The sequence below is a fragment of the Oncorhynchus kisutch genome, linkage group LG17 (assembly GCF_002021735.2).
Source record: "Oncorhynchus kisutch isolate 150728-3 linkage group LG17, Okis_V2, whole genome shotgun sequence".
NCBI classification, from domain to species: domain Eukaryota; kingdom Metazoa; phylum Chordata; class Actinopteri; order Salmoniformes; family Salmonidae; genus Oncorhynchus; species Oncorhynchus kisutch.
The window spans coordinates 36,664,031-36,736,119 of record NC_034190.2 but is presented as its reverse complement, the minus strand read 5'-3'; the positions used below and the strand labels follow the sequence as shown (position 1 = coordinate 36,736,119).

Below are 72,089 nucleotides of genomic sequence, written 5' to 3'. Positions count from 1 at the left end.
TACACCTGTAAACCTGAGTGAAAACAGTTGCGAGCACATCACTGCTAATAAGAAGACACCATGTCTTTGGAATGATCTTTGTTTTGGTGCTGCTCTCTTATTGGCCTTTAATAGTCTCTCTTCCCCTTGGGGAAATACTTTTTTTTTTGGCGACAACTTTATCGATTGTTCTCTGGCTTAGCAACATTAAATGGCCTTCGTTCAGGAGGTATGAAAAATGTCTCTCTTATTCCCTCCCCACAAGGGTCCGTCCACTTTGCCCTACTGCCCTTGCATTTTCACCATTGGCCGGTTGTAGAAGCGTACCACGCTAGCCCTCTCCTGATAGGCTGAAGTAGGGCTTTGAGATGAGGTGGTGGGAGGAGCTGGGGTGTTAATGGCCGCCGTGAGGGCCTTGAGCAGCAGGGTGGCTTCACTCTGGTCCTCCTTGCCGTCTCGCCCTTCTAAGCTCCGGGCCACCCAGCGCTCCACTGCAGCTTCCACCTGGGCCGGCCCTGCCCCTTCAGGCAGCGTGTCCGCCTCGGGGCTGGTGTCAAAGCGCTCAACCAGATCACAGATGTGGGCGTGGGCATGGGGTTTAGCGTGGGCCTGGGAAGCGGGACAGCAGCTGCGCTGGTGGATGCGCAGCGAGAAGCGGTGGAGGAAGGCGTGGGCGCAGAGCGGGCAGTGGTAGGGGAGGTCGCGGGCGCTATGCAGGCGTCGGTGCAGCTTGAGGTGAATGTACTGGGTGAACTTCGTGCTACACAGCTTGCACTCGTAGGGCTTCTCACCTGAGTGGAGCCGCAGGTGGGTCTTGAGGTTGCTGGTGCTACTGAAGCGCTTGTCACACACCTATATGAATAGGAACAGATAGATAGGAGAGTTCAGGATAGGATGATGCTGTGATAGTAATATCATTAGAACAACTGGGTGAGACCAGGCTCCTGGTTTCTATATTATCAGACAGGGCCTTCCCTGGTTGTGTTCCAGCAGGGTATGACCCTAGACTGGTTATTTTCAGTGGGAGAACCCTACTAGGAAAATAAACATAGGACTGACACCTTGATCACACCCACATAAACTCAGCAAAAAAAGAAACGTCCCTTTTTCAGGACCCCTGTCTTTCAAAGATAATGCGTAAAAATCTAAATAACTTTGCAGATCTTCATTGTAAAGGGTTTAAACACTGCTTCCCATGCTTGTTCAATGAACCATAAACAATGAATGAACATCCATCTGTGGAACGGTCGTTAAGACACTAACAACTTACAGAGGCCTTTCTATTGACTCTGAAAAACACCAAAAGAAAGATACCCAGGATCCCTGCTCATCTGCGTGAACGTGCCTTAGGCATGCTGCAAAGAGGCATGAGGACTACAGATGTGGACAGGGCAATAAATTGCAATTTCCGTACTGTGAGACGCCTACGACAGTGCTACAAGGAGACAGGACTGACAGCTGATTGTCCTCGCAGTAGCAGACCACGTGTAACAACACCTGCACAGGATTGGTACATGCGAACATCACACCTGCGGGACAGGTACAGGATGGCAACAACAACTGCCCGTATAACACCAGGAACGCACAATCCTTCCATCAGTGCTCAGACTGTCCGCAATAGGCTGAGAGAGGCTTGTAGGCCTGTTGTAAGGCAGGCATCACCGGCAACAACGTCGCCTATGGGCACAAACCCACCGTCGCTGGACCAGACAGGACTGGCAAAAAGTGATTTTCACTGACGAGTCGTGGTTTTGTCTCAGCAGGGGTGATGGTCGGATTCACATTTATTGTCGAAGGAATCAACGTTACACCGAGGCCTGTACTCTGGATTGATTTGGAGTTGGAGGATCCGTCATGGTCTGGGGCGGTGTGTCACTGCATCATGGGACTGAGCTTGTTGTCATTGCTGGCAATATCAGTGCTGTGTGTTACATCCTCCTCCCTCATGTGGTACCCTTGCTGCAGGCTCATCCTGACATGACCCTCCAGCATGACAATGCCACCAGCCATACTGCTCGTTCTGTACGTGATTTCCTGCAAGACATGAATGTCAGTGTTCTGCCATGGGCAGCGAAGAGCCCGGATCTCAATCCCATTGAGCATGTCTGGGACCTGTTGGATCGGAGGGTGAGGGCTAAGGCCATTCCCCCCAGAAATGTCCGGGAACTTGCAGGTGCCTTGGTGGAAGAGTGGGGTAACATCTCACAGCAAGAACTGGCAAATCTGGTGCAGTCCATGAGGAGGAGATGCACTGCATTATTTAGTGCAGCTGGTGGCCACAACAGATACTGACTGTTACTTTAGATTTTGACCACCCCTTTGTTCAAGGACACATTATTCCATATCTGTTAGTCACATGTCTGTGGAACTTGTTCAGTTTATGTCTCAGTTGTTGAATCTTGTTATGTTCATACAAATATTTACACATGTTAAGTTTGCTTAAAATAAACGCAGTTGACAGTGAGATGACGTTTCTTTTTTTGCTGAGTTTAGTTACAATATAGTGTTCAACAAAAGCCTAAGGATTCCTCATATCACAGGGGCAGGGCAGGGGTTTGTGTGTGTGATTGTGTCGTTTGTGTGTGTCCTAGAGGTCAAGTAGACTGGAGAAAGTGGATCAAAACACAGACATACCGTGCACTCGTGTGGTTTCTCTCCTGTGTGGACCAGGTGGTGCTTCTGCAGGTGGGCTAGCTGGGTGAAGCTCTTCTGACAGAGGTGACACTGGAAGGGCCTCTCTCCACTGTGAACTCTCAGATGCACCTAAAAGAAAAATGCCTAGATTAGTTAGGAACCCACAATGACAGACAATAATAGATTTGGCCACCAAAAAACCACCTATGTCTTCTGAAATCCTCACCTTGAGGTTGGACAGCTGTCCGAAAGTCTTGAGGCAGACGTTGCACTCGTACTTGATCTTTCCGTCCTGTTTCTTCAGGGGGTAGGGTTGGGATTTGTACCGAGGGGCAGCGGGTGGCGAGGGGCTGCTCTTTGGCATGGCCAGGCTGAGGTTCATGGCCTCCTCACAGCCAGAGGGTGACTGCAGGGGCATCTGGTGCTCTTGCTTGGGCAGGGGGGAGAGCTCTGGGGTGGCTGGGGCTCCATGAGGAGGTGACATATTTGGGGTCCTCTCTTTCAGCCCTCCCTGAGTAGCTCCGGGGTAGGGCAGAGGCACTGGGAGCAGACCAGGCTGGTAAGTCATGGAGGGGTATGGAAGTCCATCGCTACCCAGGTAGCTACTGTGCTGCAGGGGGCCTCTGGAGGGGAGCATCCCAGGGAAAGGTGGGGAGTACTGGGGGAGGAGGTGGGGGTAGTGGGGCCTGCTGTATGTGGGGAGAAGCGGATGGGTGGATTGAAGGGGTCTGGAGGGGTAGTAGAGGGGGTAGGAGGACACTAGGCCCTCTCTGTGGCTGTAGAGCCCGTGGAGGTGGAGGGGGAGGTCACGGTGCGGGGAGGGGGCAATAGTGTGGTGCTCAGGGAAACCGTAGTCGTGAGATGCCAGGTTGGGCTCTCTCTGGTCGGGTTGAGGAGAGGGTATGGCTCCCTGGTGGCCCTGGGTTACCTCCTCCTTCTCCATCTTCTGGCTGAAATCCATGATTTGGTCGTCTGGCGTGTCGGGTGGAGTGTCTCTCTCCAGCACCTCTACGTCGATTCTCTCCTCTCCTTCATCTTCTCTCTCGTCCTTCATATCGTCCTTCTTTTTCAGGAGCCAGGTCGGCTGAGGTAGGTGTTGTTTGGTGAACTCAGATTCTCTGACATCTCCCCATATGTGTTCTATGGATGAAAAGAAGACACTAGGTCAGACGTAGTGTCAACCTATTCAATCCACACAATAATACAACTTCAAACCTTCCTTCAATAGGCGAGTACTGATTGACAAACGCAAAAGTTCACAGTCTTAATGAGGTGAGAAGTGACTAATGACACACCGCACTCGCACACTCACATCCTCCCTGGCACTCCCTCTTATGGTAAATGAAGATGATGTTTTCAGTTTTTAGATGACACTTCAAAGATAGTATTTTTTTCATTTTGAGAAACGTGTGTGTGTGTTTAATGTGTGGGTGTATGTGGGTATGTGTCATGTAGGCTTGATAGTAAAAACCAAGAGCTTTCATTTTTGGGACGTTTCTGTCGCAAGGTGTGAATTACCCTACAAGTGTATTTTTTTCTCCGAACCGCAGGAAGAAAGACATTTGGAAATGCAGCTTCAGACTACTGACATTTAATTGGAAACCTTGTGGTAAAAAACAGGAATTGCCTGTGTGCATGGAACGCAAGGTACACACCATAGGCACAGGGCAAAGAAAAAATGTTGTTTACTGGCTTGTGGTCATAGAAAAAACGGTTGCTGATTTATGTGAGTAGCTGTGTACCTTAACTGACGCATGACGTATTGTTTAACAGGAATCGCCTTACAACCTCGATTAAAAGGAAAGTCAAACCACTGTAGGCTACAGTAGTGAATTAAACCATGCATTCGAGTGACAATACAGAGCTTAGGCATGAAGTTTCCATTTTCACCTGTTCAGTGCCAACCTGTTCAGTGCCAACCTGTTCAGTACCAACCTGTTCAGTACCAACCTGTTCAGTGAAAAAATAATCAGCCATTTATTAGGCCTAGAAATTGGTCATTGGATAGACTAATTCAATTGAGGCTACTTTTATCCTATATTTCTATGTTTAATCTTAGAAGCCTAGCCTATTTGCTCTAGTCTTTATCAGGGGTTGCCAAGTGTGTGGAGTACATAGTAAAAAGGACTGTATAAATGCGGTTGTCATTGTAGCCTAGTCAACATTAGTCAACAGGTTGAATGACTGTGCAATGTCATTGTAGTGTAATAGGGTATGCCTCCTTGCAGAGTTTCTGGCAACAAAACTATTTGTCATGTAATGCATGGACACCTTGCCATACCTGAAAATACAGCTGACTATGACTCATGGACTTTACCAGGCATTGTTGAGAAGACTTTCCTACTTCCTTTGAGATTTCCCCTGTGTTGCGTCAAAAAGAGTGAGTGTGTGTGGGTGGGTGAGGTGTCTTCTACCATTAAGTCAGGTGGAGTCGTCTATTGTGTTTTGACAGTAAATGACCCAACCGTGAAAATAACAATGCCGCCCGCTCCAGAAAGTAAATGATACAGGAAACAGTTTCCGTCACACTCAGTCCCATTGTCTACCATCTGATAAACTCTTGAGATCCTTTCAATATGAGAAAGACACTTCATGCTTGCTTTGAAGACGACAATCATGAAAGTCTGATCAGACCCCAAAAAAAAATGTGCTCACTTTTGTGTCATTTTATCGCGCAGACAGATTTAAATCAGATTTAAATCTGCTCTAGGTATGAAAAGAAAACTCAGGGTACGTCACACCTGACTGTCTTTTACTACATTGTCCTCTCACCCACTGACAGATTGTCATTGAGTTCAAGTGCCACAACAAAGGAGAGTGCTGCATTGTAGTCACAGAAAAAAAAGAGAGTAGATGGAAGGAGCAATTAAATGGAGCACAGAGAGAAAGATGAGTGGAGAAAAGAGTAGAGGGTGGGGAATAAAGAAGGGGAGGACTCGAGGAGAGTGAACAGGTGAGAGGAGGGCAAAATAATCAAAGACGGTACTCACTTTGTTTGAGCTCGTCTCCCGGTTGGCTGCACAGTCTCCCTGCGAACTCTTGGCTGTACCACACCAGCAGCTCCTGATTGGCCTCCACAGGCCGGATGGTGTAGAAGTAGACGTCTCGTCCATTCTGACACGCCACCAGGTTCTGTTCGGACAGCGAGCGCGCCGGGTTGACGTAGCGCATCCAGTTGCTGCTCCTCACGTCATAGCCGTCGATGAAGTGGTATAGCCGCCCCCTGTTATAGATCTGAGAGGGAAAAGAGAGGAGAGGGATTAGAATACAATATAATAATAATACAATCAAGTAATAGAATAGAACACACACACTCACAAGCACATTTGTATTTAAACACAGCGTAACATCAGACACACCACATTAGTAGATGAGTTAGTACACAACTTTGTAACTGACTGATTTCTACTTTGTTGCATTCACTCATGACTGAAACAGTCATTGTAGTTGCGGAGTTGCTAAGCTGACAGCCATTGACACCAGTTATCAAAGTGTATATATATATATATGTGTATATGAGAGAGAAAGAATAGTTCACCTCTGCCATGGGCAGAATAGACTCCTATATCCTCTTCCAATGAGCTGGTTATTGTTCCACTTGTGTTGTGTCCTGAGTGTGTCTTCCTGAGCTACTGTCACTGTCTGGTGTGAAATCAGCGCTGTCACTGCTTTTATCAGCTGCTACATTATACTGACAGAGAGGGGGGCGGGGCAAAAGGCTTTTTTTCTTTTTTCTCTCTCACTCTGGTTGGGGGGTTTCTCTCAATATGCTCAGACCTGAATGGCTGCTTCCCACCAGGAGATACATCACAATACTGTCAACCCTCCACGTCACAATACTGTCAACATTTCCATTACATTTCCTCACTTTTCAACTTCTCAGTAATGTATTAAATATTGGGAGCACTGTAATTGTTTTTACTGCCGTCTCGGCAGACACTCAAACACACACATACTGTACTGTAGCTAGTGGCATGTGCTCACAGGCACACAGACACACGTCACGCACGTCTACACCTGCCCGGCGAGAGAGCGTTGGCACACTCTCAAGGCAAGTCCGACTTTCAGTATTGCAGTAGTAGGACGGGACGGGTCTGGCTTACAGGAGGAAATGCCAGAAGAAAGGTGAAAACGTAGGACAAGAAAGCCTTAATGGGGAAACGACACAGAGAAAACTCCTGAAAGACATAAGTCACTGCCGTGAGACAGAGGGGACGAGGGCGTGTGGGAATGAGAAGAAAGTGTGTATGAGAGAGAGAGAGAGAGAACGGGACACTAACAATCACTTCCTGTATGTCAAACTTGTTGAAAGGGACTTGAGCTCTGGGAAAGCAGTTAGTGTTACTGTGAAGGACGCTAGACTTGCGTATGTGAAAAGATCCACAACTTCCTCAAAAATCAGTTCAAAAGCCCTGAATACCTCCTGGGCTTCTGTGCAATGCATTTTGGTTTCCTTTTAGATGGGAACTGACTGAGTTGGTGTGAAACTGTTTAACCACTTTTGCTTCTTCTTCTAAGAATAATTGGAGAAGAAAACTAGGACCAAATTCTAGTCAAACCTCTTTGCCCGTCTCTTTCGAGAAAAAGTTCCCATAGATCGTTGTTCGATAAGGCATTGAGATTTCCCCCATAGAAACCGCAGTGTCATTTTATTTGCGTGGTTTCATGGCTGTATTTACAGTATGTCTTGATATACAACTCCAGCTGACTGAGAGCAAGTCATAACTACTTTTTGTTAATCCTGTTTCCTTTGAGTGTGCCAACTCTCGTTTGTTGCTGCCAGAATCCTGTTAGGATAAGATAGGAAGAACTATGAACTTTAATGAGGAACCACGATTAAAAAACAAAACCGTGTGTGTGTGTGAACTTGAACGGTTATTCTGCCTGCTCACCCGCCAGAAGTATTTCCTGTTGGCCTGTTTGGGGACGTTGTCTTTGTTGTAGATGTCACCTTGCAGGGGCCCGAAGCGAGTTCCTTGGGGAATGTACTCTTTGCTGAAAACGCCTGTCACCTAGAACACAAGACAATACATCATCAATCACTTATCCATGCTACTAATTATGCTGGCGAGGTAGAGTGCAACAGTGAGAATGATCTTCACCCAGTCTCTCTGTAGTGCCTGGACTTTTTCGGTACATGTTCAATGTCTACACTCTGAGTCAGAGTTTACCAGACGAAAGTTACACCCATGAAGTAAAGAAAAAAATATGCATCCACAGTTATCTTGAGAGCTGGGACAAGGAAACAGGGAAATAGCTATCGTAGAACTCTCTGCCCTGAGCCCTGACGGCCAGGAATAGCAGCCTGACTCACATTTCAATAGGAATTATTTAGGATGTACTGGAAGTTTGAATAAGGCACAAATCAAGTATGATGACACCCAAGCTTGGCATGGGAGCATCTGTGGGACGCACACATAGCGTGGGGGTCTTATGGGGTTTTGTCTTGAACCCCCCTTTTCCAAGAAGGAGATACAGGGCAACCCGTCCCTCGAAATTGAATTTAAAATGAGGAAATTTACTTTTTCTTGTTGCCATAAGTTACTTCCTTGTGCTCCAAAGTCTACCTACATGGCCATTTACATGTAAGCACAATGAGAGAACCAATAATACTTCTCAGATCATCTTTCAGTTACAAAACTTCCAGTTACAATGAATGGAAAATGTTCTGTGATAAGTGGGTACAAAAGGGGCAGACAAGGAGAAGAGAGTGAAGGAAGGAAGGGGGGATGAAGGGAGGGAGGGGAAGGAGAAGATCTGTTGCGTCCTGGCCAGGGGGTGACGGAGGGTGAGACGAGAGCGGGTGTGACAGGGATGTTGTGCGGCCCCGGTGTAGCGGGACTAATGAATGAGTTGCAACATGGCTGCTGGTTAACGTCCGGGGGGGAGAGGAGTGACGCTCGCTTCTTGACTGGACCACGCCACCACTCTCCCTCCCACTTTCCCCTTAGCTGTCCCTGCTCAGAATAGGTCCTCTCACAGCCAGGAAATGCGGCCCGTCCTGCCCTGCACCCCAAACGAAAGTTAATCGTTGGAGCTTAACCTACTTACACCCCCCCCCCCCCCCCCCCCCCCCACACACACACACACACACACTGCTCAGCCCTTCTCTCTTGGCACACCCCACGCCCCATCTGCCACGGGTACCCTCGCACCCCCAGCACGCTTCAGGGTTACGAAGGAATGGTACAACCAATCCAAATCAGCTTACTTTATATTCTCCTAAAATAAGTACATCATAACTAAAAAAGGAACCCCCCCCCCCCCCCACAAAAAAATACAGTAACATGAAAATTTACTTGAATTTCTCTTGCTCAATAATAACTTTGTGAATAACCTGAGAGTGTCCCAGTCAATCGCCATGACTAAACAATAACTGGTAACAAACAATGTCTGACAAGGACTATTAAGTACATGTCCTTATGGGTAGTGCATAGGTTTTTATTTTTATTTCAATTGTTATGTGTCCGTTTCCTGCTGACTCACACAACCTCTGGTATTGTGACATTTGCTGGGAAACACACACACACACACACACACACACACACACACACACAAACAACATGAAAGAGCCACAGGTCATATGGTTTGCCAAAGCAATTTCCAACTAATCAGGGGAGAAATCACCATGATGCAGTTATAGAAAGGGGAGCTACTCTGAGAAAAAAGACAACCTTACCAAAAGACAAGCTGTAACATTGAAATGTTGTATTTTACATGTGTGTTTCAGTTTAGACACTCATTTAAAAAAGTTGTGCTTGGAAGTGCAAGTACTGCATCTGTCTTTCTTGCAATGACGCAGTAGAGTTGAGGGTCACTTTGCCTCTGGTGAAACAGGAACAGACTTCTCACAACCCCTTGGTGTGAAAGGGAAGTCTTGCACTGTGCAACATGCTGCATCTGGTTTGGCTGATGTCTGTGTTTGTGAGGGTGGAAGGCGACTAACAAAGTCATATAAAGCCTCAACATGAGTTCATAACCACAGTTTTCACACCTCGCAGGCCCAGGCAGAAAAAGCAGCAGAGAGGATGAAAAGACTGAGACAAAGAGGAACGAAGAGTATGCTCACTCAACCACGGGAAAAGTGAAGAATGACCAAGTGAGAAGTGTGCTAGAGAGAACGGTGGCCTTTGTTTTTCAAGAAGAAAGAGGTGGCTTTTCGACCACAATTTCAAGATCACTTTTCATTACAGCAAATATTGCAGAAAACGTCTAGTATGGTGTCCACTTTAGGATACCCTCAGTCTCAAACGTCATGCTCTGGCAGATACCTTCTCAGGTGAGTCATAGGGTTATAAAGCAAGCCAGTAAGCGGATTTCCTGACACACATAGCCTTGGGATTTTGTGTGTGTGTGTGTGTGTGTGTGTGTGTGTGGACCCAGAGACATGCCTGTCACACTGACCTAGAGACATGGTAACAGTAAAGAGTTTTAGGCCTTTTACCCGAGCTCCCACGAGTTGGCCACTGTGACACGCTAAACGGACCAGACATAGGAACTTTTTCTTGCACCTAACACAATCCTTGCCTTCTGGCTGTCCCAGATGAATTTAGACTTAATGAATTCATTCAGACTGATAGAGTATGCAAGACGTTCATTATTCTCTACAAACTACACAAGCATATAGACAGACCAACCAAAAATGATTGTGTATCACAGAATATGTCAATGCACAGACATGTCACTCGTACTTCATTCCCATCAGACTTTCTAAATCTGGCACATAGAAATGCTACTGAATGGGGTTTGTATTACGTCAAGTTCCTACCTCATTCTCTGTGTTGTACTCAAAGGTGAGGTTGCGGGGTATGGACATCATGGCTTTAGGCAGGCCAATGCTGGGGTCTGACATCTGGTCAGGGACAATGTAGGTGCAGTTGAGGGCAAAGTCGTCCTCTTGCCACTCACTCATATCTGGGGCTGTCTCCAGCTTCATCTTCATACTCTTTGTTGTTGATTCGCTCTCCCTCACTGGACTTGGTTTGGTAAGGTGTTACCTTGGTGATAATTTGGTTCACTTTAAGGGCCGGACCCTTTCTTTAGGTATGATGGTTAAAACTAGAGTTCTGGAAGAGAGAAGGGAGAGAAGGGGTGTTATGCTGTTTTACCCTTGCATGAATTCACTGGTGGCATCCATTTGCCTTGCGTGTTGTTGTCACTAGTAGTTGTCTCTTGATAAGCACTGTGTTTTGAATTGACTGAAACTGTCTTAATCCCACTGCATGATGAGGTGTGGACAATGTTTGCAGTTGTCAATATAATCCATGGAGCAGAAATGGATCACAAAATTATAAGCAATATAATTCATCCAAAACAACCCCAAGTTCTCGTTCAATACCGGAACTGTGAATTAAGGGGTCAAGTCTATTCGGTGCTGTTCATTCACTCAGCATAGATTCAAATAGAACATTTCACAATTTACTTTACTTGATATATTGCATCAACAACTTCCTTCTAAAACAGTGGATGTCATATGTGTTCAAAATAGGAAGCAGTTGACTTACTGTTAGTCATTTAGTTGTGGGATCTCTTTGCTTGGGTCATCACTTCCTCTCTTTTACTTCTCTTCCACTATTTCCCGTGTCACTCTCTCTTTGTTTTTTTGTTTTTTACAGGGAATTCCTTCCTGTAACATCCTTTGGGTATCCGTGCTGTGCCCACTTTGCCTATCCCACCAAAACTCCCGAGACACCGTTGGGCCAGGATTTTTTACCCCATCCCCTCATCCAATAAGAAGCTGCCGTTGGCCATGTGACTGAGAAGATTAGTTTGGACGTGCGCCAACTGGCTTTGGACAATGGCATGAATGTACACTTTTGACCGCAAGTGACCATGCACACACGCGTACACATGCGCACACCCAAATGAACACCCTCAGCCCATGGAAGACATCTGAATGAATTAATGAATAAAAGAAGAGCAGATGGCTGGCTTGTGGCCACTGAAAAACACACAGATAGACTTTTGCTTGGTTTGGCCCTTAACGAGCAATCTGGTCTGGTGGTACAACCTCCTCAGCCCCTCTCCTTGACCTACATCTTGGCCTGCAACATCTTGCTCTCCTTAATCCCCCAGATCACACAGGCATACCATTTTTGTTGTATTCATAATTAAACATTTAGGTGCAAAGGTCCCTAAACAGTCACGGTCAAACACACATGTACACACAGACACAGATACACACACACTTGAGATCTTTTATTTGGATTCACAATAAAACACAGAGGTGCAAAGCATCCTCAATAGTCTTATATACTTTCAGAGGGTGAGTGTCAGAAGAACCATCCAAGTTCAGCCATGCGTGCACAAACACAAAACCTGCCCATGGCATGAGAGAGAGAGAACGACAAAGAGGAAGAGACAGAGAGAGAGAGAGACTTGGCCAGTGCCTTAGACACCTGTCGGATGAGCTTCCCTTTCGTCTCAGTCTACTTTCAACTACTTTGCACAAATTTCCCCTGTTTAGAGAGTTAGGTCACTTAAGTTCCACACTAGCCAGGACAGGAAAATAACATAAGAAAGCTGAAAAGAAAGGGGAATCGGAATTTTCCAAGTCGGTCAATTGAATCAACACAAATGTGGTAAAAAAGTTAGCGTGCCTGTGACATCACATTGCTGTTAACCAACATCCATCGCATGGTGAAATGACTGTATATCATTGTACGATATTACTGGATAATTGGAAGGGGAGAGTTCATGTCAAATGAAATGCCTTTAGTTTGATTAATCTGGATTTTTATAGGGAAAACCTGGAAAGTAAACAAAGATAAAATAAGCTACAAAAGTAAACCTTTTTACACACTTTTTGGGGGGAGTGGGGAACTAAGTAGTTAGTACATCTTGTGCTGAAATATACATATTTAAATATTTATTTATAGTTAATAAATAGTTTATTCATGTTTATTTATATACTAATTACATTCCGTATTTTATGAATCTTTTGCGTAAATGTGTTGTGTTTGGGTATTGGGCGTGTGTGCATATATTTCGAAAGCATTTATCTGCTTGCAGAACATTTAATTGACTTCACTATAAATATATATATTTATAAACAGATTTGTGTTTCTTTGTCCTGCATGTCACTGTCTGTCTTTCTGTCTGTCTGTCTAGCACCCCCACCCCCCTGTCCTGTCCTTAACTTGCCCAGTGAAACGGTAGCTAAATTGACTGCCATCTGGCACAACTTCTATTCCAGGAGTGCTGGGCGCTTCACGTGTGTGTGTGTGTGTGTGTGTGTGTGTGTGTGTGTGTGTGTGTGTGTGTGTGTGTGGCGAGGGGGGACCTAAAGCTCTCTGTGCTTCTTTCACTCTGCAGCTAATTTCTCTAATAAGCAGAATGTCTGGGATGAGGCTCAGAACTGGGAGGCTCAGCGGGCTGCTTGGCTGATCTCGCTCTCTTTCGCCCTCCTTCCCTCCCTCTCCTGTCTGGGTTGATGCTCCAGTGTTGCACTTTTCCAAGAGTAGGAGAGTTGCCTACCTCCTAGGGAACTGGGCTGGGGGAGGAAGGGAGGAAGCTGTGGCAGGCAACACTAAAAGGATAAGTTGAGAAGATCTGAGGTCGGATTTAGAAGGACACCGTCTGAGACATGCTGGAAAATAAGTTACGGTAATGTGGCCTGAAATGTAGACGCGGCCCACACAACCGTTTGAAACAGGTGAAAGGCAACAGTTTGAGAACCATACGGTACCACTTAAAGCTGGAGGGATGTTTCACTTATTAATAATTAGCACCTGACTAACAGTTGGCGATAATGAAAATAACGTGCTGGACTTAGCAAGGTTGTTTAACAGAGACAGCTGCACGCTGGAGAGTTCCCTCTTTATCTGCTTTGGTAAAACATTTCAATGGAATTCATCACAACTGAACCTTTTGTACAGTAAAGCTTAGGGGACTATAGGGTAGGCTTGGGGTGCCGCTGCCCCCAGCCCAGACGTTACAACTGAAGGCAATTAACGTGTATATCGGAAATGAATCACATTTTGTTATCCATCTAACCCCTAACCCTCTCCAAAACTATCCCCCACCAACCTAACCCATACCCCCCATTCTCCCCGTCACCATCTCAACTCTAACCGTATAAGTCGTCCAGAAGGTCCACAGCAGGGGGGGGGGAGTTCAGCCACGGGTCACTAAAGTGCCTCACCCTGACCCCCACTTCCAAAAGTACAAGCATGTATACACACTCAACGAAGCACACACTGTTGCGTAAAGCACACAAAGACTCTCACAGATGCAGAACAGTGAACAGCGGTTCTTGCCAAAAAATAAACCCACAGATATTGCTTCAGCTGAACTGGAGGCAACATGTCAGAACAGCTAACATGAATGTAGGATGACTTGGAAAATGTGAAAAATATTCCATTGTCTCCTCTCATCTCTCCCTTTGTGATTTAGGTTGTTCACTTTTCGCTCATTCTCTCCATCTGTTGGTTTTATCAGATCACTGAATCCGTGTGGTGAACAATGGGATGAACGCGCCTCCTGCCAAACCACCAGTATGACAACATAGTCTTAAAATACACTATATCTTTCCAATATGCTTCACGAGTCAATATTTTATTTAATCCTTATTTTACCAGGTAAGTTGACGACTGAGAACACATTCTAATTTACAGCTACGACCTGGGAAATAGTTACAGGGGAGAGGAGGGGGGGATGATTAGGTGACCATAATGGTATGAGGGACAGATTGGGAATTTAGCCAGAACACCAGGGTTAACACCCCTACTCTTACAATAAGTGCCATGGGATCTTTAGTGACCACAGAGAGTCAGGGCATCCATTTAACGTCCTATTCAAAAGACAGCACCCTACACAGGGCAATGTCCCCAATCGTTACCGTGGGGCATTGGGATATTTCTTTAGACCAGAGGAAAGGGTGCCTCCTACTGGCCCTTCAACACCACTTCCAGCAGCATCTCCCATCCAGGACCGACAAGGACCAACCCTGCTTAGCTTCAGAAGCAAGCTAGCAGTGGGATGCAGGGTGGTATGCTGCTGGCAGTAGTAATGGAATAAAAAAAACTACGGGACTTTTACTATGCAAAGGGGAATTACAGTACCAGTCAAAAGTTTGGACACACCTTCTCATTCCAGGGTTTTCCTTTATTTTTACCATTTTCGACATTGTAGAATAATAGTGAAAACATCAAAACTATGAAAAAGTGTTAAATCAATCAAAATACATTTTATAGTTGAGATTCTTCAAAGTAGCCACCCTTTGCCTTGATGACAGATTTGCACACTCTTGGCATTCTCTCAACCAGCTTCATGAGGTAGTCACCTGGAATGCATTTCAATTAATACAAGTTAATTTGTGAAATTTCTTTCCATCTTAATGCTTTGGAGCCAATCAGTTGTGTTTTGACAAGGTAGGGGTGGTATCCATATTATGGCAAGAACAGCTCAAATAAGCAAAGAGAAATGACAGTCCATCATTGCTTTAAGACATGAAGATCGGTCAATACGGGTCACAAAAACCATCAAGCGCTATGATGAAACTGGCTCTCATGAGGACCGCCACAGGAAAGAAAGACCCAGAGTTACCTCTGCTGCAGAGGATAAGTTCATTAGAGTTTAGAGCTAGACAGAGCTTCACAGAGTTCAAGTAACAGACACATCTCAACATCAACTGTTCAGAGGAAACTGTGTGAATCAGGCCTTCATGGTCGAATTGCTGCAAAGAAGCCACTACTAAAGGACACCATTAAGAAGAAGAGACTTGCTTGGGCCAAGAAACAAGAGCAATGGACATTAGACCAGTGGTAATCTGTCTTTTGGCCTGATGAGTGCATATTTGAGATTTTTGTTTCCAAGCACTGTGCCTTTGTAAGATGCAGAGTAAGTTAACGGATGATCTCTGCATGTGTGGTTCCCATCTGTTTTGCGCTTAGTGGGACTATCATTTGTTTTTCAACAGGACAATGATCCAACACACCTCCAGGCTGTGTAAGGGCTATTTGACCAAGAAGGAGAGGGATGAGTGCTGCATCAGATGACCTGGCCTCCACAATCACCCGACCTCAATCCAATTGAGATGGTTTGGGATGAGTTGGACCGCAGAGTGAAGGAAAAGCAGCCAACAAGTGCTCAGCATATGTGGGAACTCCTTCAAGACTGTTGTAAAGCATCCCAGGTGAAGCTGGTTGAGAGAAGGCCAAGAGTGTGCAAAGTTGTCATCAAGGCAAAGGGTGGCTACTTTGAAGATTCGAAAATATTACATATATTTTGATTTAACACTTTTTTGGTTACTACATGATTCCATATGTGTTATTTCATAGTTTTGATGTCTTCGCTATTATTCTACAATGTAGAAAATAGTACAATTATTAATGTTAAAGAAAAACATTTGAATGAGTAGAGGTGTTCAAATGTTTGACTGGTACTGTATGTCATTTTTAAACCAGGTGAACAATCAACAAACACTTTCACAAAAGTTTCAGTTAAATTTGCTTGTTGGTACACTGTGTATAACACTTGACTTGATTCATCAGTTGACCTTAGATGGGCGATACTTGTGCTATGGCAAAGACTCATGGGATTGTCGCGTCACTACAACAAACAATTGGGTAGATCCTAACAACGTGTAGGTGGTTTTCTTTTGCTGTAAAAATGAAGGTGAAGTGAACTAGTGATGACATGAGTGGCCGTGACTGTCGCCAGCTTTTGGGATGGTCATGGGCTTCGTCGTGAGTCTGTATTGTCTTTCTATTACCAAAGCAAACCAAATGGTCTATCATCATAAGTCTCTATGCAAGCTTGCTCACTGCACCAACCATTCATGAGTACATTGGTAAACGGGTAAATGGGCAAATGAGAATCCTGTCTAAAATATAGCCCTCTTCAATGCCTCCTCCTGTCCCCCTACTTCCATCCCTAAATCCCAACTCCTCTATTTATTCATTTTCCCCCCCCAGGAAAATGGACTCTCTGTCATTTCCCATACTGTACACACCTATACTGAGGGAACAGAACATTAAGGACACCTGCTCTCTCCATCACATATACTGACCAGTTGAATGCAGGTGAAAGCTATGATCCCTTATTGATGTCACTTGTCACATCCACTTCGGTCAGTGTAGATGAAGGCGAGGAGACAGGTTGAAGAAGGATTTGTAAGCATTGAGACAATTTAGACATGGATTGTGTATGGTGCGCTTGGCACCTACTACCGTACCCCATTGAATGGGGTACGGTAGTAGGTGCCAAGCGCACCGGTTTGTGTCAAGATCTGCAGTGCGGCTGAGTTTTTCACGCTCAACAGTTTCCCATGTGTATGAAGAATGGTCCTCCACACAAAGGACTTTCAGGCAACTTGGCACAACTGTGGGAAGCATTGGAGTCAACATGAGCCAGTTTCGACACCTTGTAGAGTCCATGCCCCGACGAATTGAGGCTCTTCTGAAGGCCAAAGCGGATGGAACTCAATATTAGGAAGGCGTTCCTAATGTTTGGTATACTCAGTGTATACCTGTGTAGGAAATGATGCATTATCAACACATTCTAACAGCAAGGCATAGAAAGAAAAGGCAATAAACATGTTTGGATGTTGGGCAAAAGGAGAGAACATACTGTGTCTTCTCTTGTCTTTCACTTCTGTTAAGAGTGATGGAGAACAAAATGGTAGATTATGCGAATTTACACAACATCAATCCACTATATCCAATGAGGTGTCTAAGGTTGTAAAAAAATATATGGAATTGAGGATCAACTCCCCCTTTTTAGCCGGTTCTTCCTGCTCCAGATGTTCTTTCAAGCATTGCACCAATCACAAGACTCCAATCCTCCAACAACAGAGTCTCCCATTGGCTTACGCCAATACCACATCCTTCAGAGAGGGTTACTGAGACTTAAGAAAATGGGGGCGGGGGGCGGGGGACAATAAGAGAATGGAGGGGGATTTGCGTAGAAGAAAACAATTCTTAGCACATGATTCCAATCTTATGCCAGATGGATAACTAATGACTGTTGTTTTGTTTGCTAGCCCCTTATGCAACTGGACAACACGTCTTGCGCTGGTTGTTTGCCTGTTTTTAAGGGTTGACAGGGATTAAATGTAAAGACTAACATTGTTTTAGTTTGCTTCTGAAGTTATACCTAGTATAGATTATGTGTGAGATGACCCAATGAACTTCATGGTTGACATAATAAGAGGTAAACATCAGCGACAGTTCAATTTGCTCAGAGAGGGTGTATTGTTCATTGCTGTTTTCCATTTCAAATGAGCATTTCAAGTTGACAAGTTGTGGATAACTAGCATGCTACATTAAAAGTAAAAAAAAAAAATGTTTTCTGAGATAAGGTGTGTAATGTTTATCTGCTTGACTATATGAGGAACTGAAGTTGTTAAGAAGCAGTAAGCTTGATATAATTCATTAATTAAGAAATCACCCAAAGGAAGAAAGAAAAAAGGATAGAGAATAATTGAATTCTACTTCAAGCTACACTGGCCCTCATTTGAGTGATACACCTTATGTAGGCCCCTGTTTAGGCGATGGACCCAAATTGGCCTATTCTGTATCATCAAGAATGCCATACTAATACAAACCTTCTATGGAGGGTGCAAGATGAGAGGGGGGAAACACCATCAACCAGAAAAACAGCAGGCCTCACAAACAAAGAACGTCATAAAAGATATCCCAGGGAAAACAATCCCATTGCACTTTAGTGATGAAAAAGGGAATAATGCAATCATATATATTTAAGGTTAGATGGGGGGATAATCTCCTCGGTAAAAGGGATCTGAGGGCGCACTAAACCGGCCAGAGACGGTAAACAAAGTAGTACCCCCTAAAAATGTTGTCACGACAGCAATCTCCATTGTGACCTCCTACAGCTCAACCCCATTCCAATACTCTGACAGGATGGTCTGAAGGCCCGTAACACAGTAGGCGGGGCTGTTGCCGGGTTATCTCTGAGGAACAATGCATAAACAGATAAATTAATCCTCTTTCCCAGTAAAACCAGTATGTGGAGCCCAGCTTAGCTATTTACTGTTTACTACGGTGAAACGCACAGTAAAAGGGAGAAAACAAGATAAGAGAAAAGAAGGGAAGGGAGGGAGAGTCAATGAGGGAGATTGAGGAGGAATGAAGAGACATAGAGTGGAAATACACGTAATATACAAAACCTTAAGTACACCTGCTCTTTCCATAACATTGACTGACCAGGTGAATCCAGGTGAAAACTACGATGCATTATTGATGTCACCTGCTAAATCCACTTCAATGCAACGAGTGTAGATGAAGAGGAACCTTAAGACAACTGAGACATGGATTGTGAATGTATGCCATTCAGAAGGTGAACGGGCAAGACAAATGATTTAAGGTCCTTTGGACAGGGCAAGGTAGTGGATGCCAGGCGCACCCGTTTGTGTCAGGTCCACAGACTCCAATGGTTTAAACGAAGGCTCACTCAATGTGGAACCGTACCATAAGAGGATGAGACCCCAGGGTATAGCCGTCAATCCCTACATGAAACGCAGAGATCCCTACATGACACACAAGGCCCTGCTCAAAATAATCTTGCAAGAACATCAAAATGCTCACCAAAGAGCTCTGAAAAGAAGGAACCCCTTAAATAAATCCCTCTAGAGTCTAAGCCCTTTCTAAGTCGGGGGGGGGGGGGGGGGGGTTGTGTTAAGATGGTCATCATTTAGCTATTCAATTTTTTATTTTAAGCCCCCTTAAGGTATCAAAAATATATATATAACTCGATGAAGCGTTGAATTTGGCCTGACTGCTATTAGCCCATAGAAACGAATTGAATAACAGATTCACTACATGGAACAACAGATATTTTAATTACTATCAAAAGGAAGTTTGTTGTGAAGTGTCTGTCCTATTGTCACATTCTGACCTTTATTTCCTTTGTTTTGTCATTATTTAGTATGGTCAGGGCGTGAGTTGGGTGGGCAGTCTATGTTTGTTTTTCTATGATTTGGGTATTTCTATGTTTCGGCCTAGTATGGTTCTCAATCAGAGGCAGGTGTCATTAGTTGTCTCTGATTGAGAATCATACTTAGGTAGCCTGGGTGTCACTGTGTGTTTGTGGGTGATTGTTCCTGTCTCTGTGTTTTGCACCAGATAGGGCTGTTTTGGGTTTTCACGGTTCTTGTTTTTGTTAGTTTGTTAGTTTGTTAATGTGAAGTGATTTATTAAAACATGAATCAAAATAACCACGCTGCGCTTTGGTCCGCCTCTCCGTCAATGGAAGAAATCCCTTACACCTATATCTGAGAGATATAAGAAATAAATGAAAATTTGGACACCTATTTAACCCCTTATTTTAGCCACTAAACTACTTCCATATTTACTTCCATTATTTTTTTAACTTGTAGCTTCAGACGAGTCTTGTGAGACTTGTGTTCGTCCCAGGAAAACAACCAACATGTAAGTGTTCGTGAGGGCCTCACCTCCATAGAGGAGTCATATTAGTGTGTAGCCCAAACTGTTTGGACAATACAGACAGAAATGGGCAGATCTGTGGGCCATAGAACAAAACGGAGAACACCATCGTGTTCGTGAGAGTCACATCTTTCCATAGAGGTGTTTTGTAGGCCAAACAGTTCAGGCACCACATACTTTTTTGTGAGAAGACCGATTTTCAGGATGTCTCATGGTCTTACAAACATTGCTGTAGCTCTGCCACCTTTCACCGTTACGTCGATGGATGCTGTGGATTGAGACGCATCCACGATGTCACCCTTAAGCTCGATATCTCTAGCTTAAACAGGCAGGTTTTGATGGGGATTTTGTATTATGCTAATTAGAATTCAGCTCTATGGGGTGTGAACCTGACACCAGACCTCAAACGTCACTTCTATGTATACACACGCGCCAACTGTATAGACGTAATCACGTTTGAGGGCAAACCCCTAGCCGTTAAATTCAACCTTTCAGGGGCCAAACCACCAATCCATATCGGTGGTCCAACAACAGACCCTCCTGATGGACCCTCTCCTCCACAGTTGCCTGAATCAGGTTCACCAGAGGAAACGCATAGAGCAGGGTTCGAGGCCACTGATATCCCAAAACATTTGTTCCCAAAAGAATGCACAGATCCTTGATTGGGAATAACAGACAACGATGCGTGTTTTCTCGCAATATGTAAAGATCTACGTAGGCCCTGCCGAAGCAGTCCCATATCTGGGCAACCACAAAGGGGTGCAGTCTCCTCTTTGTAGCGATAGGAAAGTAGATCCCACATTGAGTGATCCAGGAAAATACGTTGACGAGAGCGACAGGCAATGCGCACACCTCCATACGAGCAAATAACCGGCCAGGTTCAGGAGTCACCTGTTGATGTACGCCACGGCCCTCCTGTTGTCGGACATTACTAACATATGCTGGCCCTCCAACGTCAGAAGGAAATTACTCAACTCTAGCAAAACAGTTATTAGCTCTAGGTAATTGATATGCAGTGCCCTTTGTGCTGTTGACCAAATCATTCTTTCGAGGATCCCACACACAGCTCTCCTCATCACCGTAAGGATACATCTGTGATGATCACCCTGCAGGACACTACCCGTCCTGTGAGAACCCCCTGCAACAACAGTGGCGGGTCCCTCCAAGGAGTCAACGCCCTTACGCACGACGGGTATACCTTGAGCCACTGATTGCAGTGGCGAGATGCGTTCAGACGAGTAGTAATCACCCAGTGCTGAAACAGACGCATCGACCAAAGTCCCAGAGGCAGCAGAGCTATCAAAGAGGCGAAACAGACCCAATAACCGCAGTCACAAGTGAAAAGGCACCGAATGCCCCGGCTGAAACCGTGACAGATAGAGCCGGAATGCGACCTTCCTCTGTTTGGGACAAAAACTCAGGATTCAGAACTGAATACAGAACGAGACCCAGAAACTGAACTTTGCTGAGTCGGAGTCAAACAACTCCTCTTGTGATTCACTATGAGACTGAGACTGAATATGGGAAATCAGTGTTTCAGTGTGGAGCTCCACCAGGGTGTCATGGTACCGTGGCAGTTATTTAAGATACTCTACAAAGAGGTAGGGTTTAAGATGTTTACAAAAGATGGGCAAAGACTCCGCTGTCCTGACTTTAGGGGGAAGCTTCTTCCACCATTGGGGTGCAGGGACAGAAAAGAGCTTTGACTGGACTGAGCGGGAGATGCCCTCCTGTAGGGGTGGGAGGGCTAACAGACCAGAGGTGGCGGAACGGAGTGCTTGGGTTGGGTTTGAGCATAGCCTGAAGGTTAGGTGCAGTACCCCTTGCTGCTCAGTAGGCAAGCACCAGGGTCTTGAAGAGGATGCGATGATTGACTGGAAGCCAGTGGAGTGTGCAGAGTAGCGGGGTGACATGGGAGAACTTAGGAAGGTTGCACACCAGTGGGCTGCACCATTCTGAAAAAGGTGCAGGGGTTTAAGCCCAGCCAACAGGGAGTTGCAGTAGTCTAGACGAGAAATGACAAGTGCCTGGATTAGCACCTGTGCCGCTTCTTGTGTGAGCATGAACTTGCAGGAGTGAGTCACTGCTTTGATGTTTGCAGAGAGCAACATGGTGTTGTCCAGGGTCATGCCAAGGTTCTTTGCACTCTGGGAGGGGGACTCCCTCTGTGTAGTTGTCGTCCATGATGGAGAAATCTTGGAGCAGGCAGGGCTTTCCTTGGAGGAAGAGCAGCTCAGTTTTGTTGAGGGTTGATCTTGTTGTGGTCCCACATCCACACTGAGATGTCTGCCAGGCACGCAGAGATTCGTGTCACCATCTGGGTGTCAGAAGGGGGGAAGAAGAAGTGTAGTTGAGTGTGATCCGCATAGCAATGATAAGAGAGACCATGTGAGGATATGACAGCGCCGAGTGACTTGGTGTAAATAGAAAAGAGGAGAGGGCCTAGAACCGAGCCCAGCGGGACACCAGTAGTGAGAGCACGTAGTGCAGACACATATCCACACCACCTGGTAGGAGCGAACTGCCAGGTAGGATGCAATCCAGGAGTTTTCAGAGCCTGAGACGCCCAACGCTGAGAGGGCGGAGAGGAGATTCTGATGGTTCACGGTGTCAGAGGCAGCGGATACATCTAGGAGGATGAAAAGCGAGGAGAGAAAGTCAGCAGAGATCCTCTGTGACACAGAGGTGGGCAGTCTCAGTTGAGTTAGCCATCTTGAAGCCTGACTTGTTAGGGTCAAAACGATCATACTGAGAGAGATAACGAGAAGGTTGGTCTAAGACAGCACTCTCAAGTGTTTTGTAAAGAAATTAAATAAGTAATTTTTTGACGAGGGGTTGAGTGTTGGTTTCTAGAAGAGGGGAATGACTCTGGCCATCTTGAAGTAAGAGGGGACGTAGCCAGTGGTCAGGGATGAGTTGGTGAGGAATGGGAGAGATGGTCTGGAGAAGGGAAGAGGGGATGGGTTCAAGTGGGCAGGTTGTCAGGTGGCCGGACATCACTAGTCACAGGATTTCAATGGGAGAGAGGGGAGAAAGAGGTCAAGGCGTAGGGTAGTTCTGTGTGAATTGGACCAGGGGACTCCATAGGCTGAGTGAAAGAGGAGTGGATGCCGTCAACCTTTTTTTCAAAGTGGTTGACAAAGTCATCAGCAAAGAGGGAGGGGGGAGGGGGAGGAGGTGGAGGATTAAGGATGGAAGAGAAAGTGTAGAAGAGTTTTACAGGGTTGAGGCAGAAGCTTGACATTTTGAGTGATAGAAAGCGGCATTAGTAGCAGATACAGAGGAAGAGAAGAGGAGGGAGGGGAAGGATGATAGGTCCTCTGGAAGTTTCGTTTTCCTCCATTTTTGGTCTGCTGCCCGCAGCCCTCTTCTGTTACCGCACAGTGAGTCACTCACTCACTATTTTACAATTACATAGGCTAAAAAATATATGTTGTTGACAAAATAATGAAAAGGGCTGTCTGGTAGCTTAAAAAAATAGACAACGATTTGTAGTCGAACAAGTCGTTGCATGAATAGATTTTTTTTTACTTGACTTGAAAACTTGTGACTCAACTTGACTTGCTCTTAGAAGTCACGACTTGAACCATGCTACTTGAGACTCATTCAGGGCAGATGGGGCAGAGCCTGTTTAGCTCCACCTGTTTTTGCCTGTTTTGCATGTTATTTTGGCATTAATATGTGTCAAATGTCAGTTTGCAAACAATGTAAAAAAGCAAAAAAACATTTCTAAGTGACCCCAAACTTTTGAACGGTAGAGTAACGGATTTCCTCCTCTTCGTCTGAGGAGGAGTAAGGATCGGACCAAAACGCAGCGTGGTAAGTGTTCATGATGATTTTTAATTCAAACTCAGAACACTAAACAGAAAATAACAACGTGAATTTACAAAACCGAAACAGTACCGTGTGGGCAAAACACTCACACGGAAACAAACACCCACAAACCAAAAGTGAAACCCAGGCTACCTAAGTATTATTCTCAATCAGAGACAACTAACGACACCTGCCTCTGATTGAGAACCCTACTAGGCGGAACACAAACACCAACATAGAACAACAAACATAGACTGCTCACCCCAACTCACGCCCTTACCATACTAAAACAAAGAATACATTAACAGAACTATGGTCAGAACGTGACAGGTAGAGTATATACACTGCTCAAAAAAATAAAGGGAACTCCAAGTCAATCACACTTCTGTGGAATCAAACTGTCCACTTAGGAAGCAACACTGATTGACAATAAATTTCACATGCTGTTGTGCAAATGGAATAGACAACAGGCGGAAATTATAGGCATTTAGCAAGACACCCGCAATAAAGGAGTGGTTCTGCAGGTGGGGACCACAGATCACTTCTCAGTTCCTATGCTTCCTGGCTGATGTTTTGGTCACTTTTGAATGCTGGCGGTGCTTTCACTCTAGTGGTAGCATGAGACGGAGTCTACAACCCACACAACTGGCTCAGGTAGTGCAGCTCATCCAGGATGGCACATCAATGCGAGCTGTGGCAAGAAGGTTTGCTGTGTCTGTCAGCATAGTGTCCAGAGCATGGAGGCGCTACCAGGAGACAGGCCAGTACATCAGGAGACGTGGAGGAGGCCGTAGGAGGGCAACAACCCAGCAGCAGGACCGCTACCTCCGCCTTTGTGCAAGGAGGAGCAGGAGGAGCACTGCCAGAGCCCTGCAAAATGACCTCCAGCAGGCCACATCTGAGCACATCTGGGACATCATGTCTCGCTCCATCCACTGACGCCACGTTGCACCACAGACTATCCAGGAGTTGGAGGATGCTTTAGTCCAGGTCTGGGAGGTCTCCCTCAGGAGACCATCTGCCACCTCATCAGGAGCATGCCCAGGCATTGTAGGGAGGTCATACAGGCACGTGGAGATCACACACACTACTGAGCCTCATTTTGACTTGTTTTAAGGACATTACATCAAAGTTGGATCAGCCTGTAGTGTGGTTTTCCACTTTAATTTTGAGTGTGACTCCAAATCCAAACCTCCATGGGTTGATAAATTTGATTTCCATTGATAATTTTTGTGTGATTTTGTTGTCAGCACATTCAACTATGTAAAGAAAAAAGTATTTAATAAGAATATTTCATTCATTCAGATCTAGGATGTGTTATTTTAGTGTTCCCTTAATTTTTTTGAGCAGTATATATATATATATATATATTTTTTTTTTTGTGATATCCAATTTGTAGTTACAGTCTTGTCCCATCGTTGCAAGTCCAGTACGGACTCGGGAGAGGTGAAGATCGAGAGCCATGCGTCCTCCGAAACATGACCCTGCCAAGCCGCACTGCTTTTTGACACACTGCTCGATTAACCTGGAAGCCAGCCGCACCAATGTTTCGGAGGAAATACTGTACAGCTGGCGACCGTGTCAGAGTGGATGCGCCCAGCCCGCCATAGGAGTCACTAGAGCATGATGGGACAAGGACATCCCGGCCGTCCAAACCCTCCCCCTAATAATTTGCTCCCTTTTCCCATCATAATTTAGCCTACTATTCTGACTTGGTGGTGCACATGTAGCCTGTGGCCTGTTTTAGAGAATATTGTAAGAGCTTTTCATTGTCTGCTTATAGACTCTCTTTATTTATCCTACGATTCTGACTTGGTGTACAGGGAGAATACTGTAAGAACGGCCCACGTTTTGAATTTGGTATTTTATTAGGATCCCCATTAGCTGTTGCAAAAGCAGCAGCTACTCTTCCTGGGGTCCACACAAAACATGAAACATAATACAGAATGACGTAATACAGAACATCATTAGACATGAACAGCTCAAGGACAGAACTATATACATTTTAAAAAAGGCACACGTAGCCTACATATCAATGTATCACTAGCCACTTTAAACAATGCCACTTTATATAATGTTTACATATCCTACATTACTCATCTCATATGTATATTCTGTACTCTATACCATCTACTGCATCTTGCCTATGCCGTTCGGCGGTCACTCATTCATATATTTTTATGTACATATTCTCATTTATTCCTTTACACTTGTGTGTATAAGGTAGTTGTTGTGAAATTGTTAGGAGGTATGTAGCTTCACAAATAACTATACAGCACTGCTATCTGCAGAATCCTTGTCTTGTCTACATTTGTAAGACCGTGCACCTGTGCTAGCATAACCTAATGACATTATCACCGCAAACAATTACAAGTAATACAACAATGGTCTGCGATAGCAAAGCTGTGATTGGGATGTAAGTATCACTCATGTTGCCCATCTACAGCTAAATGCTATTCATGTGGTAGCATAGCTAAAATCTCTTTGTCTGAGCTTAGTTACAGTAGTTGGAAACAGCATGGCACAAGTTCATTCACTTACATATTTATAATAGACCTGGGCCCAGATTCACAAAACCTTCTTAATTAAGAATAAAGTTCTTCATAACTGCCAGGTCTAGATTTAAGAAGAATGTTAAGCAAAGTTGCTATTCCTTAAAAAGGTTATTGGAATTTTTCTTGTGCTATTTCTTATGTTTCTCTTTAAGCAAAAAGTGAAGAAGGAATTAGATTCTTGAAGTTATTGGAAATGTGCTTAATTCCAATATAGCTAAACCCTTGTCTTAAACTCAGGGCAGTGAGAGAAAAAGCTCATGAAAGCAATTGAACATGTTTAATTCACTCACAAACTTAATCTGAACGTTTCCGTATTAATTATTTAAAACGCAATAACATGTTTTAGAACAGTAATCCTGTTAAGAAATATGCTAACATGATTGACATTGCTAGCTAGATAACTAGCTAAAACGGTTGCTTGGCAACACACATCTTAAGAAGATTTTGTAAGAAGATATTTGAGAAGTTCGTAAGAAAAATAAGAAAATCTTAGGATGTTGTTGAGGAATTGCACTAACGAACTATCTTATGAACTTCTTATTTTCTTTCTTGTGTGAGAAGTGTTTTGTTTAATCTGGGCCCCGTAACTCTAACGTTGTGATACTGTGGCTTCCAGGCTCCCAGACTAAACTCATACAGGTAGATAATGAATATCTCCTGTTTTTATTCAGGAACTTCTACCAGCACCTGTACCTGTATGTACAGTATATCACGCTACTGACTGCCTTGTGGGATACTTCTGAGAAGAGAGGTGTAAACCAGCTTTTAAAGGGAATATCTTCAAAGAGACTGAGCTAAAGTCTGAACGATCTGATTTTGAGGCTGTGAATCTATCAGAGATGTAAAATTCTCTGAACTCTCTAATAATTATTTCAGTACATTGGAAGTAGTGGCAGGGGATGTTGCATGCTGTCTGTGCCCTGGACTGGGGTTAGCTCACGCTTGCTACTGTAGCTTTTTTTGTTAGCTGGCTAGCACACACTACCAACACGAGTTAACAAACTTCACGATTTGAAAACCATTAGGCCTAGATTTTTGGTAGCTTAGGCAAGCACACGGTAACTTGCTATCTAACTTTAATTCTTTATTGATGTGAACCATTACATTTGCGTTTAATGTAACTAGCATGCTCAGTCTAGCTAACTTTCCTTGTTTTTACTATGTTTATTCTGTTTTGGTTAGCTGGAGCATGCACATGCTAATACAAGCTCCTTAACTTCAGTTTTTTTGCTATGTTGACGAAACTATTTGTTTTGTGTTAGCTGGGGCCAGCACTTACTAACTCATGATAGCAATTTTATTTTTAAGTTGGGACAAGCTAGCTTTTTAATTTGACTATAGATCCACATTATAATCGATTTTTGGGAAGATTTGTCATCATGACAGTTGTAGCTTATCCCCACACTAATTAGAAAACATGCTCAATTCCCCAATCGACATATACAGGCTTTATCCACATGCCACATACGTACCACCTCCAAAATACCCCCTCAATAGTGCATGAGGGTTGTTACACTGTCTGCGTGGGCTAGGGGTTAACAGGTGGGCTCGTCTACAGGGGCGCCCACCAAAACCCCCCAGAGCGACTTTGCCACAGATCCGTCTACCAGACATGGAGGATTTGGGCCCAAATCCCACGGATCAATAAAAGTGTCTGCTAATTACGCTGGTAGCGAGAGGGGAAAAAGAATGAGAGGAGGAGGAGGAAGAGTGGAGTAAAAACAAATAGAACATCCTATGCTGATTCAGTGGTGTCTAGACAGTGGAAAAAACCCAGACAGACACGCCCAGAGAGCAAAGCAGGAGAAGTACAGTGGATGAGGTTACCTGACTCACACATCACTAGGCAATAACATATCTCTTAGTCCCATTATAGCCTCTCTCTCTCTCTCTCTCTCTCTCTCTCTCTCTCTCACATTACATAACAATGTACATATTGCCAATTTACAATATGAAATAGTAAGAATCAAAATTGTCAACTGGCAACAGTAACAACAATAACCAAGGGTCAAAATAACCATACAATGAACAATAACAATAAGCATACAGTAGAGGACATGGCCCTCATCTGACCCTCTTCTTATGGCAGGCAGCAATGTAGTGCACTGCCAACCCACAGCTCTCTGCGTCCTCCCCCAACAGGGCGGGTAGTCTACTCTCATCAGAGAGGTCTTTGAAACCTGGAAAAGGGTTTCACATTTTGGGAAATGACAGTCTCTAACTGTTTTATATTTTGTACATTCTATCAGGAAATCTCTCTCTCTCTCCATTTATTTCTTGGCACTCTTCAGTTCAGTGTTACCGCAATCGGTTTCTCTAACCTCGACCCCCCCCCCCATCTCCTCCTACTCCCGCCTTCTTCTATCCATCATCATCACTTTGACCTAATTCTCCATATTTAATCTGCTTTTGCTCTCCTTTCTGACAACAATCAACCCCCTAATTGTCTTTAATCCTGCTAGTCTTTAACTGTCCCTCTAGGCCCTACGTGTGCTCTGCCGTGGGGATGGAAAAGAAATATGATAACACGACTGTATATCTGGTATATTGCCACCACCACCACTCCCTCCTCATCCCATCTATTACAACTGATTCATAATACATGGGAATTTGACCGGCGTATTTCATGTAATGCAAGAAGAGGGAGGAGATGGCTAATACTTCGCGTATAATAACATTTTAGTGGTGTTTCGATTGATTTTGTGATTTGACAGGAATAGAAATGTATGAGAATATGGGAACATTTTTGATAGTGTGGTAAAATGTCATGAATTATTTCAGGTGTGTATTCCGTGGCAGTCATGAGTGAGATGATGTGAAAAGGAGGTGAGACATATCATTCAAATCAAGCTTTTGGTACAAAAAAGGCAGAACGTTGTATTGAAGAGAAAAACAGAATTATCATAGCAGTAAGGTAAGGAATAATAAATGTACCTTCTGTTGTAGTAATGGACATCTAATGTATGGCATGTCTGCCAATGTCCATGAAATGTAACAATAAGCCTAACCAGATGTAAACACATTCATAAATACTCCCAAGCCTGACTTTATATGATCTCTAAAGGCTACAAATCTGCACATTGTCAATTTGTATATGAGCAGTTCATAAAAGCACCACGCTCAATTGTAATATGGCTTCAAATCTAGCATTTCTGAGCCAAACATATTAGCTTTGACTACTAAGCAGATGATCACCAATGGAAAGGTTTGTGAGGTACATCCGCTTTTGAATTTACAACCACAATGATAATCAAAATATTCTATATAATATGTAATCACAGATTATCGCTTGTCAGTCCCTCATCCTCCTACACCATCTGTTGAGGAGGGGGTTGATCACAATGCTCCCCTCACAGTGTGTGTGTTTGAGTTCTGCAATTACCTGACAATGTAATGAGTGAACGCATCATATATGCTCTGAGCTCTTTCTGTCCCTCTCTCTTTATCTATGTGTGTCTTTTTCAAGTGCCATAACAAGGTCTCCACATCATCCCTTAATTTGGCAGTGAACAGAGAGCAAGTACAGTTCCAGCCACCACCAAGTCCTCTCCCTCTCAGGCTGTCTGCACACTGTGCACTGTACACTGGGGCAGTCTCGGGGCTTCTCTATAATCTGACTGGCTAATCCCAGTGCAAATTGGTAGGCTACCTGACTGTATGTGTTAGTCCATTAACCCATATGCACGGAGGGAGGGAGGACCACTGTCTCATCGGCCTGTCTGGCTCTGGCTGCTTTCATTACCACCCATCTGTCTGTGGCCTGGTCTGCTTTCCTCCCCACTAAACCCAGCCACACCACACTTTAGTTAGAGCAGGCCAGGTAGGGCTGCATGCGTGCTGACTGATCGATCAATCAGCTCACAGAGTTACAGTATGGTGGTAAGGTAATGGATAGGAGATGCTGCTGTCCTAAGTGCTTAAGTCCCAAGTCTTGTTGTCATCATCATCACCATTCGTCAGATTCATTGCTCTCATATTTATCTCCACTGATGTATCATATCATTGCATTTAACAGTTCATACTTATCATCATCATCATCATCATGCTCATCGTCCTCTTTTTTGGGGTTCAATCTTTGTTTTCTTACATGGAAAAGATAAGTGTACTTGAAATGTTCTGTATTTTCTGTCAATCCCTGCCATCTACATTTATAAATGGGCATTACTGATGCAAAAAGGTTCATGTTCCATAATTTCAAGAGTCCCTTGTCTGGGGCTGTGTCCCAAATGGTACCCTCTGTGAAAAAGGGGTTCCAAAAGGGTTCTACGGCTGTCCCCATAGGATAATCCTTTTTTGTTCCAGGCATAACCCTTGTTGTTCACAGGTAGAACCTATTTTGGGTTCCATTGAGAACCCTCTGTGTAAAGTGTTTTACATGGAACCCAGAAGGGTTCTACTTGGAACCAAAAAGGGTTCTTCAAAGGTTTCTCCTATCGGGACAGCTGAATAACGATTTTAGGTCCTAGATAGCACCTTTTTTTCTAAGAGTGTATTCCCTATGGGCCCTGGTCAAAAGTAATGCACTATATAGGAAATAGGGTGCCATTTTGGGACACAGTCTTGCTTTTCACTGCAACACTAATTAGACCAGAATTAGCCTTCTGTATGACTGAATGATTATCTTCCCTCACCCCTCCCTCCCTCCCTCCTTCTCCAAGTCATTTTCAGCTTTATGGATTAGACAGATTAAAACGTCTGAAACTCAAAACCTGTTTTTGTTCTCTGCAACTTTAGGGCTAATCCATGATGCGCTACGGCTGCGCCATATCACAACAAATGTCTGTTTACACAAAAACCCTTTTATTCCTCAGTCAATTAATATATGAAACCGCAATAGAGAAATAACAGTACATTGAGGAGGCTCACAGCCTCAAATTCACACTAAGCTGAAAAAGAGTTTGTGTAAAGTATGCACTTTTATGACTCAAATGATGTTACTCCAAAAGTTGAACTGTTTACAACATCTTGTTCATGAAAGTTTACAGCATCTTTGTTCGACTGTTTACAGCATCTTGTTTTTGACTGTATCTTGTATGCTTTTTTGTGCTTCACAAACAATGTTTCTGTTTCACAAAATCATATGGAAGCATGCAACACAGACCTCAAGCCTTAGACACATGAAAAACAAGCATATCACTAATAGTCTACTATTGAAAAGTAGTAGTAGCAGCAGTTGTTTATGACCACAAAAACAGTGAAGCAATCAGTCTGCTTGACAGGCTAATTTCTCTAAAAACACTTCATGTTTTACCAGTGTTGAGAGGACCACCCAGGGTTGTTGTGTGTGATGTGTTGTGTGTGGTGGTGTTTGGTCAGTGGCTTGCCTCTGTAGTTCCTCCACACACCCTGAGGAGAGGCTATCTATCTGTCTGCTAGAGTCAGGGTAGTCCAGAACACCTGCTCCATTGGGGGGGAGGGGGTTGATGAGGGGGTTGATGAGGCACTGTCAGAAATCCCTCCAATCTCCAAGTTAAACAACAAGAGTGATTCACTCTCTCTAAAAGCCATACAAACGGAATTAGGCATCATCAGACTATTTCAATACAAAGCACAGTAGATGGCAAATATGAGTCACCTCAGAAAAGTGATCTGCGCCAGAAACGTAATAATGTAAAGAAATCATGCGCTTATCACCTAATGTATTTGTATCATTTGGCAGTGAAACTGTGACGGTGGATTGTTGACATCAACTTTTTTTTTTATAACCAGATTGTGTTGTGTTATTAGAAAAATTGTCTAGCAGAATGGGGAGTTGTGAATCGGGATAAAGGTTGATTGGCGACATCATTTCCTTTTGGGTATGACTTGCTGAATGTCTAATAGTCAGGTGACTTAAAAAAAAAAAATCTGAATCTGTTCTCTTTTATCATGTTAATCATGACACATACTGCATCAATAACAACACTATGGTCTATGAAAGGATGTACTGTATTATCCTCTCCCATTCTTGTGAAGTGTGTCTGCATAGTGCACAGTAAGTGTATACATATACGATTGTGTCTGTGCATTCAAGAGAGTGTGTAGGTATTTATTATACGAGAGTGTGTCCAGGCATGTATGTACTTCTATACAAATCTATGCGTGCATAATCTGTGTGATGCTCCTGTCACGTCTACCATGTTGACGCATGTCTGTCATCCTGCCCTCTAAGGTATGGCTAATGTGGGGGTGTTGTAGTTCTGGAATGAAAGGAGACAGACAGGGTGGAGAGACTTCCGAGCAGGATGGGCCAGTGTGTTTGGGCCTGAGGTGAGGACGGATAGCCAACCCCTGAGGACACAGATAGGTGAGTGCTGTCAGGACACAGGATGAAACAACACCACAGGAAAGATAATGTTGCTAACTCAGATCTGTCCACCTCTACTGTGTTGCACAACAGGATCCTGGAACAAAAGCATCATACACAAATGTAATACTGCAAAATCCTGCTGAGAGAGGGAGAGAGATAGTATATTGTGTTTGTTCATAAATGCTTGATATCCAGGAACAGGCTTCATAATTTAATTTTAAAAACATTTGTTGGGACAGTTTGTCTTATCTTAATGTCTTTGTTGTTTGTTGCTATTTTTGTTTGCCCAATACAAACCTCTGCTGAAATTTGGGAAATTACAAGACATGACATCACTGCCAGAAAAATGTCCCTGGATCTCTGCCAAGTCTCTGTCAACTGGCATTTAATTGACTGCCTCAATGGTGTGTGTTATTTGTTGGGTTATGTTTGTTTTAGTGTGTGAGGGTATGCACTTTCCAGGCAGTGGTGTAAAGTACTTCAGTAAAAATATTTTAAAGTACTACTTAAGTATTTTTTTTGGTATCTGCACTTCACTTCACTATTTTAATTTTTGACAACTTTTACTTTAACTTCACTACATTCCTAATGAAAATAAGGTACTTTTTACTCCATACATTTCCAAAGTACTTGTTACATATACATACAGTTGAAGTCGTAAGTTTACATACACTTAGGTTGCAGTCATTAAAACTCCTTTTTCAACCACTCCACACACATCTTGTTAGCAAACTATAGTTTTGGCAAGTCGGTTAGGAAATCTGCTTTGTGCATGTCACAGACAGATTATTTCACTGTATCACAATTCCAGTGGGTCAGAAGTTTACATCCACTAGGTTGACTGTACCTTTAAACAGCTTGGAAAATAGAAGCTTCTAATTGACATAATTTGAGTCAACTGGAGGTGTACCTGTGAATGTATTTGTCAGCGTGATTGAAGTTCCACATCTTTATTACGGTGAAAATTTAAACAAAAAACAATAAACCAACAAAGAAACGTGAAAGTAGTGGTGCATATGCACAAAACAATATCCCACAACCACAGGTGGGAAAAATGGCTACCTAAATATGATCCCCAATTAGAGGCAATGATTACCAGCTGCTTCTAATTGGGAACCATACAAAACACCAACATAGAAATATTGAACTAGAACACCCCCTAGTCACGCCCTGACCTACTACACCATAGAAAACCAAGGGATCTCTATGGTCAGGGCGTGACAGTTTTCAAGGCCTACCTTCAAACTCAGTGCCTCTTTGCTTGACATTATGGGAATATCCAAAGAAATCAGCCAAGACCACAGAAAAATAATTGCTGATCAGCAAGGAAGAAGCCACTGCTCCAAAACCACCATTAAAAAGCCAGATTATGGTTTGCAACAGCACATATGGACAAAGATTGTACTTTTTTTTAGAAATATTCAAAAAGGACATTTAAAAAAAATACAAAAACAGAACTGTTTGGCCATAATGACCATCATTATGTTTGGAGGAAAAAGGGGGAGGCTTGTAAGCCGAAGATCACCATCCCAACCGCGAAGCACGCGGGTGGCAGCATCATGTTGTGAGGGTGCTTTTCTGCAGGAGGGACTGGTGCACTTCACAAAATAGATGGCATCATGAGGAGAAAAAATAAGTGGATATTTTGAAGCAACATCTCATGGCATCAGTTGGAACCACCCATCCCAGATCCTGGATAATTGTCATCAACTACACTAAATAGCATAGCACAACGGTCAAATAATCTTACTAGAAAATATTCATATTCGTGAAATCACAAGTGAAATATAGCGAAACACAGCTTAGCCTTTTGTTTATGTAAACTTCTCACCTACCGGGAATGTGATGAAAGAAATAAAAGCTCAAATAAATCATTCTCTCTACTATTATTCTGACATTTCACATTTTAAAAATAAAGTGGTGATCCTAACTGACCTTACACAGGGAATTTTTATTTGGATTAAATGTCAGGAATTGTGAAAAACGGATTTTAAATGTAGTTGGCTAAGGTGTATGTAAACTTCCAACTTCAACTGTATATATAAACTCAGCAAAAAAATAAACGTCCGCTCACTGTCAACTGTGTTTATTTTCAGCTAATTTAACATGTGTACATATTTGTATGAACATAACAAGATTTAACAACTGAGACATAAACTGAACAAGTTCCACAGACATGTGATTAACACAAATGGAATAATGTATCCCTGAACAAAGGGGGGGGGGGGGGTCAAAAACAAAAGTAACAATCAGTATCTGATGTGGCCACCAGCTGCAGTGCATCTCCTCCTCATCGACTGCACCAGATTTGCCAGTTACCCTCACCCTCCGAACCAACAGGTCCCAGACATGCTCAATGGGATTGAGATCCGGGCTCTTTGCTGGCCATGGCAGTCCACTGACATTACTGTCTTGCAGGAACTCACACACAACGAGCAGTTTGGCTGGTGGCATTGTCATGCTGGAGGGTCATGTCAGGATGAGCCTGCAGGAAGGGTACCACATGAGGGGGGAGGATTTCTTCCCTGTAATGCACAGCGTTGAGATTGCATGCAATGACAAGCTCAGTCCAATGATGCTGTGAAACACCACCCTAAACCATGACTGACACTCCACCTCCAAATCGATCCCGCTCCAGAGTACAGACCTCGGTGTAACGCTCATTCCTTCGACGATAAACGCAAATCCGACCATCACCCCTGCTGAGACAAAACCGCGACACGTCAGTGAAAAGCACCTTTTGCCAGTCCTGTCTGGTCCAGCGACGGTGGGTTTGTGCCCATAGGCGACGTTGTTGCTGGTGATGTCTGGTGAGGACCTGTCTTACTACAACAGGTCTACAAGCCCTCAGTCAACCCTCTCTCAGCCTATTGCGGACAGTCTGAGCACTGATGGAAGGATTGTGCGTTCCTGGTGTAACTCGGGCAGTTGTTGTTGCCATCCTGTACCTGTTCCGCAGGTGTGATGTTCGGATGTACCGATCCTGTGCAGGTGTTGTTACACGTGGTTTGCCACTGCGAGGACGATCAGCTGTCCATCCTGTCTCCCTGTAGCAAAGTCTTAGGCGTCTCACAGTACGGACATTGCAATTTATTGCCCTGGCCACATCTGCAGTCCTCATGCCTCCTTGCAGTATGCCTAAGGCATATTCACGCAGATGAGTAGGGACACTGGGCATCTTTCTTTTGGTGTTTTTCAGTGAGTAGAAAATCCCCTAGTGTCCTAAGTTTTCATAACTGTCTTTAATTGCCTACCGTCTGTAAGCTGTTAGTGTCTTAACAACCTTTCCACAGGTGCATATCCATTAATTGTTTATGGTTCATTGAACAAGCATGGGAAGCATGCTTTACAATGAAGATCTGTGAAGTTTTTTGGATTAAAAAAAAAAGATCTTTGAAAGACAGGGGTCCTGAAAAAGGGCTGCTTCTTTTTTTGCTGTGTTTATAAATATACATACCTATATACAATATGTATTTATCTGTGTGTATACACATAATGGTGTGTAAAGACAGTGTATAGATAGAGAAGGTGTGTACAGTAGTAGTTATATAGGATGGGCCATGGCTAGAATACACTATATACAGTTAAAGTGGGTAAAACATTATGTAAACATTATTAAAGTGACCAGGGTACATGGAGGCGTAACACACATAAAAGGACTTCGAAACGTGGTCCCTGTCTCACTCCTGCAACATGCGTATTTCAACAACCCACACACAAAAATAATCTCTCTCTAACATGTAGTAAGCAATCCTCAAAAATACCCAATCCAACAAATGCACTTCTATTATTATATTCATACACTTATTAACACCAAACAAAATCCCTTGTTCATACACACTCCCCCTGGGTTTAGATATGCCAGCGCTACAGAAAGGCTTTAAGTGGTGTACTGGTGTACTCATCTGGGTAAAGTCATGTCATCCAAGAAAAGGATAAGATGATGCCATTTCCCAAAAACACTGCAACAACTTTTTAATAAATAAGACCACTTATGTATTGAAAAAAAGTTATTGTTGCAAACTTTTTGGGAGACGCCAACATCTTTTATTTTACTTTTTGGACAATGTAGATTTCCACCCCTGTTCTTTGCTCGTCATGCCCCCACTGACTGTGCCCAGTACTGACCTACCCGACTGAATCGATGATGGCATCATGTTATCATTGGAGTGGCAGGTAGCCTAGTGGTTAGAGCATTGGGCCAGTAACCGAAAGGTTGCTGGATCGAAACCCTGTGCTGACAAGGTCAAAATCTGTTGTGCCTTGCACCCCTGAACAAGGCAGTTAACCCACTGTTCTCTGGTAGGCTGTCATTGTAAATAAGAATTTGTTCTTACAAAATTATTGTGGGACGGTAGCGTCCCACCTGGCCAACATCCGGTGAAAATGCAGAGTGCGAAATTCAAAAATACCAAATTCAAAAAATATATATATGTGTTATACATCAAAATAAAGCTTAACTTCTTGTTAATCCAGCCGCTGTGTCAGATTTCAAAAAGGCTTTACGGGCGAAAGCAAACCATGCAATCATCTGACGACAGCGCCCCGCATTCAAACACATGAAAATCATATTTCAACCAGGCAGCTGCGCCACAAAAGTCAGAAATAGAGATATAATTAATGCCTTACCTTTGAAGATCTTCTTCTGTTGGCACTCCAAAATGTCCCAGAAACATTACAAATGGTCCTTTTGTTCGATAATGTCCTTCTTTATGTCCCCAAAATGTCAATTTATTTGGCGCGTTTGATTCAGAAATACACCGGTTTCAACTCGCCCAACATGCCTACAAAGTATCTAATAAGTTACCTGTAAACTTGGTCCAAACATTTCAAACAATGTTCCTAATCCAACCTCAGGTACCCTAAAATGTAAATAATCAATCAAATTTAAGATGGAATAAATTGTTTCTAATACCGGATAAAAACAATGTGACGCACGCTCCAGTTCACGCGCACCAAAACAGTAGAGTCCACCTGGAGTGACACTTCTTAATTTCTCAAAAGAAAAACATCAAACAATTTCTAAAGACTTTCTAGTGGAGGCCATAGGAACTGCAACCAGGTTCCTAATAATAAGGGTATCCAAAAATGGAAATCCTATGACCCCCCAAAAAATTCCTGGATGGTTTGTCCTCGGGGTTTGGCCTGCCATATCATTGTTAGAGTATTAGAGTGGTTTCTATCCAAATCTACCAATTACATGCATATCCTAGCTTCTGGGCCTGAGCAACAGGCAGTTTACTTTGGGCACGCTTTTCATCCGGAGGTGAAAATACTGCCCCTTGACTTGCCTAGTTAAATAAAAGAAAATGTAAATAACTTGTTGGGAGCCGGGTAGACCCATGCTGTAAGTGTGTCAATCCCATAGAGATATTTAGAGGTTGCAACATTGTATCTAACCCATTATGGTGTCTGTGAGAGCATGGGTGGTGCCAATGAGGCCATCTCCATTTTGAAGTAGTCCATTTACTTCTATGAGTTGGTAAACAAACTGAAAGGGTGCCACCTGGAGTGTGTTGTTTGAAAAGGTATAAAGCCAAGGTTGCCGATTTACTGCCACCTGGAGTTATGGAATGTTTGTATAATTCAGTGGCTGATCCCTCTTGATGACCTGGATGGAATTATGTGATCCTTCCATAACCTATAGGAAGTCCCACCCAGTTGACTACATCAAAATGGTGAAAGTCCTCAATGGCGCTCCCTATGCTAAAATGGGCTTTTGGGCACTAGATTCTTCTATCTATATTCTCAAACCCTAGAGAAGGAACATGATTAGTCATTTGAATCCGACTGAAGGAGTACATTTTATTATTATTTTTACTTTTTGGAATATTAGGAGTATGTTTTTCCTCCTTCCCCCTTTTCTTCTATTTCTTTCGCAGTTTTCACCCCATCCAGCAGGTGGCACAGTTGGTGTAGTTCGCCATAAAAAACCACAGAAGTAAAACATGATTTCACTTTCACTTTGGGCTACCTGTCACTGAGTCTTTCAGGGTGTGGAGTAGTGCAGATAGGCAGGCAAGTTAACAGAGAAAGGAAAAGGACAGACGGAAAAACATCTTGAAGAGACGTACAGACACATATAGACACTACCATGGCATTTAAGTACCCGGCAGCTCGGAGAGATGAGAGTTCGGTCTGTGTCAAATTCAAACAGCTCTCTCTATCTCGCAGTCTCTCTGCTTCCTCTCTCTCTCAACCATTCTGTCTTAAAGTGGTAGGTGCACAAGATTGAATCTTAAGAGAGCAAAAAATAGTAGGCCTTCACTATGTGCAAAGTCAGTCTGGCTGAGCCACAGAGAAAGCAGCCCTAAATAGGGCCCATAATGGTGCCTGTGAGCAAACAGGCAGCAGCATTGGTGCAATCTCAATTTCAAAGTAGTCTCTCAAAGTATCCCTCCTGATGACCGAGTTGGACATGATTTCAACAGAGTCACCAGGAGGGATCAGCCAATGAAGTTGGAAGTCCCACACAGTTGACAACATTAAACTACATTAAAATGATGGAAGCCCTCAATTGCATTGCCCATGCTAATGAGTCATTTTGGCAACTAGAGGCCTCTATCATTCTTTATGGGCTAGGCTGAGTAACCCTGAGAAAAAAACATGGTTTCTGTTTCCAATTTGGTTTAGCCTCTACAGGTTCTAACAAAGGCCTGTAGTTCTGAGTAAGATTGCTACTTTCATCTTTAGTGTCATACACTGTTGTAGGCTATAAATCGGTCTGTAAATGTTTCATATTTAATTCATCTGAGTTTCATTGGACATTGCCACATCAAACCTCATTTAATCAATGTCATATTTAAATAAGGCAATTTATTGACATTCTGTCAAACTCAGCTGTCAACCAACTCTGCTATGGAGTCATTACACATCCTTTCCAAACATTGTGTGACTTTTTCTTTCCGTACATGCAGTCATACTTACAGTAACTGTTGTATTTCTATCTTGTAGGTGGATTACTACCATGGGGTTAAGATATGTGACCTGTATGCCTGGTTGGAAGATCCACTGACGTGTTTGTGTGTGTGTGTGTGTGTATGTTTGTTTTGCCCAGGCATTTGTGGAGGAACAGAATAAGCTGTCCATGCCATTCCTGGAGCAGTGTGTGGTCAGGCCTCAGTTTTACCAGCGGCTAACAGCTCTACGACTACCCCAAGTATAGCTGCCCTTACAAGAGAGGAAACAGGTTAGGAACTAAAATACAGCTGCCCCTACAAGAGAGGACACAGGTTAGGGAGTAAAATACAGCTGCCCCTACAAGAGAGGACACTGGTTAGGGAGTAAAATACAGCTGCCCCTACAAGAGAGGACACTGGTTAGGGAGTAAAATACAGCTGCCCCTACAAGAGAGGACACAGGTTAGGGAGTAAAATACAGCTGCCCCTACAAGAGAGGAAACAGATAGTGACTAAAATACAGCTGCACCTACAAGAGAGGAAACAGATAGGAACTAAAATACAGCTGCCCCTACAAGAGAGGAAACTGGTTAGGGAGTAAAATACAGCTGCCCCTACAAGAGAGGAAACTGGTTAGGGAGTAAAATACAGCTGCCCCTACAAGAGAGGAAACTGGTTAGGGAGTAAAATACAGCTGCCCCTACAAGAGAGGAAACTGGTTAGGGAGTAAAATACAGCTGCCCCTACAAGAGAGGACACAGGTTAGGGAGTAAAATACAGCTGCCCCTACAAGAGAGGAAACAGATAGTGACTAAAATACAGCTGCACCTACAAGAGAGGAAACAGATAGGAACTAAAATACAGCTGCCCCTACAAGAGAGGAAACTGGTTAGGGAGTAAAATACAGCTGCCCCTACAAGAGAGGACACAGGTTAGGGAATAGAATACAGCTGCCCCTACAAGAGAGGAAACAGATAGTGACTAAAATACAGCTGCCCCTACAAGAGAGGAAACTGGTTAGGGAGTAAAATACAGCTGCCCCTACAAGAGAGGACACTGGTTAGGGAGTAAAATACAGCTGCCCCTACAAGAGAGGAAACTGGTTAGGGAGTAAAATACAGCTGCCCCTACAAGAGAGGAAACTGGTTAGGGAGTAAAATACAGCTGCCCCTACAAGAGAGGAAACTGGTTAGGGAGTAAAATACAGCTGCCCCTACAAGAGAGGACACAGGTTAGGGAGTAAAATACAGCTGCCCCTACAAGAGAGGAAACAGATAGTGACTAAAATACAGCTGCACCTACAAGAGAGGAAACAGATAGGAACTAAAATACAGCTGCCCCTACAAGAGAGGAAACTGGTTAGGGAGTAAAATACAGCTGCCCCTACAAGAGAGGACACAGGTTAGGGAATAGAATACAGCTGCCCCTACAAGAGAGGAAACAGATAGTGACTAAAATACAGCTGCCCCTACAAGAGAGGACACTGGTTAGGGAGTAAAATACAGCTGCCCCTACAAGAGAGGACACTGGTTAGGGAGTAAAATACAGCTGCCCCTACAAGAGAGGACACAGGTTAGGGAGTAAAATACAGCTGCCCCTACAAGAGAGGAAACAGATAGGAACTAAAATACAGCTGCCCCTACAAGAGAGGAAACAGATAGTGACTAAAATACAGCTGCCCCTACAAGAGAGGAAACAGATAGGAACTAAAATACAGCTGCCCCTACAAGAGAGGAAACTGGTTAGGGAGTAAAATACAGTTGCCCCAAAAAGCGAGGAAACCAGGAAACCAGAGCTAAAATACAGCTGCCACTCCATCACTGTCTAGCGATGTTACTTTTGATACTGGAGCACCGAGGCATGCGCCGAAATCGCTATTGCAGCTAACTTCGAAGCAGTGTGCCGACGCCTGTATCCCTTTCTCAAAATTACGTCATCCATGATGTCCGAAGCTTAGTTTGATAACGTGCTTTTTTAAACCATGTTTTGCAAAATGCGAGATCTTACTGATTTTGCAGTGGTTCCGGTGCTTTCGTCTATTCCAAGCTGCTTTCAAACACCGAACTCTACTAGACAGTTAATACCAAACTTCAGACATCTCAGAACAAATGAGTCAGGATTATTGTTAAACTTCCAGCACTTACTCATCTTAACCATTCCCATGTTGAAGGACTCAGATGGCTCAATGTGGAGGAGAGAGTCTGTCGGAATAAAGTGTGTCTTGTTTTTTTATTTTTCTATTTAATTTCACCTTTATTTAACCAGGTAGGCTAGTTGAGAAAAAGTTCTCATTTACTCATTTACAACTGCGACCTGGCCAAGATAAAGCATAGCAGTTTGAACAGACAACAACACAGAGTAAACAATAAACAAGTCAATAACACAGTAGAAAAAAGAAAAAAAGAGTCTATATACATTGTGTGCAAAAGGCATGAGAAGGTAGGCGAATAATTACAATTTTGCAGATTAACACTGGAGTGATAAATGATCAGATGGTCATGTGCAGGTAGAGATGCTGGTGTGCAAAAGAGCAGAAAAGTAAATAAATAAAAACAGTATCGGGATGAGGTAGGTAAATTGGGTGGGTTATTTACAGATGGACTATGTACAGCTGCGGCGATCGGTTAGCTGCTCAGATAGCAGATGTTTAAAGTTGGTGAGGGAGATAAAAGTCTCCAACTTCAGCGATTTTTGCAATTCGTTCCAGTCACAGGCAGCAGAGAACTGGAAGGAAAGGCGGCCAAATGAGGTGTTGGCTTCAGGGATGATCAGTGAGATACACCTGCTGGAGCGCGTGCTACAGGTGGGTGTTGCCATCGTGACAAGTGAACTGAGATAAGGCAGAGCTTTACCTAGCATGGACTTGTAGATGACCTGGAGACAGTGGGTCTGGCGACTAATATGTAGCGAGGGCCAGCCGACTAGAGCATACAGGTCACAGTGGTGGGTGGTATAAGGTGCTTTAGTAACAAAACGGATGGCACTGTGATATACTGCATCCAGTTTGCTGAGTAGAGTATTGGAAGCTATTTTGTAGATGACATCGCCGAAGTTGAGGATCGGTAGGATAGTCAGTTTTACTCGGGTAAGTTTGGCGGCGTGAGTGAAGGAGGCTTTGTTGTGGAATAGAAAGCCGACTCTAGATTTGATTTTAGATTGGAGATGTTTGATATGAGTCTGGAAGGAGAGTTTACAGTCTAGCCATACACCTAGGTACTTATAGATGTCCACATATTCTAGGTCGGAACCATCCAGGGTAGTGATGCTAGTCGGGCATGCGGGTGTAGGCAGCAAACGGTTGAAAAGCATGCATTTGGTTTTACTAGCGTTTAAGAGCAGTTGGAGGCCACGGAAGGAGTGTTGTATGGCATTGAAGCTCGTTTGGAGGTTAGATAGCACAGTGTCCAAAGAAGGGCCAGAAGTATACAGAATGGTGTCGTCTGCGTAGAGGTGGATCAGAGACTCACCAGCAGCAAGAGCGACATCATTGATGTATACAGAGAAGAGAGTCGGTCCAAGAATTGAACCCTGTGGCACCCCCATAGACACTGCCAGAGGTCCGGACAGCAGACCCTCCGATTTGACACACTGAACTCTATCAGAGAAGTAGTTGGTGAAACAAGCGAGGCAATCATTTGAGAAACCAAGGCTGTCGAGTCTGCCGATGAGGATGTGGTGATTGACAGAGTCGAAAGCCTTGGCCAGATCAATGAATACGGTTGCACAGTAATGTTTCTTATCGATGGCGGTTAATATATCGTTTAGGACCTTGAGCGTGGCTGAGGTGCACTCATGAGCAGCTCTGAAACCAGATTGCATAGCAGAGAAGGTATGGTGAGATTCGAAATGGTCGATAATCTGTTTGTTGACTTGGCTTTCGAAGACCTTAGACAGGCAGGGTAGGATAGATATAGGTCTGTAGCAGTTTGGGTCAAGAGTGTGTCCCCCTTTGAAGAGGGGGATGACCGCAGCTGCTTTCCAATCTTTGGGAATCTCAGACAACACGAAAGAGAGGTTGAACAGGCTAGTAATAGGGGTGGCAACAATTTTGGCAGATAATTTTTAGAAAGAAAGGGTCCAGATTGTCTAGCCGGCTGATTTGTAGGGGTCCAGATTTTGCAGCTCTTTCAGAACATCAGCTGACTGGATTTGGAAGAAGGAGAAATGGGGAAGCCTTCGGCGAGTTGTTGTGGGGGTGCAGTGCTGTTGACCGGTAGGAGTAGCCAGGTGGAAAGCATGGCCAGCCGTAGAAAAATGCTTATTGAAATTCTCAATGATAGTGGATTTATCAGTGGTGACAGTGTTTCCTATCTTCTGTGCAGTGGGCAGCTGGGAGGAGGTGTTCTTATTCTCCATGGACTTTACAGTGTCTATGAGGGTGCCCTTGTTTACAGATTTAGGGTTGTACCTGGTGGGTTCCTTGATGATTTGTGTGAGATTGAGGGCATCTAGCTTAGATTGTAGGACTGCCGGGGTGTTAAGCATATCCCAGTTTAGGTCACCTAACAGAACAAACTCTGAAGCTAGATGGGGGGCGATCAATTCACAAATGGTGTCCAGGGCACAGCTGGGAGCTGAGGGGGGTCGGTAGCAGGCGGCAACAGTGAGAGACTTATTTATGGAGAGAGTCATTTTTAAAATTAGTAGTTCGAACTGTTTGGGTATGGACCTGGAAAGTATGACAGAACTTTGCAGGCTATCTCTGCAGTAGACTGCAACTCCTCCCCCTTTGGCAGTTCTATCTTGACAGAAAATGTTATTGTTGGGTATGGAAATCTCAGAATTTTTGGTGGCCTTCCTAAGCCAGGATTCAGACACGGCAAGGACATCAGGGTTGGCAGAGTGTGCCTAAGCAGTGAGTAAAACAAACTTAGGGAGGAGGCTTCTGATGTTGACATGCATGAAACCAAGGCTTTTTCGATCACAGAAGTCAACAAATGAGGGTGCCTGGGGACATGCAGGGCCTGGGTTTACCTCCACATCACCCGCGGAACAGAGGAGGAGTAGTATGAGGGTGCGGCTAAAGGCTATCAAAACTGGTCGCTTAGAGTGTTGGGGACAAAGAATAGAAGGAGCAGAATTCTGGGCATGGTAGAATATATTCAGGGCATAATGCGCAGACAGGGGTATGGTGGAGTGCAGGTACAGCAGAGGTAAGCCCAGGCAGTGAGTGATGATAAGAGAGGTTGAATCTCTGGACATGCTGGTTGTAATGGGTGAGGTCACCGCATGTGTGGGAGGTGGGACAAAGGAGGTATCAGAGGTATGAAGAGTGGAACTAGGGGCTCCATTGTAAACTAAAACAATGATAACTAACCTGAACAACAGTATACAAGGCATATTGACATGTTAAAGAGACATACAGCGAGGCATAAAGTAATCGCAGGTGTTGATTGGGAGAGCTAGCTAAAACAACAGGTGAGACAACAACAGCTAATCAGCTAACACATCAACAGCAGGTAAAATGCCGATGACTAGGCAGAGAGGGTCGGTTTAACTACACACAGAGCCTGAGTTCGCGGCTGGGGCCGACAGATAAAAATAAATATACAGAATGGAGTACCGTGATTAATGGACAGTCCAGCAGGCATCAGCTATGTAGCCAAGCGATCATAGTGTCCATGGGGCAGCAGTAGATGGAACAGGGAACCCGCCACTACGTTAGCAGGCGACAAGGCGTTTAAAGTTAGCAGCCCTCCGACGGAGGCCGGTTGAAGGCACAGAGGATGGAGTATTCGTCGGCAGACCAGTCGTGGTGGCGAGGCGGGGTGCCGTGTCGACAGAGAATCCAAGCCAGATGGCGAAAGAGGTATTGTAGCATTTAGTTTGCTGGCCGGGAGATGCGCCTGGCTCACGGCTAACTGGTGCTAGCTTCGTGGCATAAGCTTGTCCATGGTATGGTCCTCAGGTACTTACTATATGCAACTTGGTACGGGATAACCATAACTCATCTACTAGAACGAGTGAAACTGACGTTGTTCCTTTTAGATTTAATAGTGGTATGGGGAAAGAAACCTTTTTTTTGTTCTCAGCTGCCATTCTTTGCTGTGGCTGTCCTCATGAGAGCCAGTTTCATCATAGCGATTGATGGTTTTTAAGACAGCACTTGAAGAAAAGTTAAAAGTTCTTGAAATTCTCCGGATTGACTGACCATCATGTCTTAAAGTAATGATGCACTGTCATTTCCCTTTGCTTATTTGAACTGTTCTTGCCATAATATGGACTTGGTCTTTAACCAAATAAGGCTATCTTCTGTATACTACCCCTACCATGTCACAACACAACTGATTGGCTCAAACACATTATGAATGCACAAATTAACTTTTAACAACACACACCTATTAATTGAAATGCATTCCAGGTGACTACCTCATGAAGCTGGTTGAGAGAATGCCAAAAGTGTGTAAAGCTGTCATCAAGGAAAAGGGTGGCTACTTTGAAGAATCTAAAATATATTTTGATTTGTTTCACTTTTTCTTGGTTACTACATGATTCCATATGTGTTATTTCATAGTTTTGATTTCTTCACTATTATTCTACCTTGTAGAAAATAGTATAATTAAAGAAAAACCCTTGGATGAAGAGGTGTGTCCAAACCTTAAACTGGTACTGTATAAGACATTGAACATTGTATACTGTATTTTATGGGTGTGTGTGAGACATGAGAGATTTACCGGTCCTATTTAGCTCATTTTATGAAGAAAAACAACAATTATGTCTGTCATTGTTTGTTGCCTCTACCTAACCTACCTACTTAGCAGGTAGAGACAGACCTATGATACTTTCAAGGATGTGAGGGTACGAGGTCAAATCCTATTTTTTTCTGCACAGTTGTTCAAATCATTTGTTTTATGTAGTATAGCGTCCATATTCAGCATCTTAAATAATTGAAAACTGTAGATTCAGTTTTTTAAAAATAATATTCTTGAAGGCAAAAAATGGAAGCATAATATAAAATGCTAACCTGTTATTCCAATTGATTATAGGCTACCAAAGCCAACGAATTATTGCTGCGGCAAGGAGTTTTGCTAAAAACATGCTGCTATTTATTACGGTCCAGAAGTTGTCACTAATGTGCATTGCGAACAGATAATGAAGCTCCGAGCAGAGTATGTGAGCTGAGCTGGAGTGGAGTGGTGCGAGATTCCCAAAGTCATGTACTTCGCTAAATATTTTCACAAAGAAACTGATATAACACACAGGTGCTAAATCAATAAGCCTGGCATATTCCCACATTCAAGGAGCTTTCCGTTTTGATTGGGTTATTTTGCCTAAAAACCTTTAGGCCTACCTATAGAAAAATAAAGAGAGGCAAGAGAGGCCTGAAAGGGTGTTTAGCATTCTCCACTGCTGGCCGTCTCTCCAGGCACCATCGCATGAGCCTGACGACAAAGACTGGCCAAACTCATTAAAAAAATTCAAAAGGCACTAATAAGTCATTTTTCATTTCATTTGTATTTAATTCTAAGTAAGTCACAGCTCCTGAGTGGCACAGCAGTCTAAGGCACTGCATCTCAGTGCTAGAGGTGTCACTACAGACCCTGGTTTGATTCCAGGCTGTATCAAATCTGGCAGAGTTCCATAGGGCGGCGCACAATTGGCTCAGCGTCGTTAGGGTTTGGCCGTCATTCATACTTGAGTAAAAGTAAAGATACCTTAATAGAAAATGACTCAAGTAAAATTAAAAGTCACCCAGTAAAATACTACTTGAGTAAAAGTCTAAAAGTATTTGGTTTGAAATATACTTAAATATCAAAGGTAAAAGTGTAAATAATATAAAATTCCTTATATTAAGCAAACCAGACGGCCTAATTTTCTTGTTTATTTTAATTTACGGACGAAGCATGTGCTTAGTGAGTCCGTCAGATCAGAGGCAGTAGGGATGACCAGGGATGTTCTCTTGATAAGTGTGTGAATTTCCTGCAAAGCATTCAAAATGTAACAAGTACTTTTGGGTGTCAAGGAAAATGTATGGAGTAAAAAGTATATAATTGTCTTTAGGAATTTAGTAAAGTAAAAGACTGTCAGAAATATTAAATAGTGAAGTACAGATACCCCCCAAAAAACTACTTAAGTAAAAATACTTGAAAGTACTACTTAAGTACTTTACACTACTTGCTATAGCCTTGAAATAATTGCAATAATATAGCCTAAATAATTGATTATCATTCCTTATTAGGCTCCCTGTCTGGTTCCTGACCTATTTAGATTTGTTTATATGCTGTTTAATATGATATGTAGCCTAGCTTCTTTACAGTCACATTTTCATGCTTATTCAAATCATTTTAATTCAAATCCATATGGTTTGGTTTCAATACTTATAAAGAAATTGGTAGGTCCAGGTAGTCACAAAAATAGATGATTTTAATTAATGGGGCGAATTTGGAGCTGCAGTGTGTTTTCCTGTGAGTGCGGCGCGGTTTTTAGCGGCGTTGTCCGGGTAATCAACAGTTTTTTGGCACAATTTGGTGAAAGCACCGAAGCCTTCAGAAAGTCCATCACTATCACTGCTCCTACAACAGAGGAAGCAACATCAAGATAGAGGACTCATCTTTGTCACCAGGAGGGATCAGCCAATGAAGTTGGAAGCCCCACCCAGTTGACTCCATTAAAATGGTGGAAGCCCTCTGTGATCCTGTCCATGCTCATACTGCCTTTTGGCCACTAAAGGCCTCTGTCGTTCTCTATGGGAAATAAACAGATTAGGAACTCAAATACAGCTGCCGCTACAAGAGAGGAAACCGGTTAGAAAGCATTTTAACTGGTTGAGTGTAGGGGGCAGTATTTTCGTTTTTGGCAAAAAAAAAGTACCCATTTGAAACGGCCTATTTCACAGCTCCAGAAACTAGAATATGCATATAATTGTCAGATTGGGATAGAAAACTCTAAAGTTTCCAAAACTGTAAAAATATTGTCTGTGAGTATAACAGAACTGATATTGCAGGCGAAAGCCTGAGGAAAATCCAATCAGGGAGTGCCTCTTATTTGGGGTGGCAGGGTAGCCTAGTGGTTAGAGTGTTGGACTAGTAACCAGAAGGTTGCAAGTTCAAACCCCCGAGCTGACTAGCTACAAATCTGTCGTTCTGCCCCTGAACAGGCAGTTAACCCACTGTTCCTAGGATGTCATTGTAAATAAGAATTTGTTCTTAACTGACTTGCCTAGTTAAATAAAGGTCAAATTAAAAATATTTTGAAACCTCTCTGTTCCTATGCATGCCTATCCTGCATTTAAAGGGATATCAACCAGATTCCTTTTTCTATGGCTTCCCTGAGGTGTCAACAGTCTTTAGACATAGTTTCAGGCATTTATTTTTAAAAATGAGCGTGAAAGATCACATTGCGTATGTGGATAGGTGGGGGATCTCAGAGTTAGTTTTGCGCTATAGAGTAAAGCGGCCATTGTTCCTCCCGGTCCTATTGAAAAAGCTACACACTTGGTTGATATATTATCGAATATATATTTTAAAAACAACCTGAAGATTGATTATAAAAAACATTTGACATGTTTCAGTGGACATTATGGATATTATTTGGAATATACATCCGCATTGTCGTGACCGCTCTTTCCTGTGGATTTCTGAACACAACGCGACAAACAAACGTCGGTATTTTTGGTATAAAAATAATCTTTATGGAACAAAAGGAAAATTTGTTGTGTAACTGGGAGTCTCGTGAGTGAAAACATCCAAAGATCATCAAATGTAAACTATTTTTAAAATTGCTTTTCTGATTTTCGTGACCTAGCTACTTAATGCTTAGTGTACATAATGTTATGTTATGCTATCGATAAACTTACACAAACGCTTGGATTGCTTTCGCTGTAAAGCATCATTTCACCTGAGACGACAGGTGGATTAACAAAAGGCTAAACTGTGTTTTGCAATATTGCACTTGTGATTTCATGAATATGAATAATTTTTTGTAATATTATTTGACTGTGGTGCTATGCTATTCAGCGGTTGCTGAGGACAATTATCCCGCTACTGGGATGGGTGGCGTCAACAAGTTAAGGACTAATCAAAAGGATTCAGTGCTGAGCTGGAACAAAAGCCTGCACACTTATTTCCAAGAAAATGCACAAAAAGAGGGAACTACGCAATAACTGCATGTGTGAAACTTACTCCTCAGCCTTGGCACTACCCAGACTCTCCCTAAAGCTGGCTTTCTGACCAAACTGAGCATCTGGGGAAGAAGGACCATGGTCAGGGAGGTGACCAAGAACCCATTGACCACTGACTAAATGACAGAGTTCTTTGGTTGAGATGGGAGTACCAGCCAGAAGGACAACAGTCTCTACAGCACTTCACCAATCTGGGCTTTATAGGTGAGTGAGCAGACTGAAGCAACTCCTGAGAAAAAGGCACATAACAGCACGCCTGGAGTTTGTAAAAAGGCATGTGAAAGACTGTGAGCATAAGGCAAAAGATTCTGTGGTCTGATGAGATGACAACGTAAACCGCTATGTCTAGAGAAAACCAGGCATCACCTGTCTAACACCAAACCTACCGTGAAGCATGGTAGTGACAGTATCATGCTATGGGGATGTTTTTCAGTGGCAGGGACTGGAAGACTGGTAGGGCTAGAGGGAACAATGAATGGAGCCAAATGCAGGCAAATCCTTGACGAGAACCTGCTTCAGAGTGCAAGCTACCTTAGACTGGGGAAAGATTTACATTCCAACAGGACAAAGACCCCAAGCATACAGTCAAATAAATGCTGGAATGGCTTCAGAACAAGAATGTGAAAGTCCTTGAGTGGCCCAGCCAAAGCCCAGACTTGAATCCCATTGAAAATCTGTAGAAAGACTTGAAGATTGCTGCTCCCATCTAATTTAAGAGCTTGAGAAAATCTGCAAATCCAGATGTGCAAAGCTGGTACAGACATACCCAAGATGACTCAAAGCTGTAATCACCGCCAAAGGTGCTTTTACAAAGTATTGACTTGGGTGTGAATACTTACGTAAATGAGTTTTCTAAATTTCTCTTGCTAACATTTCTAAGAATGTTTTCACTTTGTCATTATGTGTCTATTTCATATTTTTAAATTCAGGCTGTAACATAACAAAATGTGGAATAAATCAAGGAGTATACTTTCTGAAGGCACTGTATGTGTGTCTGATGCTCTCCATGGTGGAACAAATATAACTGGTTTCCTCAGTCAATAGGTATTTCTACTTCCATAACCAGGGCCTGCAGAACCAGGATGCGCTCTGTGTGCAGGACTCTCTGGACGGACCGGCCACAATCTTCTTTGACCCAAACACACTGTCTGTGGATGGTACTGTAGCCTTGAAGAGTGAGCTGATTACTGTAATACAACCTTTTATAGTGTATTTGCGTGTATGTCTCAACCTGAGTCCTCACAATTCCTCCTCCTCTCTTGTATTTCTATTCTGTTATTAGATTTTATTGCTGTGACAAAGGTGGAGTATATTGCTAAAAAAAACAAATGATAGGCCCACTTTACATTATACATTATAATATCATACAATGTAATATCTATTTTTCCTTTTCCTCTCTCCTTACCTCGCTCTCCTTCTCCTTTCAGTGGGGCGCTTGTCAGAGGAGTGTGAGTACTTTGCGTATGGCCTGAGCTCCAGTGGCTCCGACTGGGTAACGGTGCACTTCCTAAAGGCTGATGACCTCATGACTCTGCCTGATGTCCTGGACAGGGTGAAGTTCAGCTGCCTGGCCTGGACCCACGATGCCCGCGGGGTGTTTTATAATTGTTACCCCCGGCAGGACGGCAAGGTTGATGGTGAGACACACACACACACAAACACACACACTCATGAAATCTACTGTGTACAGTACAACATAGTGTACAGTGCATTCAGAAATTATTCAGACATCTTGACTTTTTGCACTTTGTTACGTTACAGGCTTATTCTAAAATTGATTCAATTGTTTTTCCTGATCACTCCTCTGACAAAGCAAAAACTGAAATATCCCTTTTACATAAGAATTCAGACCCTTTACTCAATACTTTGTTGAAGCACCTTTGGCAGTGATTATAGCCTTGAGTCTTCTTGGGTATGATGCTACAAGCTTGGCACACCTGTATTTGGGGAGTTGCTCCGATCCTTCTCTGCAGATCCTCTCAAGCTTTGTCAGGTTTTCCAGAGATGTTCAATCAGGTTCAAGTCCGGGCTCTGGCTGGGCCACTCAAGGACATTCAGAGACTTGTCCCGAAGCCACCTCCTGCGTTGTCTTGGCTGTGTGCTTAAGGTCATTGTCCTGTTGGAAGGTGAACCTCCGCCCCAGTCTGAGGTCCTGAGCGCTCTGGAGCAGGTTTTCATCAAGGATCTCTCTGTACTTTGCTTCGTTCATCTTTCCCTCGATCCTGACTAGTCTCCCTGTCCCTGCCTCTGAAAAATATTCCCACAGCATGATGCTGCCACCACCATGCTTCACCCTAGGGATAATGCCAGGTTTCCTCCAAACATGACGCTTGGCATTCAGACCAAAGAGTTCAATCTTGGTTTCATCAGACCAGAGTAGCTTGTTTCTCATGTTCTGAGAGTCCTTTAGGTGCCTTTTGGCAAACTCCAAGCAGGCTGTCATGTGCATTTTACTGAGGAGTGGCTTCCATCTGGCCACTCTACCATAAAGGCCTGATTGGTTGAGTGCTGCAAAGATCATTGTCCTTCTTGAAGGTTCTCCCATCTCCACAGAGGAACTCTAGAGCTCTGTCAGAGATTCTTGGTCACTTCCCTGACCAAGGCCCTTCTCCCCCAACTACTCAGTTTGGCTGGGCGGCCAGCTCTAGAAAGAGTCTTGGTGGTTCCAAACTACTTCCATTTAAGAATGATGGAGGCCACTGTCTTCTTGGGCACCTTCAATGCTGCAGACATTTTTTGGTACCCTTCCCCAGATCTGTGACTCTTATCCGTTCCTGTCTCGGAGCTCAATGGACAATTCCTTCGACTTAATGGCTTATCTTTTTCTTTGTCATGTGGGACCAACTGTAGGACCTTCAATAGACAGGTGTGTGCCTTTCCAAATCATGTCCAATCAATTGAATTGACCACAGGTGGTCTCTAAGTTGTAGAAAGAAACATTGCAAGAATGATCATTCGAAACAGGATGCACCTGAGCTCAATTTCGAGTCTGAAAACAAAGGGCCTGAATAGTTATGTCAATAATTCGTTTTTTAATTTTAATACATTTGCAAACATTTCTTAAAACCTGTTTTCACTTTGCCATTATGGGGTATTGTGTGTAGATTGATGAGGATTTAATTTAATTTGACCCATTTTGGAATAAAGCTGTAACGTAACAAAATGTGGAAAAAGGGAAGGGGTCTGAATACTTTCTGAATGCACTGTACCTACTGTACAAGTGCACAGACACGTTGAAAAACACAGCTTTCTGCATTGCTCCACAGGCACAGAGACCACATTCAACCTCAATCAGAAACTCTACTACCATGTGATCGGCACCAACCAATCAGAGGACATCCTGGTGGCTGAGTTTCCTGACCATCCAAAATGGCACAGTGGAGTAACAGTGAGTTTAAAGATAATGTTTTTTCTTTACATTTCTCACCTGTTGTCCACCACATTCTCCATATGAATCTACTGCTATTACACTGTCACTCTTTTTCTCATCTCCCTCACTTCTCTCCTCCACCTTGTTTGACTCTTTCTCAATCCCGGATCGATCTTATGATCTCAGTTTGTAAGTAATGACTTGCATTGTTCATGTAGGGATAGCATCAGCTAGTGCTAAAGCGTCAAATTATTTGTATTTCTCACTCACCCTCCTTGTCCCCCTCTCTCACAATCTTACTCTCTCTGTCTCCCCGCATCTTCTTTCTCTCTCGCTCTCTCCAGGTGTCGGATGACGGCAGGTATGCAGTGCTCAACATCACAGAAGGCTGTGAGCCATTCAACCAGCTGTGATACTGTGACCTGGAGAAGCTACCCAATGGCATCACAGGTCTGTCCCTACCATTTTAATCAGACCCTGTATGAATTCCTGACGTCATAGGTGTGTCTCAATTCTAGCTCTTATTGTCCTGTACAGATGCAGTCAAATGTACTTGCACGATTCACTATTTCTTCCAGAATAAATGTAAAACATTTGGTATTTGATTTCCAACTGCACAGGACCAAGAAAAATACATCAAAACTGAATGAGATTTTTCACTTCAAAGTAAAAAAAATGGACTAAATTATTCACAAGTTAATGTGGTTGGAGGAAAGGGATTGTCATTTACTCGAACTTTATCTCACCTGTGGCAAGTTTGCTACAGGGTAAATATAGCCATTCAACTACATTCTGCTCCATTGCACTCGCTTGTATGTTGCGTGTGTGCCAATATATTTGACTGCATCTGTACCTATAGACCTGCTGCCTTGGGTGAAGCTGGTTCACAACTTTGAGGCGCAGTACTCTTACATCACCAACGAGGGCAGTGTGTTCACCTTCCGCACCAACCTGGATGCCCCTCGCTACTGCCTGATCAACATTGACCTGGAGACACCAAACAAGGAGCACTGGAGGACCTATCTACCCCAGCACGACAAAGACGTCCTGGGTAAGAGAAAACTGAGCAGTGGTATCCAACCCTGGTTCTGGAGACCTACAGGGTGTGCAGGATTTTGTTCCAGCCCACCACTAAAACAACTGATATGACCTAATGACCTTATCATGCTGATGGTGATAAGCCAAATGTGTTTTTCGTGCTGGGTTGAAACTCAAATTTGAGTTTCTGTGTGAGAATCCAGTTGGAGACCGCTAAAGGAGGTAAAATAAGTTTGGTATGGTCAGGCTACTTGCCAAGTTTCACTTTTTAGATTTGAATATTTATGTGTCAGTCTATCAACCACAGTGAGTGGTAACTTCGTGGTCTTGGTTAACCCACTTTCGCCGTAGCATGCAACTTTGCAAGTACGGGAACTTTGTCTCAATGAATCACGTTTTAAAATCTATCACCTGCAAGATGTTTGTGACGTAGCAAGCAATTTCTTTCAGCCCTAGTTCATAAGATACTTCCAGGCATTGTAAGATCTGGCACGCGTCTTCAATGTAGTCGGGCAGGAACAGGTCATATGTGAGTTACCTCTCATTTAAAGTTTGTGCCTTTGACGTACCACAAGGATGTTTTCACCAAACCATATTGGTACCATATTGACTAATATCATTAGAGCAGTGGTATGTCATCTGCCTATCATTCTGTTAGCTGAGGGATTTTAATCAGTACTGGAAGTGGGGCCACAGATGTTTACTGCCATATCTGTGGTTGAGGGTGTGCTTTGAAGGTTTTAGGAGGTTCTACCAGGTGGTTTGCGATGTATGCTCAGTGTATTAAGGGCCGTGGGTGTGTGGCTCTCTCTATCTCTCGCCACACAATACACACACATGAGTATAACGTTAACAGTGTGTACTGTACATACGCACACTGTTGGAAATCAGCAAATTCAAACTACATTATTGACATTTGTTCTATTTATACTCGACTTGACTTACTAGCATTGCACTTCTTCGTTTTGGTTGAACTCCCTATACTAGAATATCCAGTGTAGTTGCTGTGTCTTAGACAAAGTCCATTTGAGAGGGGAAAGGAGTTAAACAGGAAGTCTGTGTCCCATGCTGTACTACAATTACAATAAGCAGACTGCCATCTATTGGACAAGAGAAAGAACAGCGTGTGAAGAATACCTAACACAGTGTACTTCAACATTGTGAAACAAAACAGAAAATGCATCCCCCTTGCAATAATTTGCCATGAAATTGGATCCTATATATGTCAGGTTATTGTTGCGTTATGCCTTCCTTATAATCCAAGGCCAGTTTCATTATTTAGCTGCCAATGGTTAAAGTTTTAAACAGAAATAACTGATTCTAGATGTGTTGATATGCTCAGAAGGAACCCAAGTAGCCTACATGTAAGAATTGTCTGTCTTCCTTATAGGCTCTGTGGCCTGTGTGAACCAGCTCCACCTGCTGGTCAACTATGTCCATGACGTGAAGGACATCCTGCAGTTGTATGAGCTGTCCACTGGTGGTCTGGTCAGAGATCTGCCTCTGGACGTGGGCACTGTGGTGAGCCTCAGCTGTAAGAAGAAACACTCCGACTTCTTCTACAAGTTCACCTCCTTCACCACGCCAGGTACTGGATTGTCTCCTAGGGGATAGTCAACTTATTTTGTGGTGTTAGACATGAAAAGGATATGGGATTTTCATTGGCATTAGGGTTAATATTCACACTGTTAGTATGGACTAGCTTTTAATACCACGGTTTGGGTACAATCCCTGCCAACGTCCTTAGTATCTATAACCTTTGACCTCTCTAGGACCTCTAACCCCTATGTGTCATGTCTGTAACAGTTCTCTTGTGGTGAAGGAGAGTCGGACCAAAATGCAGCGTGTAGATTGCGATCCATGTTTAATAAACAAACGTAAACACGAATCAATACAAACACTTCAAAACAAAGAACGTAACGAAAACCGAAACAGCCTATACTTGTGTAAACTAACAAAGACAGGAACAAGGACACTAAGGACAATCACCCACGACACACTGAAAGAACATGGCTGCCTAAATATGGTTCCCAATCAGAGACAACGATAAACACCTGCCTCTGATTGAGAACCACTTCAGACAGCCATAGACTTAACTAGAACACCCCACTAAGCTACAATCCCAATACATACACACCACATACAAAAACCCATGCCACACCCTGGCCTGACCAAATAAATGAAGATAAACACAAAATACTTCGACCAGGGCGTGACAATGTCTCTCCCAGGTGTGATTTACCACCTTGACCTGAGCCAGGCGTCTCCAGAACCCACAGTGTTCAGACAGGTGGAGGTGAAGGGTATTCAACAGGAGGACTATGAACTATGAGACCAACCAGGTAAGACAACAGCAGATTACAACTACTTACAGTAACAACGTAACAGTATCTTGACACTTTCACTATGACAATATTGCTGTGTGTTTCAGGAGTTTTACCCCAGTAAGGATGGAACTAAAATCCCCATGTTCCTGGTGCATGCCCGGGGTCTTAAGAAGGACGGATCACACCCTGTCTTCCTGTACGGATATGGAGGCTTTGAGCACTCTATCCAACCATACTACAAGTTGGTATCACAACGCATGGACCTCCAACAGAACATGATGAATCTTTCCCCTCCAGGAATTCACAAGTATAGAATTCATCCAAGTGAACCGTATTCTGAGTCGGTGTGATTTGAGTGACGTGGATGTGACGTCCATCACCCCTCCCCTCGCTGTCTCTCTCACTCTGTCAGTGTTCCATACCTGCTGTTTGTGAGACACCTGGGGGGAATCCTGGCTATAGCCAACATCCGAGGAGGAGGGGAGTACGGACAGACCTGGCACAAAGGTACTATATCTTCCCCACCTAAAGACGCATAGAAATAGGTTAAATAAAGCAACAGGCTGGGGGCTGTGATTCGCTAGTTTTATATTCACTAGCTCAGCTTTCCACTGTTTTGCCTTCGCCTGTCATGCTTTTGTAGCTTTGACTGTTGATACTCGGCCCCAGTCTCTCTGTAGCTTAGTTGGCAGAGCATGGCGCTTGCAAGGCCAGGATAGTGTGGAAAAGTGTCTGCTAAATGACATGTGATCTATGGACTATGGCAGTATCCCTTCTAGAGATGAATTCCTTCTTCTGTCTAGGTGGTACCCTGGGGAACAAGCAGAATTGCTTTGATGACTTCCGGTGTGCAGCAGAGTATCTAATCCAGGAGAACTACACCATAGCCAGCTGCATAGCCATCAACAGCGCCTCCAACGGGGGACTGCTCGTGGGTATGGAGAGTGGATGGCATTTAAGGCCATCTTTCTAAATGGTCTCCTAGTTCGGTCAATCATAACCGCATTCTCTTTAAATGTTTTATATCTTCAGTATAATTGTTAATGTAAAGTCCATCAAATAGTATTTTTCTACTTAGCTACTATTAATTCAGTGATTACACAGCACATTAAACAGTAGTTAGCTACATAATTTTAAAAGACTGCCAACCATATTGCATTGTACAAATCCAACTAAAGAGTACTTCCTTATTTTAAGTGACTATTTAGGATAGATTGGATGTTGCTGTTGTGTGTGTGTGTGTGTGTGTGTGTGTGTGTGTGTGTGCCAGTGTGTGTGTGTGCCAGCGTGTGTGTGTGTGCCAGTGTGTGTGTGTGCGTGTGTGTCAAAGAGTGAGTCGGGTATGTTTAAGTGTAAGACAGGTCTCTCTCTCTCTATAGCATGAATCACAAGGAGAATCTCACAGCCGATAGATTGCCGATAGGTATTTATCACACTTGTTCCTTCTTTTGCTAGAACAAAAGCGGTGGTGATGAACTTACCGACTGTTGTCAGTGGCAAACAACTTCACTTTTCACTTTTAATAGGGATTAAAAGTCAGTGGTCCAGGCGTGGCCGATGGTAAACTTGTGGAACTTGAGCATGTCCATCACCCCAACCTTAGCCACACAGGTCCGGACACTGATTCAAACCCACTGGTTTTGAAAGTGTGCGTGCGTGCGTGTGTGCGTGCGTGCGTGCGTGTGTGTGTGTGTGTGTGTGTGTGTGTGTGTGTGTGTGTGTGTGTGTGTGTGTGTGTGTGTGTGTGTGTGTGTGTGTGTGTGTGTGTGTGAGTTGGGTATATTTTAGAAGTGTATTTAATCATATAACAAGTGTAAAACATGTCTTTCTATCTCTCTCTCTCACACAGAGAGAGTCATGTCTCTGGGTCCACACACACACGCGCACACTTTCAAAACCAGTGGGTTTGGATCAGTGTCCGGACCTGTGTGGCTAAGGTTGGGGTGATGGACATGCTCAAGTTCCACAGGTTTACCATCGGCCACGCCTGGACCACTGACTACGGCTGTGCAGACCACCCTGAGCAGTTCAAATGGTTCATCAAGTAAGTCTGGCATACTCAAATCACACACTTAACATACAACTCATACTGAACATAAACACAAATGCATTGGATGCCACATTGTAGCTCTGCATGTAATTTGTACAATAAATACAGTGCCTTGCGAAAGTATTCGGCCCCCTTGAACTTTGCGACCTTTTGCCACACTTCAGGCTTCAAACATAAAGATATAAAACTGTATTTTTTTGTGAAGAATCAACAACAAGTGGGACACAATCATGAAGTGGAACGACATTTATTGGATATTTCAAACTTTTTTAACAAATCAAAAACTGAAAAATTGGGCGTGCAAAATTATTCAGCCCCTTTACTTTCAGTGCAGCAAACTCTCTCCAGAAGTTCAGTGAGGATCTCTGAATGATACAATGTTGACCTAAATGACTAAGATGATAAATACAATCCACCTGTGTGTAATCAAGTCTCCGTATAAATGCACCTGCACTGTGATAGTCTCAGAGGTCCGTTAAAAGCGCAGAGAGCATCATGAAGAACAAGGAACCCACCAGGCAGGTCCGAGATACTGTTGTGAAGACGTTTAAAGCTGGATTTGGATACAAAAAGATTTCCCAAGCTTTAAACATCCCAAGGAGCACTGTGCAAGCGATAATATTGAAATGGAAGGAGTATCAGACCACTGCAAATCTACCAAGACCTGGCCGTCCCTCTAAACTTTCAGCTCATACAAGGAGAAGACTGATCAGAGATGCAGCCAAGAGGCCCATGATCACTCTGGATGAACTGCAGAGATCTACAGCTGAGGTGGGAGACTCTGTCCACAGGACAACAATCAGTTGTATATTGCACAAATCTGGCCTTTATGGAAGAGTGGCAAGAAGAAAGCCATTTCTTAAAGATATCCATAAAAAGTGTTGTTTAAAGTTTGCCACAAGCCACCTGGGAGACACACCAAACATGTGGAAGAAGGTGCTCTGGTCAGATGAAACCAAAATTGAACTTTTTGGCAACAATGCAAAACGTTATGTTTGGCGTAAAAGCAACACAGCTCATCACCCTGAACACCATCCCCACTGTCAAACATGGTGGTGGCAGCATCATGGTTTGGGCCTGCTTTTCTTCAGCAGGGACAGGGAAGATGGTTAAAATTGATGGGAAGATGGATGGAGCCAAATACAGGACCATTCTGGAAGAAAACCTGATGGAGTCTGCAAAAGACCTGAGACTGGGACGGAGATTTGTCTTCCAACAAGACAATGATCCAAAACATAAAGCAAAATCTACAATGGAATGGTTCAAAAATAAACATATCCAGGTGTTAGAATGGCCAAGTCAAAGTCCAGACCTGAATCCAATCGAGAATCTGTGGAAAGAACTGAAAACTGCTGTTCACAAATGCTCTCCATCCAACCTCACTGAGCTCGAGCTGTTTTGCAAGGAGGAATGGGAAAAAATGTCAGTCTCTCGATGTGCAAAACTGATAGAGACATACCCCAAGCGACTTACAGCTGTAATCGCAGCAAAAGGTGGCGCTACAAAGTATTAACTTAAGGGGGCTGAATAATTTTGCACGACCAATCTTTCAGTTTTTGATTTGTTAAAAAGTTTGAAATATCCAATAAATGTCGTTCCACTTCATGATTGTGTCCCACTTGTTGTTGATTCTTCACAAAAAAATACAGTTTTATATCTTTATGTTTGAAGCCTGAAATGTGGCAAAAGGTCGCAAAGTTCAAGGGGGGCCGAATACTTTCGCAAGGCACTGTATTTGGTAGAACTCAATTATCTCTTTCTCCCTCCACTCACCCTCAGGTACTCCCCTCTCCACAACCTCCCCCCTCCACCTCACATTGGCACTGCCTACCCTGCCATGCTCCTACTGACTGGTGACCATGACGACCGGGTGGTGCCCCTCCACACCCTGAAGTACTGTGCCACACTGCAGCACGGTGTGGGCAACAGCCCCGGGCAGGCCCAGCCTCTTATGGTTCGGGTAGACACCCGCAGTGGGTACGGGGTGGGAAAGCCTACCACTAAGGCAATCCTGGAGGATACACACGTCTTCTCCTTCATCGCTCAGACACTGGGGCTGAGCTGGAGAGAGTGAGGAGGAAGAGAGGGGAGTGAAGAGCTAGAGCAGTGGTCGCTAACCTTTTCTGAGTCAAGGTCACTTTCGTAGTCAAAAAGCAAGCCGAGATCTACCACCCAGATTTTTTTAACATGACTTAAAAAATTGAACATTAACCTAATAAAAACAGTTCTGTAGGAATGAGGTTTGTGCTGTAGGCCTAGTACATTATCACTGTATATTGGCTATATGCCTGACCTGCCAATATTGTTCTTCTCGGACCATATTATATTTTAAAAAACTCAAGCTTTGATAATAAAATTGATCAGTTGGAGTAGCACTCGCAAGTGCGAGCATAAATTGAAGTAATTTGCAAAAATGTGCTTTTTATTTTACTGGACTGATGGGACCTGAATCTGATGGTCATGGTGCTATCGAGACAACTGGGTTCTCTGAAAAAAAACGAGGTCAATGAGTGATCTTCAATTCGGATTTCTAGAAAGATGTGTGAATTTCCGACTTGGATGAGCGCTCCGAACTATTTTTCTCATCCGGATCAGTTTTTTCCCCCATGTTCCCAGTTGATGTCCCAGTTGTCTTGAACGCTCGGAAGTCAGAGATTTCCGAGTTGACTGTTGTTTTGAACTCGGCATTAGTCACATCAGCAGGGAGGGAGAGAGCAGCAGAGGGTTTGCCTCTCACTGTCCCTGCTCTCTCCTTCCTTTCCTCTGGTGAGACTGACCAGAGAGGGGACACAGTCTTCCACCTGATGGCGAAACTCGAGTCGCACAACAAATGTAGGTTGTTCCTATGTCCAAAGAAAGTGAAATATTCCTCAATATTAATTCAAATAGACGCGACGAGCTGCTAACAGTAATAGAAACGCAGGGATATCAATACACCTGGGTAGTCATTGTAGGGTGATTCTGTAACTCCTGGCACTTCTATGTCCTCGGGGTACATGTTTAGGATTTGATTTCAATAATAAAAATAGAAGGTCATTTGTATGTTAAGTTCACACTACAATCACCTCAGAATTTTTTAACACCTCTCTATCAACTTCTTTTGCTACTCGAACATCACTGTTTTGCCCTTGTCCCCGACCCAGACCTTTGAGGTTCTACTATGTTTTTTTCTATGAGAAAGCATAAATAATTACATGTTATCTACTAGAGAAAAAAAAGAGTCAATGAAATAAAATCTATATCAATATTTGTGAGTATGCCGTTTATTGTTAATTTTTTACACCAAATATACCTGTCTTGGCAGTGGTGTCATTTCCATCAGAGGACAAATTCCTCATTACAGTTTTTTTTCGATTGCTAAACGACAGTGGGCACAACTGGAGTCACATGTGCAAAACTCTAACTACAGTCTGCACTACCAACAGTCACCTGAGCTAAACAGTTCACATCACCTGCAAAACTCATTCCAAGCAACACAACTCTTAACACATGGCTCAAAACACGCTCAGTGCAGCCAAACACTATGCACAACCCTCACTGAGATAACACACACTGTCACTCAGAACACACTGAGAGTAAAAACACTAGCATCAAACACCAATACAGAAAATACTAACTTTTCATCTTTACAGTTTGAACAATTTCAGTGACTTCATACAAAGTAATATTTTCTTCAAAGAAAAGAGTGACATTCTTTCACATGATTTATTAACATTTTTAGAACATAACAATTCTTTAAGGTAAATGAAAATTAGCAGTTTGCTTCAATAGTCTGTAGTAATTTACGGAATTACAGTAATGAGAAAAAAAAGGTAGAAACTAAAAGTACATACTGTAATTCGAACAAATAATTGAGGGGCTAATCCTGCCTCTCTCTAGCATCAGGCCACAGGTTTTCTTCAACATCACATCTAATGTTTTCTCTTGCCATGCACCTGGGGAAGAACCTTCTGGAGTGCCTTATCCATCCCTGGCAGTCCTCTGGACTCGTGTCCTCACATCCGGCACGCATGGCTTCCAAAAGAGACATTTGGTCATGTGGGTGGTGACCAAACACTTTCCACCTCCAGGCAGAGAAAAACTCCTCTATTGGGTTGAGGAAGGGTGAATATGCAGGCAGGTACAAAACCATAAATCTGTGATGTGCTGCAAACCAATCTGTGACAGCTGCAGAGTGGTGAAAAGCAACGTTATCGCAAACTATGACAAAAACTTGGGGGTTTCTTACTGGCTCCCCCTGTTCTGCTGGCACTAGCTGAGCATAGAGCTGTTCTAGGAAAGCTATAAGCCTTTCTATGTTGTATGGGCCAATGAGTGGTGTGTTGAGAATCAAACCATCATTGGCCATTGCAGCACACATGGTGATATTTCCCCCCCTTTGGCCTGGAACCTCCACAGTGGCCCTTTGACCTATAACATTCCTTCCTCTGCGCCGTGTTTTGGCAAGGTTAAATCCAGCTTCATCGATAAATACAAATGAATGTGGTCTTTCCAGTGCTTCCACCTCCATTACTCTCTGAAAAACAGTAAGTGCACAGTTTTACTGTAGAAATGCTAGTGTTTTTTTTACTGTGAATATTTTGTATAGCTGTGTACGTAACCTCAGACGTCTTACCTGGACATATTGGTATCTTTGCTCTTTTACCCGTTCACTGTTTCTCTCGAACGGTACAGTGTTTAACTGTTTCATTGTAACTTGGTGTTTCTTTAGGACTCGAGCAATAGTTGTTGTGCTGACAGAATTAACATTTTCAAATATATCATTATCAGCCAGCACTCTATCTTGAATCTCCTGCAGTTTTATTGCATTGTTGACAACAACCATGTCAACAATAGCATTTTCCTGCGCATCTGAAAATATTTTTCCTCTTCCCCCTGTTGGGGGGCAGCCTTTGGGTCCTGTTGTAAAAATATATTTTACAGTCAAACTTACTGTAATATATATCTGTGTAAATATTCTATAATTGCAATACAAAATAGATTCCTGTAATGTTTTCATTTACTGTAAGGATGTAACTCTCACCTGTTTGCATGATGGAAAATTCGCATTACAGATGCCACTGTGGATCTTTGCAGATTGGGTTGCACCCTCAACCCTGCCTCTCTCAATGAGAGACCATGGTTCACGACATGGTCTATAAGTGTAGCCCTTATTTCATCTGAAATAACAGCTCTTTGTCTTCTTTGTCTTCCTCCACGCATCCGCCCTCTCCCTGCCACCCTTCTCCCTCCACGAACCCATCTTCCTTGTTCCATTTCCAAAATGAGTCTTTCTGAGCTCTACCTATATTTACTGTAATATGTGTGTGTGTTCACTAACAAGTCTAAAACAAGACACCTGCTTAGCCTTTCAGCTAAAATTGCAATCAGCAGTGTTTGAAAGGCACAAGGCTGAAATCTATTCCGTTTTGAAAGTGTGGTTCACAGTTTTGACAGCAGTGTGTTAGCATTTGAACAAAGTGCTGTAAATCCACAGTGTTGTGCAGGTTGTGGTTAAAGTCATGGGATAAGTGTGTAGAGTTTTGAAAACTGTGTTCAAGCAATGAAAAACAAACTAGAGTTTGGTCCACATGAACTGCTGCTGTGCAGACTGTAGTTAGAGTTTTGCACATGCACCTCCAGTTGTGTCCACTGTCGTTTAGCAGTCGGAAAAAACTGTAAGAACGTTTTTTCAAGAGAATGTTAATGTGGTTACCATGGAAACTTATGGTGACACTGAAGCACATGGCTGCAGCAAACAGTTGTTCCAGATGTGATGTCCAAAAGTTGAAGAAAAATATGTCAGTCATTTCCAAACAGGCTATCATTTCTTTAAATTGTGGTAGAATTTTGTTAGAATGTGTACATTTTATGTATTTGGTGTAAACTATACGCTAGTTGTAATACTAGCCAAAGCATTCTGAACAGCCTGTAATTTTTCTCCAAAAACTAGAAGCCTCATTTCCATCAGTAATTTCCATCAAACTTAACTGTGGTGGAAATAAATGACAGAATGTGGTGGAAATGACAAATTCATTCTGTAATTAGTTTTTTACTTTAGGCTGATTTAATCATGTTTTAAATGCATTTAATCTATAAAATGTTCCAATGTGTGCACAAGTTGGAAACTAAGTAGTATTTACCTTTGTAAACAGCACAGAGGTCACAGACATACTGTAAAAACAAAATAAAAAATGAACCTATACAATTCCAGGAACAAAAAAGAGAATGGAGAAGTGAAATCTATCTCTGAGCTTACAAAGTGAGAACAAAGAAGCAAGAGATGGCAATGAAAATGCAACCAACGGAATAGAAGACAGACTTTAAAGAGAACAGTTGCAATGGAGACAAACCTATCAGGAAACACACCACCTCAGTCACCAGATGACTTGCAGCCAGAACATGAGACCAACCTATCAGGAAACACACCACCTCAGTCACCAGATGACTTGCAGCCAGAACATGAGACCAACCTATCAGGAAACACACCACCTCAGTCACCAGATGACTTGCAGCCAGAACATGAGACCAACCCATCAGGAAACACACCACCTCAGTCACCAGATGACTTGCAGCCAGAACATGAGACCAACCCATCAGGAAACACACCACCTCAGTCACCAGATGACTTGCAGCCAGAACATGAGACCAACCTATCAGGAAACACACCACCTCAGTCACCAGATGACTTGCAGCCAGAACATGAGGCCAACATACCTGCTCCTAACTTACCTGCCCCTGATACATGCCAACATACCTGCTCCTAACTTACCTGCCCCTGATACATGCCAACATACCTGCTCCTAACTTACCTGCCCTTGATACAGGCCAACATACCTGCTCCTAACTTACCTGCCCCTGATACATGCCAACATACCTGCTCCTAACTTACCTGCCCCTGATACATGCCAACATATCTGCTCCTAACTTACCTGCCCCTGATACAGGCCAACATACCTGCTCCTAACTTACCTGCCCCTGATACATGCCAACATACCTGCTCCTAACTTACCTGCCCCTGATACATGCCAACATATCTGCTCCTAACTTACCTGCCCCTGATACATGCCAACATACCTGCTCCTAACTTACCTGCCCCTGATACATGCCAACATACCTGCTCCTAACTTACCTGCCCCTGATACATGCCCTCATACCCCTTCCTCATCATCTGCAACAGGAATGAGAAGTTGAATAAAGTTGAATACTTGCTGGAAGGAAAAAGGTTGGAAGAGGTCGCTCAAAAACATACAGAGATCTTTGCATGACAAATGTCAAACTTGATGTTTTACGGAAAGCTGAGAAATACAAAAAAAAAGGTATGATTGACTGAAAACGGAGAGAAGATTCCCCAAAGACAAAACAGAAAATGAAGGGAACCCCCGAAGAACTTGAGGATTTTATTGTTTCAAAATGCCTTCATTGCAGAGTTAAAACAAAAGTATGAAAACATATGCAGTGCCAAGGACAAACAAGTGGCTTCAAAAATTGCTCAGACGCAACATCCTGAGAAAGTATGGCCCGGTCAAACCCCAAAGCCACAAACTGAGAATTTGGATTATCAGCAAAAGCAATGAGGTTAAATGAAAACAGGCCAAACAAGTATTCAATGCTACAGGAAAAAACAGCATAACAGAATTAGCACAGCCACAGAAGAGAAAATCACTAGATTATGCGAACATGATTTCAACAGTAGAGCAACAGCAGGGGAAAAGGACACACTAACGGGGAACAAGAAGAAAAAGCAGAAGCGCTTCTTGAACGGCACAATTCAGAACCTTTATCAGAAGTTTAAGAGGGAATATTCAGAGATCCAAACGTCCTACTATGAATTCTGCAAATACGTCCTTTTTGGGTTGTCGAGACAACAGTCCAGGATAGGGACACATGCCTCGGCAAACCCACGGGAACCTCCAGTTCATGACAGAAAACTACAGTAGCACGAAGTGATGAGCTGAGAACATTGAGAACCTTATTGAGTCTTTGTGTGCATGTACAGAGAGTTCTCTCTTTGCCAAGCAAAAAAGCTTAAACATCTGACTTTGATGCTGGTGAGCAGACATGGTGGTTTGAGTGGAAAAACAAAGCTGAAGAGAGAGAGAGAGAGAGAAGAAAAACAAAGAGGAACACATGTAGACGTTCACTGTACATATGACAGTAAAAGAAAAGGTGTGGCACACTGCAGATTCTACTGGAGGACTTGTCCAAGGTATTGAAAGAGAAGTTGTGTAAGGGTTTTCCTGTGGTGAAGGAGAAGCAGACCAAAATGCAGCGTGGTGGTTATTCATGTTCTTTAATAAAGGAACTAGACATGAAATAACTAACAAAACAATAAATGTGCGAAAACCTAAACAGTCCTATCTGGTGCAAACACAGAGACAGGAACAATCACCCACAAACACACAGTGAAACCCAGGCTACCTAAGTATGATTCTCAATCAGAGACAACTAATGACACCTGCCTCTGATTGAGAACCATACTAGGCCGAAACATAGAAATACCCAAAACCTAGAAAAACAATCATAGACTACCCACCCAACTCACGCCCTGACCATACTAAATAAATACAGAACAAAGGAAATAAAGGTCAGAACGTGACAAGTTGGGGAAACACCTATACAACATTTGACACCAATACTCCAAACATAGAATTAAAAGAGAATCTGCGGAAGGAGGAGATCAGAGTGCATATTGACTTTGCAGAGAACTACCTGTGCAAATACAGCAGTGAAATCCAGGCAGTTCACTTTGATGATTCTCACAAGCAGGTGACCCTCCACACCCGTGTTGGATATACCACAAATTATACAGTTTCACTTTGCTCAATGAGCTCTTCTATGACCCCTCTGCTATCTGGGCCCATCTCTCAAAAACACAGGCCTACTTCCTTAAGCTCTGCCCATCAGCTACTTTTGGAATCTTACTTTGTCTTATATTAATTAAATGTTTAACAGTGGGTGTTGTTTAAAATGTTTGCAATAAAATATAGTTTTCATAATATACACTGCTCAAAAAAATAAAGGGAACACTTAAACAACACAATGTAACTCCAAGTCAATCACACTTCTGTGAAATCAAACTGTCCACATAGGAAGCAACACTGATTGACAATAAATTGCACATGCTGTTGTGCAAATGGAATAGACAACAGGTGGAAATTATAGGCAATTAGCAAGACACCCCCGATAAAGGAGTGGTTCTGCAGGTGGTGACCACAGACCACTTCTAAGTTCCTATGCTTCCTGGCTGATGTTTTGGTCACTTTTGAATGCTGGCGGTGCTTTCACTCTAGTGGTAGCATGAGATGGAGTCTACAACCCACACAAGTGGCTCAGGTAGTGCAGCTCATCCAGGATGGTACATCAATACGAGCTCTGGCAAGAAGGTTTGCTGTGTCTGTCAGCGTAGTGTCCAGAGCATGGAGGCGCTACCAGGAGACAGGCCAGTACATCAGGAGACGTGGAGGAGGCCGTAGGAGGGCAACAACCCAGCAGCAGGTCCGCCTTTGTGCAAAATTACCTCCAGCAGGCCACAAATGTGCATGTGTCTGCTCAAATGGTCAGAAACAGACTCCATGAGGGTGGTATGAGGGCCCGATGTCCACAGGTGCGGGTTGTGCTTACAGCCCAACACCGTGCAGGACGTTTGGCATTTGCCAGAGAACAGCAAGATTGGCAAATTCGCCACTGGCGCCCTGTGCTCTTCACAGATGAAAGCAGGTGCACACTGAGCACGTGATAGAGTCTGGAGATGCTGTGGAGAATGTTCTGCTGCCTGCAACATCCTCCAGCATGACCGGTTTGGCGGTGGGTCAGTCATGGTGTGGGGTGTCATTTCTTTGGGGGGCCACACAGCCCTCCATGTGCTCGCCAGAGGTAGCCTGACTGCCATTAGGTACCGAGATGAGATCCTCAGACCCCTTGTGAGACCATATGCTGGTGTGGTTGGCCCTGGGTTCCTCCTAATGCAAGACAATGCTAGACCTCATGTGACTGAAGTGTGTCAGCAGTTCCTGCAAGAAGAAGGCATTGATGCTATGGACTGTCCCGCCCGTTCCCCAGACCTGAACCCAATTGAGCAAATCTGGGACATCATGTCTCGCTCCATCCACCAACGCCACATTGCACCACAGACTGTCCAGGAGTTGGCGGATGCTTTAGTCCAGGTCTGGGAGGAGATCCCTCAGGAGACCATCCGCTACCTCATCAGGAGCATGCCCAGGCGTTGTAGGGAGGTCATACAGGCACGTGGAGGCCACACACACTACTGAGCTTCATTTTTACTTGTTTTAAGGACATTACATCAAAGTTGGATCAGCCTGTAGTGTGGTTTTCCACTTTAATTTTGAGTGTGACTCCAAATCCAGACCTCCACGGGTTGATACATTTGATTTCCATTGATCATTTTTGTGTGATTTTGTTGTCAGCACATTCAACTATTTAAAGGAAAAAGTATTTAATAAGAATATTTCATTCATTCAGATCTAGGATGTGTTATTTTAGTGTTCCCTTTATTTTTTTTAGCAATGTGTGTGTGTGTGTGTGTGTGTGTGTGTGTGTGTGTGTGTGTGTGTGTGTGTGTGTGTGTATATATATATATATATTACATAGATGTCATTACCAATGTGTGTGTATATATATTTGACATAGATGTCATTACCACCACACCCATATTTGAAGTAAATGAGTATACTATGTATAATTTACATTGATTGATTTGTTTTAGATAGGGAAATCATATGGTTGTTATCATAAAAAGGTAGGGTGGAAATATCTTATTTTTCATGATACATAAATGTTTTCAGAAGTCACAAATGCAAGTTTATAGATTCAGGGGTCGGGTTTAATTATTATTAGGAAAACCTTAAATCACTTAATATTCAATTAATCAATGAATGTACACGTGTTATACATCAATTGTATGATTTAATTTTCAACCAAAATTGATGTTTAATGACATGATGATTTTCTGACAGTTTTCAGAGTCCAAATGCCCGAAATTGCAGAATCCTCCAGTAGGGAGACTGGCGTTTTTATGTTTTGTAATAGTGTTCAATTAAAACAGTGTTGGCGGTGCTGAATAAACGTAGACATGAACTAATTCATAAAAACAGCAGCTCTTTGCTGTATTATTTGACAGTCTCTCTCGGAATGGTTTTAAAACTTATGAAATATCACGTTCTGTAGTATCAAACTTTAGTATGGCTGGGGTCGTCGAAAACGTAGGCCCGGTGATTTGATCTATCGGATTGGCCAGCGCAATATGCACACTATTCAGCCACAGATCTCCGGGTCCGCCGGAGAGCGGAGTTTGTCTTTTCAGACAAATTAAATGCCAACCGGTGCGCAGGGCTTCTGAATCATGTGCATCAATTCTCAACATCGTAACACAAATAAACAGTAAAAGAAGCGCAAGCCTTTATTTCGATGATCAACTAGGAATGTCTTGAAGATCGACCGGTTGGTGACCACCGAGCTAGAGAAAGGTGAGAGAAAAAAGTAGCGGGGGAGATTAGCAGAAATTGAGGAGGTTCGGCAAGAGGAAGTATGAATGAGGGAAGGGAGGGACATTTACAGAGTGGCGTGAGGATGAGGAAAGAGAGTAACTTGCGCTGGGAATACAGGTGGTGTTTGACAAACTACTGTACTGTGTTGGCGACTCTTTAGAAATATATTCGTAAAACAAATGAAACCTACAAACTATTTTTCTCGTAAACACCAACTTTGTTACAATGCCGAACTTTTGTATCAATATGTTTTAAATCAAATTGTATTTATTCCATTGTTCTGCCAATTTCGCACGTTTTTAACGCCAACGTTATTTCCTTTTTTAATGGAACTTCTTCTGTGGGTAAGGTGGCTTCCATTATTTTTCTAGGATGCACTTATCCTCTATAGCCAGTAGGTGGGTATGTTGCAACGGAATAGCTATATGGATCCTCAATCCTTGACTGTGCAACCTTTGCTGTCAGCCAGACTGCCCTGGTTTCCAATACAATTATGAACAGTCCTCACCCATGACTGTTGAAAGTCTTATCAACCCTAGCCAACAGGAAGTGGCAAGCTGTCCCAGTGCTGGCTCTGTAAACTGCCCGCTGACCTTCAGGGACACGCAAACACCTCCGATTAGGCCTCGTTAAGGCTGATGAGCTCATTTGCATCTCTTAGGGGAGGGTATAGGGGTCAGAAGCGGTACCATCCTGGTCTCTGACAGGTATGGGTCTGCACCCCCCCCATGTGCCCCCTTATAATGTCACCAGCCCCCTACACTCTGCGTACCAGGGGTTCTGTTTCCCCCCCCCATTTAATTTGTATCCAATCGAAGCTTCCCATCATCTCCTCTCACTCTGCAAACTGTGTTCCAGGGGTAGAATCTAATTCAGCTGCGTGACAGATGTTGTGGTCAGTGGCGCGTGCAGTTCAGCTCCCTCGTTAGCAAATTCAGAGCGCACACCTGTTTTACTTATCACATTCCTACTTTCCCACTGCATAGATTTTTTTTAGGGAGGATGAAAAGTTGCCATTTTGCACACATGGCTGGGTTTGGTGACAGGTGCTGTATGGATGGGGCGGGTTTAGAGGTCACACAGTGACCCTGCCACATAAATCATCTAGAGAGACACTGAATCAGAGGGTGGGGATTACGATGGGGTGGAACTCATCAGACAGGGGATTCAGAAATGCAGGATGCAACTCAGCTATTGGCACTGTTGCACATGTAGGAGAGCAAGGTATCGACTAGCTAAATGATGTTGTTTCGTTTAACATGAGTGTACTATATAGAAAATGACTTTACCTCCATGTGCAATCTACCTGGTGTGATCAGAGCTTATACACCTTCAGCTATTCCTTTATTTACCTCTATCTTTCCTTAAATCTTTCATCATTAATGCATACATCTGATACGTTAGCGCTGCGTATTCCTCAACACACCTTATTCCCCCCAAACTGTTGGGAACACTCCTTAATTGAGCCCCTTGACCCGGGAAATTGCCAAAATTTGTGCCGAGACGAATGGTCCTGGCACGGCTTTTCCGCCTAGCCAAATTAATTATCTGGTGTGTCGTGCGCCCCTACAAACACCATCCGTCAAAGGCTCCCTAATCGATTTATTCACAGACTCCCCGTCTAACACCACTGTGTCTCTCACTCAGTTCACCTGGGGATAGGGTCACGGCCCAGGTGGTGTTTAATTGTTTGGTCTACCAAGGTGTTTTGTAAGACAAGGAAAGAAACATTTCCTTTTCATGTTGTGTAGTTTTGCATCTAACGGTTGAGTTGGGGTGACGAAAAGGGCAAAAGACACACGGAGATGGTAGAGGGTGGTAGGGTGGCTGTGGCTCTGCCCAAATTTGACAGTCTGGGCACACGCTCGTCTGGCGGGGGCCTAATGGCGTTTTGATGTGTGGCCCCTCTGTCCCTAAGGAATCCTGCCGACAGGCTGAAGGGAAGATCTGCTGCCAAAAAGTCATTTGAAATCAGCCCTGCAAATAACCAGCCACTCCACCCAGAGACAGGAGGTTAAGGCTTTGGTGATTTCACAGTGATTTGTGAAGTTCTATCGTGCTGAGTGTATATAGCTAGCTCAGGTATCCAAAGGAAAAAGCAGACAACGAAAACGAAAGTTTAAC

At 43.4% G+C, this 72,089-nt stretch overlaps 1 protein-coding gene and 1 pseudogene across 2 annotated transcripts in view; one reads left to right on the top strand and one right to left on the bottom strand.

The window, feature by feature from the left end:
* The window catches only part of LOC109906933 (PR domain zinc finger protein 1-like), an 11,763-nt gene extending 1,105 nt beyond the window's left edge, over positions 1–10,658 (bottom strand). Inside the window, exons 1-6 of one of the 2 annotated variants that reach the window (XM_020504752.2) lie at positions 10,382–10,658; positions 7,506–7,625; positions 5,604–5,847; positions 2,840–3,753; positions 2,614–2,742; positions 1–831 (exon numbers count right to left, since the gene is read on the bottom strand). The exon at positions 1–831 is cut by the window's left edge and continues 1,105 nt beyond it. In XM_020504752.2, the coding sequence (XP_020360341.2) occupies positions 262–831; positions 2,614–2,742; positions 2,840–3,753; positions 5,604–5,847; positions 7,506–7,625; positions 10,382–10,555 (2,151 nt within the window). In that variant the 5' untranslated portion in view covers positions 10,556–10,658 and the 3' untranslated portion in view covers positions 1–261. Of the gene's footprint in view, positions 832–2,613; positions 2,743–2,839; positions 3,754–5,603; positions 5,848–6,151; positions 6,275–7,505; positions 7,626–10,381 lie in introns of those variants that run through there. The other variant, XM_031793757.1, reaches the window with a different exon arrangement.
* Positions 10,659–38,769: 28,111 nt separating this feature from the next.
* On the top strand, positions 38,770–61,726 carry LOC109906932 (prolyl endopeptidase-like; annotated as a pseudogene).
* Positions 61,727–72,089: the final 10,363 nt, after the last annotated feature.